The 57,586-nt window shown below is 41.4% G+C and overlaps 2 protein-coding genes across 4 annotated transcripts; one reads left to right on the plus strand and one right to left on the minus strand.

Annotated features, from left to right (window-relative positions):
- Positions 1–13,282: 13,282 nt before the first annotated feature.
- Positions 13,283–19,149, minus strand: LOC111946455. Its single transcript, XM_023949800.1, has 4 exons — positions 19,060–19,149; positions 17,248–17,391; positions 14,959–15,282; positions 13,283–14,760 (listed from the first exon to the last, which is right to left on the minus strand). Exons 1-4 carry the CDS (start codon positions 19,147–19,149, stop codon positions 14,239–14,241), a joined length of 1,080 nt encoding a protein of 359 aa, XP_023805568.1. The 3' UTR covers positions 13,283–14,238.
- Positions 19,150–29,142: 9,993 nt separating this feature from the next.
- LOC101171232 (zinc finger protein 518A) lies at positions 29,143–51,381 on the plus strand. Of its 3 annotated transcripts, XM_020702017.2 has the most exons (5): positions 29,144–30,004; positions 33,570–33,601; positions 39,497–39,607; positions 40,144–40,196; positions 47,116–51,381. In XM_020702017.2, exons 4-5 carry the CDS (start codon positions 40,176–40,178, stop codon positions 50,983–50,985), a joined length of 3,891 nt encoding a protein of 1,296 aa, XP_020557676.1. In that variant the 5' UTR covers positions 29,144–30,004; positions 33,570–33,601; positions 39,497–39,607; positions 40,144–40,175; the 3' UTR covers positions 50,986–51,381. The 3 variants fall into 3 exon arrangements, with proteins under 3 accessions (XP_020557677.1, XP_020557676.1, XP_011471818.1); XM_011473516.3 differs by lacking the exon at positions 39,497–39,607; XM_020702018.2 differs by lacking the exons at positions 39,497–39,607; positions 40,144–40,196 and having other exon boundaries at positions 29,143–30,004.
- The last annotated feature ends 6,205 nt before the right edge of the window (positions 51,382–57,586 follow it).

Below are 57,586 nucleotides of genomic sequence, written 5' to 3' on the forward strand. Positions count from 1 at the left end.
GGTTTGTTCAGTCACACCTTTGGTTTGTCTGAAGATTAATAACCCCTCTTGTTAAAGTAAAATATGTCCAACACAAGAGGCCCTCAGCTCTCATCTGCCTGCCTAGCTGTTGGACAGTACAAGTTAAATAAAAAAAAAAAAAAAAAAAAAAAAAAAAGAAAATATGATAAAAGGCAGAGAGCCAAGAGCCGCCTGTTAACCCCCCCCCCCCGCACTGAAAAATGAAGGCCCCGCCCCTCTGCCTCGCCGATAGGCCATGCAAATTTCAGCCAATCAGATCAACCAGAAAGGTTCCTGCCCCAAAAGTGACAAAAACGCCCCCTTAACACTGAGCGTAAATCCACATGAGCGCGCAAAAAGGAATTGACCGCGCAAGATCACTTCAGGGTTAGAATTGCGCCTGCGCGGTTTTAAGGTTCACTCACTCAGTTCTTAAATACGCCTGCTTAGTTGTCTTTACGCCCTTTCAGTTTATGGCAGATTTGTAATTCCATAGAGGGGGGGGGGGGGGGGGGGTTGCAGTGATCAAAACCGGAGTTCAGCAGTCTGACTGCTTCAGGGAAGAAACTGTTCCTCAGTCTGGTGGTCCTGCTCTTTCTGCTCCTCAGTCTCCTGCCTGAGGGGAGCAGGGAGAACAGAGGGTGTGAGGGGTGAGTGGGGTCTTTCAGGATGCGGGAGGCCCGTTTCCTGCATCTGGTTGTATAGATGTCAGTGGTGGACGGCAGGCTGCAGCCCACAGTCCTCTGTGCAGGTTTGGTCACTCGTTGCAGAGCTTTCCTCTCTGCCACAGAGCAGCTGCCGTGCCACACCGTGATGCAGGAGGCCAGGACGCTCTCCACCACACACCTGTAGAAGGAGGTCAAGACTGAGATCCCCATCCCAGCACGCCTGAGCCTCCTCAGGAAATAGAGGCACTGGTGTGCCTTTTTGACCAGGCAGGAGGTGTTGGTGCTCCAGGTAAGGTTGCTGGAGATGTGCACGCCCAGATACCTGAAGCTGGAAACCACTTCCACCACGTCCCCTCCGATGTGAATGGGGGGAGGGGGGCATCTGTCCTTCCTGAAATCCACGATCATCTCCTTGGTCTTCTTCCCGTTGATACAGAGGTTGTTTTCTCTGTACCAGCTCTCCAGATGTTCCACCTCCTGCCTGTAGTCGGACTCATCGTTGTTGGAGATGCGTCCAACCACAGCTGTGTCATCTGCAAACTTCACGATCAGACAGCTGGGGTGACTTGCTGTGCAGTCGTGCGTGAGCAGGGTGAACAGGAGGGGGCTTAACATAAAGCCCTGGGGGGAGCCCGTGCTGAGGGTGATCGGGGAGGAGGAGACGTTGCGGATTTTCACAGACTGTGGTCTGTCTGTCAGGAAGTCCAAGACCCAGTTGCACAGAGTGGACCTCAGTCCAAGTGTGTGTAGTTTTTGGGTGAGGGTCTGCGGGATGATGGTGTTAAAAGCTGATGTGAAGTCCACAAAGAACAGTCGAACGTACGTGTTCTTGTTCTCTAGGTGGGTGAGGGTTTTGTGGACCACAGAGGAGATGGCGTCCTCTGTGGATCGGTTTGACCTGTATGAATATTGGTGCCGGTCCTTGGTGATATCGATGGATTCTGTGATGTGGGTCATGACCAGTTTTTTTAAGCATTTCATGACTATCGGTGTCAGGGCAACCGGCCGATAGTCATTCAGACATGTCACTGTGGATGTTTTGGGGATTGGGATGGTGGTGGCGGTTTTCAGGCAGGTGGGGACCACTGACTGCTTCAGGGAGGTGTTGAAGATGTCTGTCAGCACCTCTGTGAGCTGGTGTGCACAGTCCTTCAGCACCCGTCCAGGGATGTTGTTGGGTCCAGCAGCTTTGTGAGGGTTGATCCTCTGGAGGGTCCTCCCCACCTCAGCAGGCGTCACGCTGAAAGGCTCTTCGCCAGGTGGGATGGTGAGTCTGGTGCTGGGAGGGGCGGTGTTGGAGTCCTCAAAGCGGGAGTAGAAGAGGTTGAGTGTGTCTGGTAGAGAAGGGTCGTAAGGGCACTGTGCATCTCTGGTGTTGTAGTCCGTGATACACTTAATGCCCTTCCACATACTCCGAGGGTCATTCGACGTAAAGTGTCCCTGAATCCTCTAAACATAGGCGGCCTTGGCCCTCCTCACCCCAGCATGCAGCTCCCTTCTTGCTGCTCTGAGTGCCACCTTGTCACCTGACTGGAACGCAGAATTCCTGTGTTTCAGCAGAGCCCGCACCTCTGCGTTCAGCCAGGGTTTCTAATTGGGGTAGTTTGTTACAGTCCTGGTGCTGGTGACATCCTCCGTGCACTTACTGATGAACCCGAGGACTCCTGATGCATAGTCCTCCAGGTCCACCTCCCCCTCATGTGAAGCTGCCTCCCTGAAGATCTGCCAGTCTGTGTGCTGGAAACAGTCTTGCAGGGCTGATGCAGCCTCACTAGGCCACACTGTGATGGTCCGTTGTGTTGGTGCCTGTCGTCTTAGCAGAGGGCGGTAAACAGGGGCCAGCATGATAGCTATGTGGTCTGAAAAGCCCAAATGGGGATGGGGGACAGCTCTGTATGCGTCCTTTTTGTTTGTATAGATGCAGTCCAGAATATTATTTCCGCGTGTTGGAAAGTGGATCTGCTGGTTAAAGTCCCCTGCAACCACGTAAAAGGCCTCCGAGTGCTTGTGCTGGATCGAGCTGATGTTGTTGTGTAGCTCCTTTAGCGCTTCGTTTGCATTAGCATTAGCATAAGCACCCGGCGGGATGTAAACAGCCACGACAAACACCGCCGTAAACTCACGAGGCAGATAGTGTGGCCGGCATTTAACAGTCATATGCTCTATCCCCTCGGAGCAGTGGCTGTTCACCACTGTGCAGTTCGTACACCAACCTTTGTGGATATAAATACACAGTCCAACCCCACAGGTTTTTCCCGACTGCTGGTTGTAGTCCGCCCGGAACAGAAGCCGCCCGTCGAGCTGAAAGGCTGGGTCCGGCATGTTGTCGTTCAGCCATGTTTCTGTTAGACAAATCACTGCAGAGTTCCTCATCTCACTGGAAGCCCCCAGCCTCAGTCGAAGCATGTCCATCTTGTTGTCCAGGGAGCTAACGTTGGCCAGGAACAAAGACGGGATTGGCGGCCTACCGGCGTTAGACTTTAGCCTGGCTAGCACTCCGCCTCGTTTGCCCCTCTTGCGTTTCCGTGCACACCGCTTCCTCTTGCTCTCTGTTCGGCCAACATCCTTGCGCCACCTCAGTGTCCTCAGGAGATGCAGCCTGCCCAGTAAGGCCTTGAGTCCAGCACCCGCTGTTATTGTGTTCGTGTCCAAACTGTCCTTTATGGTCGTTATTTCGGTCCGGCTGTATTTTATGCACTTCTTAACGCTGGTAGTATCGGTGAAACTGACCATAGAGTCTGTTAACAAAGCATAGTCATCCAAAGCAGTCCTGGAAACGGTGTTGGTACCGGGAGCATGAGAGGCCGCTGCACTACGGCGCGCCGCCATCGCCGCCGACATCAGTTGACGATAACCCTGTCCCATGGAAATACCGTCATCCTCACTGTGGTTGACAGATTCTCTAAAATGGCTCACTTTATATCACTTCCTCAGCTCCCCACTGCCACCGCTACTGCTGACATTATGGTTAATCACGTCTTCCGCCATCACGGCATCCCCACGGACATAGTCTCTGACCGTGTTCCCCAGTTTATCTCTCAAGTCTTGAAGGCCTTCTGTACGGCCTTGGGGGCCACGGTCAGCCTCACATCTGGTTACCATCCTCAGTCTAACGGCCAAGCAGAGAGAGCGAACCAGGAACTGGAGGCAACTCTCCGCTGTCTGGCGGCACAGATCAACAGGACTGGTCCCGTTTCCTCGTCTGGATTGAGTATGCTCATAATACTCATCCCTCCACTGCCACCGGGATCTCTCCTTTTGAAGCCGCCCTCTGGTACTCACCACCTCTGTTTCAGTCACAGGAATTGGATCTGGCGGTGCCTTCCAGCCAAGATCACCTGCAGCGTTGTCAACGCATTTGGACTCAGACGAAGGCCGCTCTCCGCAGCACCAAGGAGAGGAACTGCCAGATCGCCAATCGTCACAGGGTGGTGGGACCCGATTACCAACCAGGTCAAAGGGTATGGCTCTCGACACGCAACATCCCCATTCAGGCATCCTCCAGAAAGCTGGCTCTACGATTCATCGGACCCTTTGTCATAGACAAACTAGTCAACCCCACCTGTGTCCGTCTCCGTCTACCCAAAGCCCTGAAAGTTCACCCATCTTTCCACATCTCTCAGGTCAAGCCAGTCAACAAACAGTCCTCTGCGCCCGCCGTCCGCTTCCCCACCGCCCGCCCGTATCATTGACGGCGCTTTTGGATATTCGCCGTCTGGGTCGCGGGTTCCAGTTCCTGGTCGACTGGGTGGGCTACGGGCCAGAAGAGCGCTCCTGGATCTCCCGCTCGTTAATTTTGGACCCCTCGCTCATAGAGGATTTTTTCCGGGCCCACCCAGATCGCCGCCCTTGACCGCCTGGAGGCGGTCGCTGGGGGGGGGGTACTGATATGGTGCCTCTGTCAGACTCCTCCCCCCTTCCTCTCCGCTTGGTTCCTGATTCAGCCCAGCTGCGACCACTTACCTGCCTTCTGCCTTCATAAGGAACTCCAGGATCATCACTCCTCGCCAGTCTGTTGCCCCTGATGGTGCATAGTTGGTCCTCAAGTCTTGTTCATGCTCTCACGCTACGTTTGTTCCACGCCTAATACCTATTTGTACTTACCCTCAGGAATCCATTGCCGCAAGTGGTCGCCTGAAGCTGTCTCAACTGAAGAACCTTCCTCCTGACTTCACTCCTTGGTTACACCTCGAGCCTCTGCCGTTTCCTCTCTCCCCCCCGGGACCTCCGCCGACGACAACTCACTCTGTAAGCCTGCGAAGGGATCCACCAGTGACGCCACCGAAGACTACGTTCCGCATTCTGGAAGCCACGTATCCTGCTTTCCCTCCATTGCAGACCTCCTTATTAAATCCTCTTACTTGCCACTCTCGTCCTCCTCTGTGTTTCTTCCGGGTTTCAGCGTCTGGGTCGAAAAGTGCTATAATGCATTGACATTAAACATTGATTACCATGATATCATTGCATGTTCCCTGTTCATCATGGGATCACACTTCTAGTTCAATATATTAGTTTATGTTCTGTGTATAGGTAACCTCTGCTGAAATTTTGTTGCCTGACATATGGTACATTTAAATTAGTATGAATCTAAACTAAATTAGTAAGTAAACATTAAGCTCTGGAGTATTTTGTCAAAATGGGTATGAAGTGTGGCATGGCCCACAGTGTGAGTTATTGTTTCTGATGTAAACTGAATTTGTCTTTACAGTGTTCACACCAATATTTCTCCTGAAAATATGGATGAAGGGGTTTAGCAAGTAGTTGTTCAAAATGAAGTCAGTGACAGAGAAGAAGCATCAGCAAACAGACCGGTACCTTTTATCCAAAGAAGCAAGGGAAAGTGAGAAAGACGAATGGAGAAGAGAGAAAGAGGAGCTCAGAGAGCAACGAAGAGAGCAACAAAATGATGAAAATTACTTGTTATTCTCTTGGCTTGATACCAGCACCAAGGAGATTGTCCCCAGCTGTACAGTCTTCAGTCAAATTAAAATTACATCAGCTGTTGCATGATGCTTAGTTTGGCCAGGCCTCTTCTGCTTTTTTTACACAGCAGTCGCGGGTGTCCTACCAACAGGTCCCCCCTGCAGACCCCACCAAACTATGGCTGCTTTACTACTTCTTGGCTACCCTAATAGATGTTTACTTTATACATTTTAATTCTGTATTTTTTTGTTTGTTTTTTTACATTCAAGAAATTTATTTGAAAATGGCTATTTAATAAATGTTTATTTGCACTATTGTTCACTTGCACTACAGTCATTGTGACTTGTTTGCACAACCTTTTCTGAATTCCTTTGTTTACTTTATGTTTGTGATTGTTATTGCAACTTATAGTTCATTAAAAATAAAAAGTTTCATTTTTCCAAAAGAAATTGTGCATCAGTGACTTGAAAGTAATGTAACATATTTTGGGATTTGGCATATATTTGTACATAAGTATTCTTGACCTCTTATTGAAATAGCTATGTGCCTAATTATGGAGTCACTGCATTTATAGGCAACAGATTTCAAACTACAGGAACATAACCATTTTGGGCACAGCATTGTGCAGGGAATGAGAACATCTTAAAGAAAATGCTAGTAAAAATGTTTATTAAAAATACACATTTTCAAAAGTACAACTTACATTTAGTTGTAAATAAGTATATGTTGAAGTGACCAAATACTTTACATTTTGCAAAAAAAACTATGCTTTAACTTTGATAGAACATGTTATATCAAAAAAATTAAATTTGCTTTGATGAGTGCTGCCATATTAATGAAGAATCAGATGCAATAGATTTGATAGTGTATTCAAGTTCACAGAAATTGTATATATACACATACACTAGCGGTTTTCACAATGAAAAATGTAATTAAAATGGTTCAAATTTATGGGTTGATATTATCTGTTCCCCAGAGCATGGTTAACATGGTCATACTGCCAAGCAACTTCTCCTGGTAGTGAGTTCAAGTACTCTTTGTACAGTTCTCGGACATTTTGGGCCTCCACAGATGCCCGCTGCCCTCTACAATGTTCAAAGCCTTGTAGTGGTTGCTCACAATCATGGTCATCCTCTGCGGCACAATTCTGGTCATTTCCGTTCGGGCGCAAATAATTGCACAATGCACAAGCAGCTTTGACAACTCTGTCAACAACACTTGGTTGAACCTGTAAAGTTCTTTGGAAAACCCGGAAGCGTTGACTGAGGATGCACCGTGCCCGAGACAAACGTTAATTGAAAATTCTCTTGTCTGTGGGGGGCGGCGTCCAGGGTATGGCCGGAGGTGATATGGTTTCAGTGGAAAAGCTTCATCTGCCACAATGACATGGTTAACTTTTCCCAGCTCAGGAGCACCTGGAAGTTCACTTGGTGGGGGAACATTCAGAGTTCCATCTCTGAGTGCCTTTCCCAGTACAGAATTGGCAAAGATTCCTCCATCACTGTTGCTGCCATAGCTCCCCACATCAACCACCAGGAAGCGGTAATCTGCATCAACTAAGGCCAGCAATACAACGGAGAATGTACCTTTATAATTAAAGTAGAGAGAACCAGAGTTTGCAGGGGCCTGGATGAATATGTGTTTCCCACCCAAGGCTCTGAAGCAGTTAGGGAAATTCCATCTTTCATGGAATCTCCTGGCTGTACTCCTCCACATCTCTTCAGTAGGCACAGGCAAATGTTCATCTCTGAGGCAGTGCCACAATGCATCACAGGTTTCACTCACTATCGAAGCCACAGTTGACACACCAAGTCGAAAGCTGGACACAATAGTGCGGTACGAGTCCCCAGTGCTTAGAAAACTGAAATAGAAATAGACAAATACTAGTTTTTAACAACGCTTCACACATGTTTTTACAACATTAATTGAAGTGAATAACAATGTAAACGAACTCACCGTAAACACACGGCCAAACGCTGTTCTGGGTCAATTGGTTTACGGTAATGTGTCTGTTCTTTCATCAGCGAGGGAGCCAGTTGTTGAAGTAAGTTTTCGAACTCACTGACGGACATTCTAAAATATCCCCGAAAACGCTCGTGATACATTTTTCCGCTCTTGTACCAGTCGATAAAACTCCCCATGTTCTTCTCTTCTCGTAACTATGGGATGAACCCAAAATCGGCGTCTTTTCCGGCGTCTTTCATCATTCAACAGAACAATAATTTATTCATCGCTGGACCTGGAGCTACTGGTGCTTGAAATATTCATGTTTTCTTTGTATGATTCTGACGAGCACGTAAATACTTGCTCTCTTCTTATGAAGTGAAAAGCGATTTTAAGAAGCGTAAAGTTGCGCAGTGCCACCTTGTGTACAGGGGGTATTTCTGTTTTACACTAAGCGCCATCTAATGTCAGGGAATGAAATTGCATGTTCACTCGGCTCATCGTCAGCGAAAATTGCTTGGGTGTGAACACAAAAAACGTGTTGAAAAACGCTGGCGAATAACGGCTGGCGAATATTTGTCCCGGTGTGTACGGCCCTTAACAATCATCTCTAGCTCAAACTACTTTCACACTTAAAAAAAAAACTACTTTCACACCAAATTACAGACTGCATTCACCATGAAGGTATTTTTTTAAAAGCCCAATTCCAATCTCTCAAACAAACTATAATAAGTATTTGTTTAGCCTGAAGCTGATGCGATGCTAAGCGGTGTTTGGTGTCGGAGGATGCTAACTTGTTTATTTTCGTGAGCGCAACAAAATGAAAAGGACAAAACCACCCGGTGCCCAACTTAGAAAAAAATATCAAAATGTAAACATGAGACAACTTTATTAAACATGCACAATAATATTGGAAGAGTTAAGCTAAGGCTATTGTTAGCCTATACTTTTAGTGAATCCAAACTAAATTTGTGCACTAAGCTAATTAAATACAATTTTATATTCACTCATATCCAACCAATTTTAATTATTTCCTTTATTAATGCTTTTATTAAAATAGCATAAAACGACATGATGACCTGCTGTCCCATTATTTATATAATTGTAATTACAAAATATATTCAGTACTTTGTCTCTTATTCTCAGTATTATTTGAATTACTTAGTGGTGATTCCTTAGCTTGTTGTCAGAAATTGTATTAAAAATATCCTGTTTAAACACCTCTACTTAAGTATATTTGGGTAAATATTTTGTAAGAATGTTCTATTTTTTTATTCATATTGGATGCACTTCTAATATTAATAATATTTGGAAGCAGCTGCTGCAGTTCAAGACGATAATTTTATCATTTTATGTTTAACTTTTTCAAGTACTGATACGAAGCCCATCGAGACGACTGTTGTTGTGAATTTGGGCTATACAAATAAAAAAAAACTGAATTGAATTGAATAATACGGAGCCCCTAAAGGGCCATTGATAAAAAAAAAAAAATGGAGGAAAAAAATTTTTTTTTGAAGTAAAAAAAAGTTTTTTGAAGTAAAATAAAAGAATTTTGAAGTAAAAAAACAAAAAAAAACAAAACTAACCAGTTAGTTTCAGGTGCGCACCAGTTAGTTTCAGGTGCGCACCAGTTAGTATCAGGTGCGCATCAGTTAGTATCAGGTGCGCACCAGTTAGTATCAGGTGCGCACCAGTTAGTTTCAGGTGCGCACCAGTTAGTATCAGGTGCGCACCAGTTAGTTTCAGGTGCGCACCAGTTAGTTTCAGGTGCGCACCAGTTAGTATCAGGTGCGCACCAGTTAGTTTCAGGTGCGCACCAGTTAGTTTCAGGTGCGCACCAGTTAGTTTCAGGTGCGCACCAGTTAGTATCAGGTGCGCACCAGTTAGTTTCAGGTGCGCACCAGTTAGTATCAGGTGCGCACCAGTTAGTTTCAGGTGCGCACCAGTTAGTTTCAGGTGCGGTCCAGTTAGTATCAGAAGATATCAGATGGTTGACCTGCTTGCTCATTGTGCACCAAGTGGCTACAGTTGTCTAGAGAATGGCTGAAGTTGAGGATATGGACCTTGTAAACTTCCTGAAAACACGAAATATTTCTGACAATGTCATCAAAAAGATTGTGGAAGACAAGGTAAGCAACATTACTGCTGTTAATATTTGCAAGATGCAAGCACCCACATTGCATTTGCATGTCTATGAGCAGAGCAGATAGACTCTTAGCTTCGTGTTTGCATGCATGTGAGGATGCTTTTGTACAGTGTGTGCAACAGAGGAGACTTCGGACCGCAGTCCGTTTCCCTTTTCAGCGTGAGCGGACTGCCGCCCGGACTCAGAAAAACCGTGTCTTCCGGGAGATTTGTATGGTCAGACAGAAGACGGGCTTTGGGACAGGCGGAGGCGGATTTTGGGAGAACAGTCCTGACAAACAGTGCACACATTTCCCTGTGAATTTGTGTTACTCGTCGGGTCCAGACAAAATAAAGGCTGATGGTTATTCCAGTTTAAGTTGATCCACAGCTAAATCTGTTACTAGCACAGCTAATGTTGTTAGCACGTATGTATTAACCTAATCCTGACACATGAAAATTTATTAGGCACCAAATTTCTGTACAATTAGTAATGTACAACTAATCTTTTAGTTGTATTTTTGTTGCACAACACACACATATTGAATTACAAAATTGTTTGTAAAATTTTATGTAAATGTTTCTTTAATTAGGATGTTTTTAACACTACTGGTAATCCTACCTCTGTTATTTTCCTTTTCCAGGCAATTTCTTTGTGAAAAGACGGAAGATGTGACCCTGATTTCTCAGTGCTTTACCCTTGAACTGCCATTCAACTATGGATAAACTGGACCTAATAAAGTTTTACTTTAACTTAGGCCTTGCCTATAAGGACATCCTTCGTATTTTAAGTAGAAATCATCAAATCATTCTCAGTTTGAGAACCTTAAAACGAGTTCTGAAAAATAATGGACTGTTTCGCCGAATCCACTTTGACAGTTTAGAGGAATCTGTTAAGTTCATAAGAGAGCAGCTCCAAGGTTCGGGTGCTTTGCATGGCTACAGATGGATGCACAGTACAGACGAGCGTATTTTGCCAGGGGGCCAAACTTTATATGGCATGTTGACTCATACGACAAACTGAAACCCTTTGGTATATGCATCAATGGAGCCATTGATGGATTTTCAAGGAGGATCCTATGGCTGAATGCATACTTTACCAGCAGTGACCCCAAAGTTATTGGAGGTTATTTCCTTGAGACCATAAAGGATTTGGATGGATGTGCTCGGATCCTGAGAACCGATATGGGGACAGAAAACACCTCCATTCGAGATATGCAATGTTATCTTCGTCGCAACAATGATGATGCTCATGCTGGTGAAAGAAGTTTTATTTGGGGAAGAAGCACAACTAATCAGAGAATAGAAAGTTGGTGGGGCTTTCTCCGCAAAGAGTGTGTGGACTTTTGGCTGGACCACTTTCACAGACTAAAAGATGAAGGGTATTTTGTTGGTGACTTTTTGGACAAGAACCTCATGTTGTTCTGCTTTCTTGGACTGATACAGGTAGGTGGGGAAAACTGACTCAATCATATTCTTGTATGTCTACACAGCTTTCTATTTAAATCTGAAAGTGGCAAAAAGCTACAGCAGAAAGGAGCAACATAGGGTTAGATCTCAAAAATTTTACTTGCATTGTATTAAAAAGGTAAACAAATAGGCCCTTATAGTAATTAAGACTTATGTAACTGCATTTTTATGACTTGTTGATTAATGAATTCCAGCATTTAGATTTTTTTTGTTACTTCTGCAGGATGAGTTGGACTCCACTAAAGAAACATGGAACAGCCATGTGATTCGTCCATCTAGTAATGAACATGTTCCTCATGGGCGTCCTGATGCAATGTTCTTGATTCCTGAACTTTATGAGATTGAGGATTATTTGTGCCAAGTGTCAGAGGAAGATCTGGCCAGGTGTGAAGATGACTGTATCCACCGCAGCAAGATTGCTTGTGATGATGATGTGTTCACCCTCTGTACCCACATTATGGCAGAAAACAGTCTAAATGTTCCTGTTGACCCATACATGGCCATTGACCTCTATCTCTTTTTACGAGAAGAATTGATCGCACTTTTAAACCCTAATAGGTAATGGCAATGGATTACTGCATTTCTCCAGTGGATGATGCTGACATACAACTGTGTCATGCAAGCTACACATTTAGACCAACAGTGCCATGTGACACAGACATTTACGACTTGTGCAGCATTCTGATGCCTGAATCAGATTTGCATTTCCAAATGATGTTCATCAAGCTTTGAAATTGTACTTGCACGTGAGGAATGTGATCACATCCTCCGTGATCTCTGATGGCCAGATGTGAAACATTTAAGCAACGCATTACAGAATTGTTCAGAAGTTCTGCACGTTTTATGACCAAACATGTATTGTTAGCCTTAAAGCTGAAATTTTTATATTTTTTTATATTATTTTATATATTATATTATATTTACATGTTATAATGCATTTGAACCTTTCCCTAACAAAAAAAGTAAAATCACATTGAATGCCTTTGTTATTAATCTGATCACTTTTTCATGTTAGTTTTAATAGTTTGACATTGTTTTGTACAGTTTAATATGCCTGCAATTTCAATTTATATAAAAACGTATTTAAACTTAAAAATTCACTTGGAAGGTCTTATTTTGTGCAGAATCTTTCATTTCAGAAATATGTTCTGAGACATGAGCCAAGAAGAATTAAAAAAATAGTTATTGTTTAGATTATTTGTATTTGAGGATTATTATAAATGCACAAGCTCTTCTAAATAACATTCCATGCAAAGTTTTCATCAATGTTTAGTTAGTTTAAACAGAAGTCACAAGCCACTTATGAGCCTCAAATGTAGTTTTATTGTAACAAAAACGCTAGAAAACCTAAGGGAGAGCTCAGAGGGTATTTAACATTGTTTTCCAACTGTACTTTTCCAGTAATCTCTTTCCATTACAAAATCTGTAATAAAAAAGTACCACAATCTCATACCTGTGAGAGGGCTAAAACAAAAGAACAGATCTTGAATTTAAGAACATCTAAGTTCTACCTTTTATGGCTTTAGAACAGTTTTAAATTGACCACAAAAAAGGAGTGGAATTAACTAGCAAAAACATTAACTTAGCCCTTTAACATGTGTGTTGTTGTTTTTTTACACAGTTTATCATGGAATGATCATCCAAACAAGAATGATTTTTTTTTTAGTTATGGCAAGAAAAGTATTAGAGAGAACAGCTGTATCAAAAACTAGGATAAAGGAAACACAGAACTGGCTTTACTGTCAGAATTTAGAACTGTCGCTCTCTTTGGTCACAAGCTGGAACCATCTCCAGAGTTCTAACCACACTTCCTGGATGCGGCACACCTGACTCTCATTCACTCCATCTACCGCAGCATACTTAAACACATCATTGAGCTGGATTCAGTGTGAAGCATTGTTTGTGCCACACTGGTTTCCTTACTGAGTGTTATGTCTGGACCTGGTCTTCTGTCTTCTGATCCAGACTCTGGTTGCCTGCCTGGACCCTTGCCGCCACTTTTTTTAACATACCGTCTCTCCTCGGATGAACATATGCCTGTTATTAACGCCTGCCTGCCTGACTCTAATTTAAGTTTGTGGACTTTTAGCTGAGCTAATAAACCTGCTGCATTTGGATCCAGCCGTCTTGCCTGTTCTTGTGACTGAATACTTCGCCACTGTCACAAGATCAGGCAGACGGCTGTATTCAAATGCAGCAGGTTTATTAGCTCAGCTAAAAGTCCACAAACTTAAATTACTTTAGTCAGTCAGCCAATCAATAAAAGGCATAAGTTCATCCAAGGAGAGACAGTATGTTCAAAATAGTGGCGGCAACGGTCCAGGCAGGCAACCAGAGTCTGGGTCAGAAGACAGAAGATCAGGTCCAGATACAAGATATGATAAGGAAGACAGTGTGGCACAAACAATACTTTGTGGTAAGTTCATTACAGAGCTCAAGTATGCTGTGGTTGAGTGAATGAAAGTCAGGTGTGCACCATACAGGAATTGTGGTTAGAACTCATGAGATAGTTCCAGCTGGTGACCAGAGGGGGAGACGGAGCTCTAAATTCTGACATTTACACCAAATTCAGATATTACAGAATATCCATTGTGTAGCAGTCACCTGACAGAGTGTTGTCCAGCTCTGCTCGAAACTCTGGGTATGAACTATATGTACATGGTAATTCAAGGACGGCACCGCAGGTGTGCGCCACTAATCTTCGACTTAAACCAGACAGCCTATTAAAGGTTACTTCGATTTTGTCCTGGCAAAGAACTGAGGACCCTGTGCAGAACGCAAGAATTTCACCAGTTTTTTTTGGTCAGCACTTCTCACATACCTTACCAGATGGTTAAAGGCTGACTGCTGCTGTGGATCAAGGTTTTCAACTGTTGGCTTTATTGTTTGGGCCTCTTTTTTGTTTGTTGGCTTTTTAGACTCAAAGATTCCTGATGTCTTTTTCAGTCAGAGGTGGAACCACATTGTGGATGATGGAGTGGAAACAGTCTATTATAAACTTTGGCTCTTGAAGCAATACTTTATGTGCCATTGTTAAAAGAGAGGCCCGTAAATGGTCTCCTGAGGGCAGACAGTGTGAGCCCATTCTAGAAAAAAGATCCAGCAGGTCTTATTCAACAGTTTCATCCATGTTGTTTTGGAGAGCTTTCTCAACTGCCATTCGCTCAGGCCCTGAAATAAATGTATTAAAGGACATCATCAAAAGTTCCTCATCTACTGAACTGACTCCTTGACAAAAAGCAAGAACAAAAGCTGGTGACAGTTGGATTGGTATGATGCCATGGTCCAGATATCCTTTCAACCAAACTCTTCCAACAGCTTCCCAGTGCTCTTGCGTAAAGTCTGGTCGAAGTCTGGGAACTCGTTCCTCCTCCCCCTCACATTGTTCTAAGAAAAGCTCCCAGAAAGCAGAGTAGACTTCTCTGGATACACCGTCACCATCAAAACCTTTTTCATTGTTCAAATCCATCTTTAGCTTTGTATTAAGGACTTCTGCGTCAATAAATACATCTATGAGATCCTGAACTACATTGATACGCCTAATTGAAACACAGCGGATGTCCATTACAGATGGGGTTTGGAACACTTGATCGATATTTGATGATGCAGATCCTTCACTCCACGTTGAATGCTTCCAAATTGTGAAAAAAAAGAGAGTTATTAAAAATCAAATCAATATGAATGTATTTAATTTTTTTAGTAGTCCATTACAAATTTGAAGATATTAATCTACAGATTATAGTTAAAAATATGTAATAGAATTAGTTTTAAAAAAAAGATGACAAGTTATTAAAAAACAGTTCTAATGAATAGAAACAGCATTTCTTACCTGATTTGTGTCGAGAGTATCTGGATTCCAGGGAAGAGTGGAGTCAAGACTCGCTCCATCATCGCCAGAGTGAGGTCCAAACTGTATTTCAAAGTCTTCAAGAGATGCATTGATAGCCTGGGCAAGATGAGGATTAGGCTCACCGACTAACTGTTCTGCCTCTTCATGAAAAGCTAGGATTAGACAGTCATCTTCAACTTCCTGGTTGCTTGTGGTTAAATGTGAATTATTCCCATCATCATCATCATCTGGAGGAGGTGAATGGAGAATCTCTATGTAGTGCAACTCAGAGTGGGGTCTTGACTGCTTACTTGATTCTCCTCCCTGTTGATAATATTAAAATTATACTGTCATCTTAGTTTGTGAACATACATTTATTTCCATAAACATGCCACTTAATCTAAAGTAGGATGTTTATGTAGACAAGGGGTCGGCAACCTGTGGCTCCAGAGCCACATGCGGCTCTTTCATCCCTGTATTGCGGCTCTCTGTGGTTTCGAAAAATAACTATAATGTTCTAAGATTGTCGTGGTGCCTTTAACACCACTGGCATGTGCGAGCGGGCAGGAGGAAGAAAGCAGCATAGGGGGCGTGTCTACAGCTGTGAATGCAGACCAGAGACTGTTATGGGATGGAATGTTCTTCTAAAAAGACAGTGCATGTTGAATGACAAGTGAATAAAAACCTCATCATGCACAACCTCTCCAGGTCATCTGTCGACCAGCTGTTGTATGTTTGTGAGCAGGTTGGAACCAGGCGAGCCTCTCGTCTTTGGAGCAGCTTCTCAGGGCTGACGGCTACGGTCAGCAAGTGGTAAACGGGAAGATTCATAAAAATAATTTAAAAAAACAGAACAAAGAACTAATGGGCTGAGTATTAGGTTTAAAAAAAATCTATACATATAGACATTTTCTAACTACATTTATATGTGACTAATAACCTGCGTCACCACCACAACTCCCGCTGGTGTGTAATCGCAACAATGTCCAGACCCAGAAAGGACAACGATGGAGAACTTTGAGAGAATTGAAGTTCCTGAAGAAAACAATTTAATGGCCCCTGGGCAGATATGTTTGCTTTGAACGACTTTACCAGTGTGAGTAATACGTAAAGAGGAATTAGAAAACAAAGTCTAAAATGTGGCGAGACATCCCACAATAAATATGCAGCTTTTGCCCAAAAACATCCTGGTCCAGATGAGAAAAAAAAGTTGTTTGTTGACAAAAATCTATTGGAGAAGCGGATTGACTGCTAGATAATTACGACATATGTGCTAGTTTTGTGGACTCTTGGGAAATAGTTCTATTTGAACCCATTAAATGACAGAAGATTCAAAAAAGAACATCTCTTTAGAAACTCTAAAAACAAGGGAAATTATGCCATTCACTGGAACCACTGGGTTTTCCAAAGGATGTTGTGGCTCCCTGTGTTTTCATTTCTGTGGGAAACTGATCCGAATGGCTCTTTGAGTGGTAAAGGTTGCCGACCCCTGATGTAGACGTACATTGACAGACATTTTTAATTGTATTACATCATTGTAGGGAGCATTCAACTCAAAGCATTTACCCACTACCAAGAAACTTCAATGTAGTTAAACTCAAGACATTTTCCTATGTAAAAACTAGGAAAAAAATAGCAAATTAGTTTCTCAACAAACTGCTAATGAGAAACTGTTTTAAAATTGATAGGTATAGCTTATTTGTTCCTATCTAGGGAGAGATTGTACAACATCTTCAGGTCTGGTCCAAATCATGGATCATGAGGTTCTGAAGGCATTTCTGTTGAGCTAGATGATGTGAATTAGAATTTTCTCTTTGGCACTTGTTTGACCCATGTCATCATGCAAACTACACGTCATTACAAAGGTTATTTTTTGTTAAATAGCTTTTGATGCATATGTTGGACTAAAGCATCAGAATAAAAACCTGACTCCACCCACGTTAAGCGGTCTCTTTGCAAATCAACTACTTATCACTGAACTCATAATAAGGCAAATGCATTAAATCAATAAAGAAAAATAAATTAAAACTTAAATTCAAAATTATAAAAGTCACAAAATTTTCATTTATTTTTTCCATTTTCATGGAATGCACTTACGCCCTTGTACAAATGTGGTTTATATTTTTAAACACATGTACATTATTTGCTATAAAAGCCTCTAGCTTGTACTTTTATACTTTGTGGGGTTTTTTTTTGGTTGAAGCTATACTTTAAGAAAACACAAATGAAATATACAATATAAATTACAGACTGAGTTGATAAACTACATCAATATGTGTTGGAGCTTACTAGTCCATGATTTTTCTTTGTGAAGACACTGGGTGATGTATCAGAATCTGATGATTTGGGATCCAACTGATTGCCTCTTTCAGTCTTCTTGGCGGATTTTCTGATGATGTGGCTTCTTGCAGCTTTTATCTGTTTTCTTCTGTTCTATAAAAGAAAAACAAAATTTTATGGACTTTTGATACATGTTAAAATTATTCAACATGTTTTATATGGTGTGCGTCTCAGCTTAGACTGTTTTAGCTTGATTTAGAATTATTCTGACGGTGCTAATATTTTTTGTAAGTGAAAATAATGTGGCATCAAGTAGAGACTTCCCATGTGGTGGCCAGTGCCACCTTCAAGGATATGCTGGCCACCCCATGCATATTTGTAGCATATAGCATCCTTTTTTGAAAACACATTAAATGTTGTAACAGTTGTTGTTGTTGTCCAGAAAGTATGTATTTTATGAACACTAAGGCGCAGGCAGAGCTGCTGTTTCATGTTGATGTAATTTATAGAGGATGTTTTGTCGTTCATGAATCATGACATTGTCAATAAAGATTGAGGGATGAGCAACAGGGTTATTTTAAAGTGTGCGAAGACGTATCTAGTTGTCTAAAATAATTCTTCCAAATTTTAAATAAACTATGTCTATAAATAAACTATAAATAAACTAAAATTTCTTCTAAGTGAGAAAACGGCGCTGAAGTTGAGGACTAATAAAGGAATATTCTGCCGCATTTTTCACACTAAGATCACCAAGCACCTGATCAAAAACCACAGGACCTGGACTGCTCAAACCTGGATTCTATGAGATATTACTGTGAAAAATGCAGTGGACTGTTCAAGTTTAGTGCTCTCGCGAATTGCAAGCTAACTTCCGCGTCGTAGTGAAAAGGACAACGAAACAAAAAATCTCAACACCGCTTAAATATCTGTCAAGTCTGTGCAATAGTTTGTATGTAAACCATTAGTAATCTACACTCTTGATATATCTGATTAATAATTCACAACAATATAATCTAAATAGCAAAAATATAAATTCCTTCATACCTTTGCGGATCTGTCCTCAGAAGGTTCGAAATCTGAAGATGTGTCCGAAAGAATGACATCTGTGGGAGAATCCTCTTTTTCCTTTTCTCGAGTGCACAAATAAATTCGCAGCATTTTTATTTTGGTCTGCTCATATAACTCATTTACTGTGCATCCAAGTGGAACAATCTTGTGGCTGAAATCACGAATGTCAAACTGGAAGTCACCCACTTCGCCTTTGGAAGAGTGTCCGTTTGAGAAAAACAAGTTCTTTCCGGTTTCCAGCAGCTCCTCCATAGTGACCGTCTTCTGGACACTCAAATGACGAGTTCCGCCTCCATGCCTTGTTCGGACCTGATGATAATTGCCGTCAGAAAAATGTAGCCATCCCATTTCAATCCGCCGAGTGTCTTTTGTTGCATGCTTGTTTCCAGCATGACGGCCTGTCATGTTGCCAGTGCAGGTTTGGTTTCGGTTTCGGTTTCCCTGAATTTTGTCTCTTACTCGCTGCATGAGCGATGACTTTGATCCTGGCCTTTCCAGGGCCGCGCTTCTTTGCTGACAGAACGCTTTAATGGCTAGCCGATCTCCATATCTTTCTATATATTTGGTTAAGTCCTGGTCAGTCATGACGTTTATCACATTAATGTCGATCTAAAACAACCCCCCCCCCCCGACACACACACACACACACACACAAACAATAAAAAAATGGTAAGCACACAGCATGTGCAAGAAAGAGACGTGAGGATCTAAAATTAGCATATTGCAAATATTAACAGCAGTAATGTTGCTTACCTTGTCTTCCACAATCTTTTTGATGACATTGTCAGAAATATTTCTTGTTTTCAGAAAGTTTACAAGGTCCACATCCTCAACTTCAGCCATTCTCTTGACAACTGTAGCTACTTGGTGCACAATGAGCAAGCAGGTAGACCATCTGATATCTTCTGATACTAACTGGTGCGCACCTGAAACTAATTGGTGCGCACCTGAAACTAACTGGTGCGCACCTGAAACTAACTGGTGCGCACCTGAAACTAACTGGTGCGCACCTGATACTAACTGGTGCGCACCTGATACTAACTGGTGCACACCTGAAACTAACTGGTGCGCACCTGATACTAACTGGTGCGCACCTGATACTAACTGGTGCGCACCTGAAACTAACTGGTGCGCACCTGAAACTAACTGGTGCGCACCTGATACAAACTGGTGCGCACCAGTTAGTCTTTTTTTTTTTTTTACTTCAAAAATATTTTTTTTTTTCAAAAAATTTTTTTTTTCCTCAATTTTTTTTCTATCAATGGCCCTTTAGGGGCTCCGTAGAATAATGATATCCCACAGCCATCTGTTTTGGATCAGGTTGCAGAACCAAATATTTCCACAGATGCTGAAGCACATTTGCATCTTATCCACAACAGCAAGAAACATCAGATTTGCACATAACTTAAATTACTAGTTTAGTATAAATAAAATTCAATGCATTTATAATTTCAAAGTTAGTCACAGTGTGTACATAATTACATAAAATGTATGACAATGCCTCAACAAATTCCACAAACACTTATTTATTGACAATATATGTGCTTTTTTTTGGATTACAAATACAAAAACATCCCCATCCTTTACAGTGGCTTCAGTGGATGAAGAACTGCCCACTGACCCAGATAACTGGCCCTTATCCCTGCTGACAGGAATCCAACACATCTGGTTTGCAGAGGAGAAATTGAGGTGCCATCCACATTTGTTTTTCCCAGAAATGACAATGATGGAGGAAGCTGCCATCACTAGTCCTTCAAAAAACGTTATTTAGTGGAGAAGTGGTGAAAAGAACATTGGTGTACTCAGAAAAAAATAATAGGCTCTTGTGTTTTTTGCTGCAAAGTTTTTTCCAAAAAGAAAATTAGTTTAACAAACCCTGGATTTAATGTCTGGAAGCATGCCAGTTCTTTGATCATCTCACATGACAATAGCCCAGATCATATCAACTCAACTCAATGGGCTTCAAGATTTTAGTTGCACTAGTTGTATGTCTTTTTAAATCTTATAATGGTGGTCATTTTAAACCTCAAGCAAAACATGTGTGATGTTGTCCTTGTAAGACTTATTGTTACTTTTAGTATTTTTTCACCAGTCCTATAAGGTGTCAGAATTTGCAAGCCTCTACTTGCATTTTTAAAATAATTTGTATTTGTTAAATATTTTAACAATAAAGTAAACATTAATAAGCAATTGTACTTTTCTGGGTCGTAATTGGGGGGTACAGAGGGGCGCTACTGGTGTGGCTCGCCCAGAACTACCACTGAAAACACAAGCTACAATCTATCTTTTTATCTGTAAATGCATTTTTTTAATATTTAGTTTACAGTAAGAAAGTTATATTTAACATTTTAAAATTTCTAAATTAAATACTGTTACTATACACATAACTGCACGTGACATAAAAGGTTGTTTTGATTATTATTTAATCCTCTTTTGTTAAATAAAAATACAAAAACACCATCTTTCTCCTCGTTTGAGTCACAAAAGAGGATGTTTGAAATTATTTCTTATCTCTATATGGAACACAACAATGAGATCCTCACAGGAAGACAGAAATAACAACTGACACATAAGCAAAAATATTTTAATGATGCCATGCTGCAGCCCTTTCACAAAGTCTAAAGCTTTTCATTTTGTACTTTCACACCCATATTCAACAAAGAATTTCAATTTGTTGCAAGTGTTTCCGTGTATCATGGGAGTATTAAAGACAGTTGCATTCAGGCAAATTTGTCATATTTATTGAACACAAAGGTATTCCTATCTCAAACATCTGGTGCTTAGCTGTCACAAAGCCGATTAAAAAACTCCCCACATCAGTAAGGTGGCTTAAACCGCTGTAAACACTGCACAGAATTTTTACACAGGGAAAATAAGACACTGCAAAATCACCTTGCATGCTAAACCAATTGGATGTAACGCAGAAGAACATGACAGAAATAAGAATGATCCGGAAGTGACCCAAATTAAAATAAACAAAAGTTTAAATCAGTAAGTCCGCAGTATATTCCAAAAAGTGGACTAACTGAAACAGTAAATAAAACATTGTAAAAATGACAGCAGGTAGCGGTATGTGAGGAGTGGGAACAAACACAAAAATAAAAGAAATCAATCATCTGTTAAAATACACATTTACTTTAAAAAATCAGACACAGTGAAATACAGCATACCTCTGGTATCGGGCACCCACACCAGTCTTTGATTTGATTTTTTTGATTTGAAATGGTTTATTTCAAGCAATTAAGTAGAAATAATACACAACAGCAATATAAACATCAGTTATACATTCATACAGTAACTAATCATACTTAGGATAATTAGACATTAATAACTAACCCTAACCCTATGCAGCTCATAGCCAAGACACGTTCACCCACAACGCACAGCGCTTGTCAGTGTAGCAGGAACGAACAGCGTGCACGCGCACACGGACGGGCACACGCACTATTTAGCCTTGCACTCTCCCGGTTAGAACAGCTATGAACAGTCTTAACATCGTTAGCTGGAATGTGCGTGGACTTAGTTCTGGGCCAAAGAGATTGAAAGTGTTAAATCACCTGGATGATCTTAAAGCAGATATAGCTTTACTGCAGGAAACCCATTTATCTTTATCAGCTGGTCATCTCCTGTGCTGTTCCCAGTATCCAGTTATGTATTCTGCCAGTTTCAACTCCAAACAAAGAGGGGTTGCAGTTTTGATTAATAAAAATGTTACATTTACTCATAAGGATACAGTTACTGACCCAGAAGGCAGATTTGTAATCATTAATATATCCATTCAGAATAAGGACTTTTGTATAGCGAGTGTTCATGGCCCTAATGTTGACGACTCTTCCTTCTTTCACAGATTCTTCACCTCACTCTCAGCTCACTCTGACTCCACAATCATTATAGGAGGAGACGTCAACCTTGTTTTTGACCCTGAACTTGACAGACTCAGCACAGCAGCAAACCAGCGTACATGGCAGTCTGCAAGTATTCTAAAGCAGTACATGAATGATCTGGGTCTCTGCGACGCGTGGCGCTCATGTCATCCAAGCACTAAGGGGTTCACCTTTTTTTCTCCAGTTCACCATTCACACTCCCGTTTAGACTATTTATTAATCAGTAACTCCCTTTTGAAAGAAATTAAAAGTTCCAACATTCATCCTATTATTATCAGTGACCATGCACCAGTTTCTGTTACTGTTTCAAGGGAAGTACCCAGACCCTCGGGTTCAACCTGGAGGTTTAATACATCTCTGCTAAAAGACCAGGAATTTATTGAATTCTTTAAAAAAGAGTGGGCAACCTTCTTAGAATTCAACAATACTTCTGAAATATCACCAAGTATTCTTTGGGAAGCAGCAAAAGCAGTCATGAGAGGGAAAATCATCTCTTATTCAACGCATAAAAAACGCAAAGAGAAAGCAGATTTATTAGAACTAGAAAATAAAATCAAAACCCTGGAGACTGCTTATGCTGCTTCTGCACAGGAACACATACTGGGCGACCTGAAAAATTTAAAGCTGCAGTTAAATGACATCATCAATAAACAAACACAATTCCAGATACAAAGGCTTCGACTGGAAAGATATGAAAACTCAAATAAATCTGGCAAATTTCTAGCTAATCAGCTTAAAATTAATAAAGAAAAATCAACAATCACTTCTATTATGGACCAAACAGGGAATGTCACCCATGACCCGGTAAAAATTAATAATGCGTTTAAAGACTTTTATCAAAACTTATACACTCCACAGATCAATCCATCAGAACAAAGCATCAACTCATTTCTCAACAATATAAACCTGCCCAAGTTAAACGACGATCAAATCACAAATTTAGACTCTCCGCTCTCGTTGTCTGAGCTTCATGAAGCTCTGTTACTTATGCCTAATGGTAAAGCACCAGGGCCTGACTGCTTTCCTGCAGAGTTTTATAAGGAATTCTGGGAACAACTGGCACCAACGTTTTATAAAACGGTAAAATTTATCAATGAAAGCCAATCTCTACCACCTAACATGAACTCTGCCAACATTATCCTTCTTCTAAAACCAGACAAAGACCCCACGAGTCCTTCAAGCTATCGCCCCATTTCTTTAATTAATGCAGATGTAAAAATTATCTGCAAAGCACTAGCACAGAGAATAGAAAAAGTCACTCCTCACATAATTGACTTTGATCAAACTGGATTCATCAAAGGCAGACACTCGGATGACAATGTCCGCAGACTCGTTAACATAATAGACTTTGCCACCATCAAAAACCAGGAAATGACTATACTATCACTGGATGCTGAAAAAGCCTTTGATAGAGTAAATTGGAAGTTCCTCATTGCTGCCCTCCATAAGTTTGGGTTTGGAGAATCATTCATCAATTGGATCAAAATATTATATCACAACCCCAATGCATCAGTTAGAACTAATAAACAGACTTCCAACAGGTTTTTTCTTGGAAGAGGAACTAGACAGGGTTGCCCACTCTCCCCCTCTCTTTTTGCAATATTTATCGAGCCTCTAGCTGCAGCAATAAGACAGAATGAGAGTATTAAAGGAATTAAAACCAAACACAGCCATCATAAAATTAGTCTCTATGCAGATGACATATTACTGTTTTTAAGTAATATACATTCTGTAAATGAAACGGCAACAATCATTAATGAATTCTCTTCTATATCAGACTATTCCATTAATTGGAATAAATCTGTTTTATTACCACTGAACAGTAATGCGGAGCAAGGACTCACAATACCAGTTAAATCAGGCAATATAAAATATCTAGGTATTTATTTTTCCCCCAAAATATCAGAACTGGTGCAGCTAAACTACACCCCATTACTAAAAAACATACAGGACGATCTAACACGCTGGACCAACCTGCCTTTGTCCCTTATGGGCAAGGTAGCCACGGTAAAAATGAAAATCTTACCCAAAGTTAATTATCTCTTCTCAATGATTCCCACACAACCGCCATTAAAATGGTTCAAAACATTAGACTCATCCATATCAAGCTTTCTATGGAACAATAAACCTGCAAGAATTAGTCTAAAAACTTTAAAATCTGCAAAAAGCTGTGGAGGATTAGAATTACCTAACTTCCACAATTACTTTCTTGCAAATAGATTACAATACATCTTAAAATGGTTAAAAAATAATCCAGAAACCAACTCATGGTTAGACTTGGAACAGGCGTTATGTGGAAAGATCAACCTGTCACATCTTCCATTTATTAGCCAAATAGTTAAAAAACAGGATTGTTTCAAAAGTATTAATATAAATGCCACTTTAACAGCCTGGTGGGAATTTCTCAAAATATCAAAATCATCAATTCATCCGTGCAAAATGACACCCATCTGGAACAACCCAGACATCCTCATAAAAAAATTATCCACTTCCCAGCTTGGCAAGCAGGGGGCATAAAACAACTAGAGCACATAATTATTGAAAGAAGATTCATAACTCCCCAGGAACTTCAAGACAAACATGGAATATATAACTTCTTGGAATATCAGCAACTTAAATCAATTATTACTAAAAAGTTTAAATACAGAGACAACGATTTAAAGCTACCAGATGTAGTTACCACTCTGATCAATTTCTCAATGAATAAAACTCTCTCCAAAATATACAAAGTTTTATGTAATTTAGATAACAATATTTCACTTCCGACAACAAAATGGGATGCGGATTTGAGCATCAGCACAGATGAAAGTTTTTGGTCAGAACTTTGTCTAAACACCTTTAAAATGACAAAAAGTCCAAATCTGCAGCTAATCCATTTCAAAACTCTTCACAGAATTTACTACACTGGACAGAGGATGTTCAAGATGGGTCTCAGTAACTCATTTGTCAGCACTGTGACAGTAATCTACCCGACAGTTACATGCATGCACTATGGTTCTGCACGCCTGTCCAGGCTCTCTGGCAGCACGTATGTGCCGATCTATCAGTCTGGCTTAAGGTTTCAATCACGTCTTCACCGTCACTTGGGTGCTGGGCCCCGCCAAATTTCCAACTGTGGCCGAGCCTGGTCGGGCCATATTTACAACACCCCTTGTGGGCCCTCTTTTTTCCCCGGGGTTCCCCCCTCCTGGGCGGGGGCGGCGGGCCCCCTGCCTCGCTCCTCCCTGGACCAACCGTGGGCCGGGCGGGTGGCTGCCTGGAGTGCGGGGCGGGTCTCCCTTGGGGGGTCCTGGCTCGTACCTGGGGTTAGGGCGGGGGGATGCCCGGAACTCCTGGGTGGTGGTGGGGTGCTCGTTTGGGGCTGTGGGCGTCCTTCTCCGGTGGGGCCCTGCGTTGGTTCTCCCGGCGCGGCGGGGGGGCTGCTCTCCTGGTTGGGCTGGGGCGGCGCTCTCTTTCCCTCCGTGCCTCCCTGGCCTCTGGCTCTGGGGGCCTTGCGGCGGCCCTGCTGGCCCTGGCCTGGGTGGCGGGCTTGGTCGCCCGGGCGGCGGTTGTTCCCTGCCGGTTCCCGTGTGGCGTTGGGGGGATTCCGGCTGCCGCTGCCGCTGCCGCTGCGGTGGGGGTCTTGGGGTGGGGATGGCTGGGCACTCTCCCTCCTTCTTTTCACGTTCCACCATCCATTTTAGAAGAACATAAACACTCACCTGAGCACTGGTGTTAGCTCACCTTTGCACTAACAGTTTGCATGACTGAATGACTGAAATATTTCACACTAGTTGGTTTTAAGGCATAAGTATGCGTGTGAACACTATCTGTTTTGTGTACATGTCGACAGGTGGACATTTTTGCAGCTAGCAGGTGTGTTTATAACATTTGAGTGTGTGTGTGTGGACAGGCCCCGCCCTTTTTGTACTACATTTGAACCTTACCATAATGATTAACAACCAGTAAACTTGTTGCTTTATGCTGCTTCATGGTCTTACCCCCCTTCCCCTCCTATTATCACCCCCTACCCCCCCTCTCTCTAACGTCCCTCTCTCTTCTTCCCCTCTTTCCTTTTCCGTCCGGTCCAACACCAAAGATTTTCAGACATGATTGAAATCAATAAAGTTTGGCCTCAATTACAAAAGGGGTTTATTCAGACATACCTTTGGTTTGTCTGAAGATTAATAACCCCTCTTGTTAAAGTAAAATATGTCCAACACAAGAGGCCCTCAGCTCTCATCTGTCTGCCCAGCTGTTGGACATGACAAGTTAGAAAAAAAAAAAAAAAGAAATAATACACAACAGCAATATAAACATCAGTTATACATTCATACAGTAACTAATCATACTTAATTAGATACTTAATACATAATTAGACATTAATAACTATTGCTTGAAAAGGAGTGGAAGGAAGCAAACTTATATAATCCCACCCCGTTATACTATAACGGGGTTTATTACATGATTTATCAAAATCCGGTTCCCGGTTTTTATTAATGAATTAAAAATCATAAGATATCGATAAAGCACATGACAAAAATGAATTACTTAAGTATTACGTCAAAAATAACTATTTTAGAAAACAACATGGCAAATGCAGATCAGTCATCTGAAATATTTGCAGATTATGTTACTTATAAAAGCCATTCATATGAATAAAACATAATACTATATCAGTAAAATAGACAACACTGTTTCAGGAATTTTCATAGCAAAATTTCATCAAGTATCAAAAGATAAAAACGTCCAAAATTATGCTACATTAGGAAAGATTTTTGAATCAATTTATCAGTTTTTGGAGAAGGTGAAGTAATATCATTAAAAGTCAATCAATTTAACAATTTTCAATAAGTGATTAATCATTTGTTTTACTTTTTTTAATGTTATTTTTGTATTTTTATTTTATTTATTTTTTTATTTTTTATTTTTTTATAATAAAGTAATGCTGTAGGGGAAAAGTAAAAAGGGTCCATAACTGTCGATTGTCCAAGGTTGGTATTTCTTCTTTTACTGATAACAGCCATTCATCTGGGTTTGTCATGATTTGAACTTGTTGTCTTGTTTTTGGTCCTTGTTCTGTCTTGTTTCTGTTTCCGTTTCCTGTTTTATTTTGAAAGTCTCCTGTCTTGTCTGTTTTCTTGAGTTTTACTTCCTTTGGTCCCCATCAGCCCTGATCGTGTCCACCTGTGTCTTGTCTGCCCTGTCTGTATATAAGTCTTGTCTCTGCCTTCCTCCTGTGTTGGTCCATTATTCCTGTTCCGGTGTTCATGTCATGTCATGCCATGTTCCTCGTTCCTTGTTCCTTGTCTCATGCCACGTCACAGTGAGTATTTGTTTTTTGGTTTTGTCATCCTGCTCGGCAGCGCCCTTTGTTTGTAATTAAACCCCTTGCCCTTGAACCGTGTGCCTCCGCCTCTGCATTCTGGGTCCTACCGGCTCTCGAGCCACCCTCCACCGTGACAGGGTTCAAAACAGTTAATATTTCTCTTCGATGTTATGTCTGCAGACATTAGATTCAGGTCCATATCCTTCTTCAGCTGATATCAGCGACAGTGAAAATTGAGGTCAAGTTGTCTGCAGGTCAGAACTCTGCTGTTATTCAGGTTACGTCAGACATACAGAGAAAGTGATGAATCCACGTGTCATATTTCTTGAAATTATTTGGCTCTTTGGTTTATTACTCCATGTTGTTTCAGATGACCGTGGTCAAGCACTTCTCAAAGTCCTTCATGGTGCTCACAACCAGAACCTTGGACCGGTCCTCTGGACCGAGCAATTTGACGTAAATCCTGCAGCCTTTAACCCAAGTGTTCTCAATCTGCTTACGCTTCCTGAGAAGCCGTGCATGTTTTGAGATTTCAGCATTCCTTCTGGTCAGATGGTCGTTCAGATAAGCAGCCGAACCTTTCAGTTGTTTCTTTTGGGTCATCAAAGCTAGCTTGTGTTTGTGATTCACAAACCTGATGAGGATCGCTGGTTTATCTGTCTCCTTTCTCCTGGGGAGCAGGTGGCAGGTCTCGATGGTATTGAGATCCAGGGAAATCCCTTTAGATGTGAGAAATGAATGTATTTGCTGCTCCAAAGACACTGCACCGATCTCCGGCGTATTAGCACTGCCAGCTACGCTAGCTCTAGCATTAGCAGTGCTTGCTCCTGCTGTCAGTATCGCTCGAGGCTTGATTGGTAATCCAGTGAGAATGACATTATTCATCCTTACTTGCTGATCCACATCGTCCAGTCTTTTCTCCAGAATCTCGACCCAGTTTTCTCGCTGCTCGTTTTGAGCCCGAAATCTTCGGAACTCTTCCATCATTTCCCAAAGTGGCGTTAGCCTAGCCGACACTTGTTCCATAAAACTTTTCAGCGTTTCTTGAATAATGTCAAGAGTCTTTTTGAGGTCTTCGTATTCCTGGAGTTTCTTCGAGGGCATGGTCAGCTCTCTTTTAAGTAATTTGAAGATAGTTGTATTCGCAGAGAGGCACGCCACGCGTCCTGCCGTGTAACCCGGAACCGGAATCTTTCATCCAGTAGGTTTCCTCACAATACCACAGCCCTGTCATATAAAATACATAATTAAAAAAATATTTAAAAGGACTGTAAAAACTGACATGATTATCAAAATAAAATCAAAATTACCAGATTTGCTCACAGCTGCCACAAAAACAGCGTGGGCCCAGCAGTCGTTCTGGCCACCCTAAAGAATCTGGCACTGCCGGGCAGCTCCGCCCCTTCCTGTTTAAAAGCTTTAAAGCCAGAGCCACACCCACTGGTGTAGAGTGTGGTGTAGAATATTTTCGAGCCCCCCCCCCACACACACACACACACACACTGACACAAACATACAAATCCTTTGTTTCTAAACTCCACCGCGCCCCCCCCCTGCAATACCTCTGCGCCCCCCCTCAGTTTGGGAACCACTGCCCTACACCCATCACAATCTCACCCTATATTGCAAATTACTTTATTGTGTCATGTCTTACAGCTATGTTTTACATAAACTTAACTCTCTGACTGGAGCCCACTTACCAGGTTAACACATGTACTGCCTCTGGACTAGATTAGATAACATGTGAGTTGTGTCCCCCATATGCATCTCATACAGACTTGTACACTACAATGTAAGCTCATATAAACATATGTACTAATATATGCCCCCCAAATGCATCTCACACAGACAGACAGATTGATTCTGTGCTGATATGTGTGCACAGACATGAGAAAAAAATGGAGGAGCTTTAGATCTGCCACAATCTGTACAATTTGTAAGGTGTGAGCTTGTCTTTGTGCATTATGCTGCCAGGATACACAGGGAGGAGGGGAGCAGCAGCTGTCCTCGAAACCGGAAGGAGCGGCTCAAACATGTCTGTAAGACCAGCGGAAGCAAGTCGGCCATGTTGACAGCTCTGAGGATCCGCCATTAGTGCTGTTCTTTAACCCGGCCACACGATCTCGTGCGCGCGCACACACACTGATCTGATGACGCAGGCTCTTGTTGTTCGAGCGCAGACTTGCTCATGTGGTTCTTTTGTAATTTTAGATCTATTATAGGTGATCTGAGCCGTTCTTCTGAGTGCTCGCTGTAAAAATAGCCGCTGGAACTAAATTCATGACTGAGTAGAGAAGCATATTCCTCCGCCCGGTGGTGCGCGTACACGTCCACGTAGTACCCGGATGGAGTGTCATGGCCGCCGTGGCTGTGGTTCCACAGAGAGGGAGAAGAAGCAAAGGGTTTCTGAGCTGCGTAAGCGCGACTTCTTCAGGCCGAACCTTTTCTCGCGGTTCTGATCGGTGAGGGGACGCAGGGCGAACTTCTGTCAAGTTCACAGTCAGAAGTAAGTTGTTTTCAGTAACTTTAAAACGCTTCGCGTGGGCGGCGACGCGCGCGCGCGCGTGTGTGGGGGTATTTAGGGGTACAAAATAAACTGGTATTTAAAGTCTGCGGTCCGAAACTGTTGTTCCAAAGAAGAATATCTGTGGGTTTCTGTTGGCTGACCGCGGCCGAGCTTGGTTCAGAGGCGCAGATGTAGCTCCTCAATGATGCAGAGCTCCTGCCTTCCCCAAACTTAGGAACCAAGCAAAGAAAGTGACTGAGCTTCATCTGAGAGACTGGCTTTGTACCGAACCGAGCCACACAACAGGGCGCGTGCTCGTGTCCTCGCCCTGAGTAGCACGGCTTCTACTGAATTGCACGTTTGAGGCTATGCAACTTTTGCTGTTTGAATGGATGTGCGCGCGTGTCCGTCTCTCACGCACGGAGCGGCCTGGAGAAGCTTACCTGTCTGCCACACGCGCTAGTTCACCCCCTCTCTGTCCAAACTGCTCATTTTGAGTCAGTATGATCTGGTTCATGTGGTTCAAGGATAACTGCTGACTTATTCTTCAAGGATGTGTTTGTTCTTCGGAGTGCAGAACACCACCCCTCTGTGCTGTCTCAAGTAGAAATGCAGAGCTCAGAGGGGGGCGCGGGGCAGTAGGAACCTAGATAAACTGGGGTTTGATCCTTAGAGTCAAAGGGTGACCCCACGCTGCTTGAAAGGTGCTCTGATCAACATCTGTAATCAAATACTCCACTTAGTGTTGTGCGGTGTTCATGTACACAGGTGTATTTCTTCTGTAGCTTCGTTATAACACCTTTCTCATAGCCACATTGAGATTAAGTTTTTGACTTGATATTTCAGATGTTTACCCTGAAACCTGACAGTTTTCTTAAATGAGCAACTTGAACTCACAAGCAGATGTGACAGATTTGATATTTTCAACTCAGTAATAAAATATATTTAGATAACACATGCAAGACAGATGAAATAAATATGTTTAGATTTATAAGCAAATTTATATTGACCATACCAATACCATCTTAACTGATTAACTGATTGATTTAACTCCTCAGTTGCCGATACATTGACTGTAAATAAGAACTGGACAGAGTGAGTGTGACATCACCCCTTGAAAATGACTTGCTTCTAGCTTTGACTAATTTTTTTTTTAGATTTATTTATTTATTTGCTACAGGGACAGTGCATATTAATAAACATTTCTCTCAATATGCCAGAATTAGTCAAAGGGCTATTTTTCATCTTCAGTCCCTAGGTATATGTTAAAATCACCCTAAAAGATCAAAATAAAATTACATATTTACATAAATCATTCTACATTTTTTGTGTGTGGCACAAATGCCACCATGTTTGAGCTAGACGATATTAGTAAGTCATTGTTTCTATGGCAACCACTCACACCAATCAGGAGTGAAAGCGAACTTGGGAGAATCTGTCAATTAAACATTCAGTGTGAGACCACATTAGTATGGAAGCGATTGTGTAGCATAAATAAAAAGAAAAGTCAAAACCAGAAATGCTTTTTCCTTTTCAAAATGAAGCTGCATTTTTTGCTCATGCTGTGAATCGCAAGCCAACTTCAGCGGCCGGACACACGGAGAAGGCAGTGACGTCATTGCCCCGCCTCCTCGCTGGAAATGCTTTTTCTAAATGAATATTGAGACAATGTACGCAGGGTGGATGTTAAAATGCAAATGCAATCCCTTATTTGCATTTGCATTTTAATTATGACACACAATAAGCAGTTTTAAGTATAAAATGAAAAAGAATTTTGAAGTATCGCTATTTCATTTTAATTTTGAGTCATTTGATGCAGTTACATTTTGAAAATTAAAAAGCATTTCTATTAATCCATTTTAATTGTCAAATTAGACATTTCTAAATGACTTATGCTACACATTTAGCAGAGAACATTTTGAAAATGAATGAATAAATGAATGAATGAATGTCAAATACCATTTTCATTATCATTTTTAATTAAGTGACAGAATAAGCAGTGTTGAGGAAGGAAATGAAAAAGCATTTTGGTGGATTGGTTTTTCATTTTAATTTTGAGTCAAAAAATGCAGCTTCATTTTGAAAATGAAAAAGTATTTCTGGTTTTGACTTTTCTTTTTATTTATAATACACAATTGGTTCCTTACATTAGTGCTGGGCAATTAATCAATTGTATTGATGAATTTGAATTGTTTTTTTCAGATTATTTATTTTTGGGAAATTTGAGAATTTTTTTCCCCCAGCTCTCTGCTGTCTTGCGCTTTCGTTGATCGGAGTAAAGTCATTCTGCCAGTCTCTCGCAAAGTGCAGATGTGAAAACGGCAGCAGGCAAAGAGGACCTACTTCCGCCAGACTGAAAAAAAAAGCACAAAAAAAACCAAGCGCATGTGCTGCAAGAGCCCCCCCTCACCCCCATCCCCTGTAACTTACGCTAATTGCTTCTGTGTACTAGCCTTTAGCTTTGGCTGATGAAGCCGGGGAACATGTAAGGATTTTTAACAGGATCCAGAAAGAACTGGATTATCCTCCAGTTCTTTCTGTTGGACCTTCAGCAGCAATAAAAGGTTTAGTAAAAAGTGTTGATTTGGAGACAGTGGTGTTGTAAGCAGTCATGTTATCATGCTCTATGCTACGCTAACAAGCTGTTCCATGTGTCGCCTATGTGTAATCATTAACCGGTTTAAAATCACTCTATATTTTCACAGACCAGACATTTTACAACAGATAAACAAAACAAAATTAATTCATAGAACATTTATAAAAACGGTATTTTATAGATATAATACTGGGCACAAACCCACTTTATAGAACTTTATTAGAACTGCCTTTGTGACACTAAAGAGTGTGTTTTTAGGCTGTTTTTGTCATGATTATTTGTTATGGCTGTTTTTGTTTTTGGTTGTTTTTGTTATGAAAAAAACATTTGTCTTTAGCTGATGTTTCCATTATGTCGCGACTTCCTCTCCGTTTGAATTTAATGTAATATTATTTAGTCATTCTAGTCTCTGATGCATTCACACTGGTCTCATTCTGTCATGTTTATGAGACAGTTGGGAAGTGCCGTTAAAGTCAGACAAGAACTATATCAATCAATTTAGATGAACACAACTGAGCAGAAGGAAAGCTTTTGTGCCAGACATAAAGAAAAAGTAAATAAAAAAAAAAACGTAATTGTCCAAACGAAGCATCAGGATACAGGAACTACAGACATCACCTTTGGTCAGGTCTTGCCAAAATGAAGAACACTCAGTTCTGCCGCAATTCATTTTGGGGCCAAGCAGAGTAAGACTAAACCTGATTATCACTGAAAAAGACACCAATTTAAGGAGCTGATCTTAATCTCTTGGACTGATTTGTTTTTTTGGACTCCTAATTACCAGAATTAAACTAGGTTATTTGTTTTGAGCAACTGTTGAACATAATAATGGTCAAAACAGCCATATTTATTCAGCTTTTTGATGTATGTAAAGAAAAAGATTTGAGCAACATTGACCTTAACATTTTTTATTTCTGGGTGTACTTTAAAAACCGTTTTTGAATCTCTCTTTTTTTCCTCCTTTCTTAGGGTAAAAACTGGAACTGTGAGCCAACAAAGAGGTGAGTCCTCTTTGGTCAGTGACTGCTCCTGTTGTCAATGGAAACAACCTTCTTCAAAAGTCAGACTCATCTTTGTCACATAGCAGCAGGATTCTGCTCATGGGTGGTTCTAAATCATTAAGGGATGCAGAGATCTTTTCTCAGAAACCCTTTGATGTATAGATTTTCTGTTTAGGAACAGCGACTTATTTCAGATGATCACTGAAGATAACCTTCATCCAGTCCACGAATGTAACCTAGGAGTTCATCCAAATTCCTAAGCTTTTTTCCTTAGGAAGAACCCAAAATTGCAGGAAACAACTCTGTCTGTCATAGCAAGTGGGCTTTAGTCCATGCATCTGCTGGACAGAAAAAGAGCTCCAGTGCTTTTTTGGTATATGCTTTAGTTCAGGATGCTGTGGTACATCTTTCCACCAGACCAGAAAGAACATTTTACCCCACAGCTCTTTGAAAACCCAGCTAAACAAACGTCCACTGTTCAAAACCACATCTAAGAAACACAGATGTCCTACATTAGTTTGTTAAAGTGTGCTACAATGTGTTGTTCCGTATATTGGAGATGAACATTCCTTTTTCACTGAGATAATGAAACATCTCCAACAATGACCATAGATGTTCAGCATGACAACGTTCTCTAAAATTAATTCTATTTAAAATTAATTTTACTACAGCTCACAACTGCAATGTAACCAAAATTTGTAAGCAAACATTGCTTATTTGTTAGATCACCTTCTCTGTTGCTCACACTCCTACTCACCTGGCCCAGTTTCTTTCAGACACAGGATCGGCTCTGTATGTATGTGTGTGTGTGTATATATACATATATACAGTATATGTGTCCGTATATACAGTGGTGGACAAAGTTGTTGGTACCCCTCAGTAAAAGAAAGTCCACAATGCTCACTGAAATGACATTAAACGTTCAAAAGTAACAATAAAATCAAATTTATTGAAAATTAAAAAATCCAAATCAGCCATTACTTTTGAGTTGTTAACAGAATTATTAAAAAATACAAACTAATGAAATAGGGCTGGACAAAAATGATGGTACCTCCATAAAAGACTGAGAACTAATTGCCCAGGGGGTCATGATTAACTCAGGTATGTCCTTTAATTGACATCACAGCTGTTTTCAAACCCATAATCAGTCAGTCTGCCTATTTAACTTGAGACAAATAGTCACGTTGCTGTTTGGTGAAAAGGTGTGTACCACACTGAACATGGACAACAGAAAGTGAAGGACAGAATTGTCCCAGGACATTAGAAACAAAATTATAGATAAACATCGTAAAGGTAAAGGCTATAAAACCATCTCCAAGCAGTTCCTGTGACGACAGTGGCACATATTATTCAGAAGTTTAAGACCCACGGGACGGTAGCCAGCCCTCCTGGGTGTGGCTGGAAAAGGAATATTGATGACAAATTGTGGAGACGGATAGTTGGAACTGTATCCAAAGAGGACAGAACAACCTCCAAAGACATTAAAGGGGAACTCCTAGATCAAGGTACATCAGTGTCAGATTGCACCATTCGTCGTTGTTTGAGCCAGAGTGGACTTCATGGGAGACGACCAAGGAGGACACCACTGTTGAAAGGAAATCATAAAAAAGCCACACTGGAATTTGCAAAAATGCGTGTTGACAAGCCACAAAGCTTCTGGGTAAATGTCCTTTGGGCAGATGAGACAAAACTGGATCTTTTTGGTAAGGCGTAGACTCAAAAATGAAGCATACAACCAAAAGAAATACTGTCCCTACTGTGAAACATGGAGGAGGCTCAGTTCTGTTTTGGGGCTGCTTTGCTGCATCTGGCACAGGGTGTTTTGAAGTTGTACGAGGTTAAATGAAATCTCTAGATCAGGGGTGTCAAACATACGGCCCACGGGCCGTATCCGGCCCGCAGGATGGTTCAATCCGGCCCAGTCATGAAGAATAAAAATTATAAGAATGTTTAAAAAAACAAGCACGTTTCTAGTCCATTCCTGTGGCGAGTTATGATTTTTTAAAGAAATAACCGAAATGCGCAATTCCGCCATTAGGGTGAGTAAAGGCTGAGCAAAACAGGTGAAAATCCTTATCTTTGCACCTGCCAAAAGTGAAACCTAATGGCTCTGTGTATGAATAAGATGTAGTTTGGTTCCCTGCAAGCCCCACTGCTGTTACATTGTTATAAGAATGATCAGTAGTGACACTCTAATGACCAAAATGTTGTCAAAAAGTAAAAAAGGGTTGAAGTGAAGTGCTGAGTTTTATTTGTTTACGGAGTTGAAATCAAAACCTGCGTGCTTGTTATGTCATCAACAGGTAGCAGTGCTCAAAGAGTATAACATTTAGCAATACTATGAGACAATGAGACAATGAGGAGAGTTTCACCATTTGCAATAAAGAAGAGAGGATTTACCAACAAAAAGCTGGACTAAAAAAAGAACCCTCTGCATTTACTGCAGCGTGACGTCAGTGATGGAGCAGTGACAGACACCTGATTGCAGACAAGTTGGAGCAAACATCCAAACCATTTTCAGATGCTGAACCTATTGAAAAATACTGAAGGCAGAAGTCTTGTTCCCAAAAAGCAGTCTGTCAAGGATTATGATTACAGATACAACATCTCTGAGGAGACTTGGGCGCCATATTAAGGAATCCAAGGCAGAAACCAGGAAAAGATTCTTGGACATTTCATTGTGCCTTGCACACTTGAATAACAGTAAATATGTTTATGCACAAGATCGATACGAAGCCCATCGAGACGACTGTTGTCGTGAATTTGGGCTATAGAAATAAAATTGAATCGATCTGAATCCTGATATTGATGGCTGGCTGAAGTTTGAGGGGAGAAAGGAGGTTAACTCCAAATTCTTGTTATGTTCACAAATATTTGCAAGTTTAATTTAGTTTAATTATTTATTGATCTGCAGATTTACATTGTAGGCAGGTGTTTCATTTTTTTTCCGTAGCCCCTCTTGAGTTTATTATAGGAATTGATTCAGTGTCAGATGTAAAATATTCAGTCTGAATAAAAATTAATAAAAAAACAATTTTTTTAAGTGAAATGCATTTTATTTTACACCCATTGGCCTCTGTAAATGAATGTGTAATAATAAATTATTAGGTTACCATGTAGGCTGAGGCTTTTTTTCCAACTAAGTAAAAAAAAAAAAAAAAAAAGAAAACTGTTTTTTGCTTTATGTCACTGGTCCGGCCCACTTGGGATCAGACGCCTTGAATGCGGCCCCCGAACCAAAATGAGTTTGACATCCCTGCTCTAGATTATCCAGGCATTCCGGATAGAAATGTGCTGCCTAGTGTCAGATAGCTTGGTCTCATTCCCAGGTCATGGGTCTTCCAACAGGACAATGATTCCAAAACACACAGCCTAAACCCCCCCAAGAATGGCTAAGAGAAAAGCCTTGGACTATCCTGAAGTGGCCTTCTATGAGCCCAGATCTGAATCCCATCGAACATCTGTGGAAGGAGCTGAAACATGCCATTTGGAGAAGACACCCGTCAAACCTGGGACAACTGGAGCAGTTTGCTCATGAGGAGTGGGCCAAAATACCTGTCGACAGGTGCAGAAGGCTCATTGACAAATACAGAAACCTTTTAATTGCAGTGATTGCCTCAAAAGGTTGTGCAACAAAATATTAAGTTATGGGTACCATCAGTTTTTGTCCAGCCCCATTTCATTAGTGTGTTTTTTTTAATGATTCTGTTCATCAACAACTCAAAAGTAATAGCTGATTTTGATTATTTCATTTTCAATACATTTTAATTTATTGCTACTTTTTAACGTTTAAAGTCATTTCAGTGAGCACTGTGGACTTTCTTTCTTTAACTGAGGGGTACCAACAAATTTGTCCAGCACTGTATATATTAGGGTTGGGCGATGTCCCTTAAATTGGCCGTTGACGATGTTTGCTGTCAACCATCGGGATGGACGATGATATCGTCGTGGGGGGGGGGCGCTATTTTTAATATTTCGGTCTTATATAATTGCTATTCGTTATTTTACTTTATTTATTTTATTTCCCAACTAATGACTCATCCGCGTTTATCCAATATAAACTGAGGGAAGTAACAAACAAACTAGAAAAGAAATGGTCCACTTCCGCACTTAACTAGTCAAGTGGACCGGCAGAGCGCAGACTTACAGCTTTGTGTTTGAGTGGAGGGGGGGAGGTGCTTTGTTACATGAGCGGGATGTGGGAGATTTAAGACTGCGATCCGTTCCGCAGCTCTAGGGAAACGGGCTACCGAACTCAGAACCGGGTCTAAAAGTGTGTGTCTGAGCAGAGGATCGTCATTGTGAGCACACACACAGCGCTTTGGGGCGGTGTAAGCTTCAAAGCAGAAAGGCCGCTCAGTCCTTAGAAATCGTTCAAACAATCACATGGATTTGTGTTTCGAGTCGTGTCCCGACTAAATAAAGGCTGATCTTATTCCCACATGTTTACATGCAGCCAAGATGCAGATTGCAGCACCACCCAAAGCTAACGTTGTTAGCCCGTGTGTTAGCATACTGCTAATCCTGGCTTCTTTCCGGCTCCATTTTTCAACAGAAAAAGAACTGACCACACGGATTAAAATTCAAATGATGAGCGAACAGGCACTTCATAATAATCGTAACATTATTAAAAGCACGTTTAGAAGATCGTCTTGTATATTACCGAGCTGACATATCAATGTATAAAGCCGCTCGGCAACATTGTTTTGTATTGAATTGTTACATTCAATAAAGTTTGAGAAAAAAATAGCCGCTCGGCGGAACTGATATCCGCTTCCGAATTTTTCAAACCCTACTGCGCATGTGCGAATGATTTATTCCGACCGAAAGTGTGAGCCATGTGAACGTTTGTTATATTCTGAAAACATTTTTCTGGAACCATGTACACGGTTGGATTCTAATCCGACCATTGATCCGGTCAAGATATTTTTCACATGTAACCGCGGCTTATGGTGTCGACTCGCAGCGTGGCGGGGGCGTGGCATCACGATGGTGTCTCTCCATCGGGATGTCAGTCACCCATCACGATGGACAATGGTATCGTCCATCGGCACAACCCTAGCGGTCACGTGCACGTTGGGTCTAATGGCACCAAAGGATTGTGGGATGCGGCTGGGCATGCGTGTTTCGTTTTTGTTGAACCATGACTGAAGTGTCTAAGACCTGAAGTGAGGTCCATGCTGTTTGGCTCCTTACAGGTGTGTCGAAAACTTATTGGCTTGATGTTCGAAGGTGGATCATGCATTTAGCCTCCGCTCCAGTATTGATCGAGCGCACAAGGCGGCCGCTAAATAAATCCATAAATTAGCCGCAACTCTACATAAGCCGCAGGGCTGTAAGCGTTTGAAAAAAGTAGCGGCTTGTAGTCCGGAAAATACGGTATTAGAAATTCCTGACCTGAATTTTTGTCTTGTCACCATCTTATCTTGAGTCTGTCGCCAAAGGAGGAATTTCTGTGGCTTAAAAAATTATCTATAGTTAAATGTGTTTTGTAGAAAGATGCTTTAAAGTTTCCCTGATTAGGTTAAATTAATTGTTTTCAGCATTGGTGGTGTGTCTCCAGTTCGAGAAGTGTTTTACTCTTACTTTTACATGAGGTCGATGGTTGAATGAATTTATGTTTGATATTATATAAATTGTGCACATTTTCTTTACAGGTGATCTTAAAGTGTTTTTTAAGAAAACTGTTACAGAGGTTAGACGATTTCTCAGAGTGAAACCAATGTCATGGTACAACATTGTTACAACATTGGGTTTGCTAAAAAATACCTGTACTGGAATACTGACAGCTCATTCTTGACTTCACCTGAGCAGAACTTCGTCTAAGACTGATTGTCAGAAAGCCAGGCTCACTCAGAATTGAGTCAGTTGTCATTTTTTGAAATTTTCTTATAGGCTGCAGACCTTCATTCCTGCATGCTGGATCTTCTCTGTAATCTTCTGCTGCATAGACCACTTGCTGCTTTTTATGAAGGAGGGGTCATAGACTTGCATAAAGAACCTCAGGTAGTGCTGCTGACATGACCACTCAATAGGTGGGTGCCACAAAGGGGAGGGCAGCATTTGGATTATCTGCAGAAGCTTGACCACTGCTGGAACTTCGAGAAGATGTTCAGAAATGGGGGGTCTTGTGAATTAGCCCATTCGTAAAACCATAAATTTGACTTTAAACTAACAGAAACATTTTGGACATTAATTTCTGGCTTGTTATGGAAGAGAACATCAGCAATGAAATCCAGAGATTCCTGTCACTTCAGATCAAATATATTGGAGTAGGAACCATAAGGGAGCTAGTTCTGAAGAATCCTCTGACTATGGAGTCAAAGACCATTTAATCCTCTCACCTTTGTGTATTTTTTCTTGTCTTTGTTGAAATAAACAGAAGCTGTATTTGATGTTTTGGTAATGTTTTTATCTGAGAAATTGTTTAAAATCCATCTTGCTGTGTGTGCTCTAACAGCGTTTGTATTTAGATTAGGTTATAATGAACGCATATTGTTATTATGTGATGGTCTGCAGCCTCACTCAGTTCTGTCTTTCAGATGAGCAGTTCCCTCCCACTCAGGATGCAATTATGTTGAGGACAACATTGCAGGTAAAAACTTTAAGGATTAGCCTTGTTTTTTCCGTGGATCTCATCAGCTTAACTTCATCTCTACAATCTTGAGTTTCAGTTTGATAAGTCTCGGTTTGCATTAGTTCAAGCTATTTGATATCACTGACAAGTTCTTTAATACATCTGCATTCATATGCAGCGGGTTATAAAGACGGCTTGAGGAATAAGGACTTTTATGTTTGTTATATGATTTTTTTGTTGTAAAAAATACTGCCTGACTCTGGAAAGAATGTTTATATCCTTTATAGCTTTATAGATGGCGCCAAATTTGTGGGTTGAACCACAGAACTGAGCATGAAGGTTATTGGGCTACATAATATTAGGAAAACTAATGGGGTAAGATTAATGTCAAAATGAAATGTATACTGATTGAAAAAGTTATGCTGTTAAGTCACTGTCAAAATACATCACGGGGTCACAAACATATTATATCAATTCCCGAAACATCGATTCAACAACATGACTACCACTATAGAGAACATAAAAAGTAATAAAAATTGCCTTTGCAATGGAGAACAATCATGCACCGATGAACAATTAGCATGTTTCGCGTCGGACGGTTCAGGCTTCCACGGCGTGGGTTAAAAAGTGATAATGCACACTTCGAAGGCCATTAACCCGCTTATATCATGGTCACTTACAAAATAAATAAATAGTAACCAGTTTTTAGTCCTTAATTCTTGTTTTTTTTCCAATTTGGATTGCTTTTCTCACAAAAAGTGAACTATTTTTATGTGGTGACCACTGCAGTCAAGAATTGCTGATATATATATATATATGGTGATCTTTTCCGATGAGTTGAAGTTCAGAGAGAAAGTTCACCTCTTATCGCTTGTTTTTGTTCAAATGATGAAGCAAAAGGTTGTTTTAAAGAAGCTGGCGCAGTGATACAAAACATTTAAGCTAGGTGACTGGAACTTATTTTTTCACCGAGCGGTTATCCCGTAGTATATCACTTTTTAACGCACATCCAGCAGCCAATCAAAATCGAGTATTCACCCAGACCATGGTATAATGAACAATAAATAATACAGTACAAAAAAACAATTGCACCACATGTAGGTCTGTGTACATAAAAGCGCAAACAAAACAATCTTGCCAAATTTTAGCAAGAAATTTCAGAAATGGAAAAATAGTTGGGTATTTTGATCTCACTGATGTGACTTTTTGTTTTTGTTTTTTTAACCGACGGCACTATATTCTCCCAACTACTTTAGACCAGAGTTAGCTTACCTGTTTTTGTGTATTTGTGTCATTATTCTCTTATTATCAATCTTTTTGACTGACATAGACCTTCATAGACTGTTTTAAATTTTACACCTAATGAGTGTAGTGGCATGTCTGTTATTCCTTTTTGGACTATTTTCCACCATTTCTAGATCTAAAAGGGTCCATGGATAATTGTTCATAATCAGCTGTTGTCCCTGGCTACAAAAACAGCAGAGAAACAATGGAGAATGCTGCTTTTATTTACTGTTATTTATTTCAACAGAGTTTTGGTAATAAATGAATTTCTCCTATGTGGCACTCAATAATTTTGCCTGTATCCCAGTGACAAATTTTTAGACAGTAATGTTACCGGAAATTTCGTTTAAAAAGACCAAGAGAAGTCGTATTCAAGACAAAGACAAATCTTATTCACAGCACACATGTAAATGTAAAATTAAACTGTATTCATATTTTTATGAAAAGTTGAGCACTATTAATAATTTGTGCACAATTTTGTTTATGGACATATGTGTTATTTGGACAGAAATCTTATGCCATTAAAACTGGCAATGTGCGATATTAGTGATCAGTAGTTTAATCAGTGACGTGCAGTCAGGAGAGGCAGGTGAGGCACAGCCTCACCTGTCATTATGGGAAGAAAAGAGAAACAATAAATTCAATTATTATATTTAATCAGTAATTTGTGCTTTGCAGTCATTTTCCATTTAAATGTACCATTTTTGGGTGTTTTTTCTTTTCAAAATCGCTGAATTTCCGCATTTGCCGTTCAGATACTAAGAAGTGACGTGCGATGAGGCACCAGCCCGCTGAGCCTCACCTTGGATTGCGCAATACCTATGCAGTCAGACGGTACTGCTGTCTCTCTGTATGTTGGTTCAATCACTTGTACTATATGAGCTGAGTTTGCATAATTTAGCAGATGTATATGATGTACAGTATTTGTTTTTATAAATAACTGTATGTGAGGGACGTGTTTCTTGTGCTGAGCGATAAACGCCGGCGAAAAAGCCGCTGGGTGAGGCCAGAAGTTCTCGTGCCTCATGTTAGGGGGCGCCGGTGAGCCCTGAGATTATGACGCTAAAAACAATAGAATAAGTGATTGCAAGCAGCAAGTCATTTTCTTCAGAAGGAGCGGCATATGGACTTTATTTACAAGTAAAGGTAAGATGATAATAACGTTTGTGCTTTTTTCTATGCTGCAGTTTGTATATGAAAAAAAAAACACGTTGAAATGATATTTTAAACAAAACACTTTAACTGTTATCAATTAAAAGGTGAATAAGATACTCAGTATGGTTCATATGTTTGTAAATCTGACTGATGACGTCAGTGCCTCACCAGCCATTAACCTCACCGCACGTCACTGAGTTTAATGATTTGCAATACATGACCATACAGTGCCTTGGGAAAATATTTGGCCCCCTTGAACTTTTCAACATTTTGCCACATTTCCGGCTTCAAACATAAAGATATAAAACTGTAATTTTTTGTGGATAATCAACAAGTGAGACACAATTATGAAGTGTAACAAAATTAATTTGCATATTTCTAACTTGTGTAACCCTTGTGCTATCCTAGGCACTTTAACATTGGAAGTTGGGTCATCTAGACCCACTAGACAGTGCTCTGAACCTTTTTTCTTCAATGATTTGTGATCTTCACTGGTGTCCATTGATTACATGAAATCTTTCCACCTTTACCCACCTTTTTCATGGTAGGGAGAACACGTCAAAGTAAGGGTGGGGTCATCTAAGATAGCACAAGGGTTAAGAAATTAAACACTGTAATATTGGGCGTGCAAAATTATTCAGCCCCCTTACTTTCAGTGCAGCAAACTCTCTCCAGATGTTCAGTGAGGATCTCTGAATGATCCATTGTTGACCTAAATGACGAGTGATGATAAATAGAATCCACTTGTATGTAATCAAATCTCCGTATAAATGCACCTGCTCTGTGGCAGTCTCGGAGTTCTGTTTAAAGCAGAGCGCATGAAGAACAAGGAACACAAGGCAGGTCCGAGATACTGCTGTGGAGAATATCAAAGCCAGATTTGGATACAAAATTATTTCCCAAGCTTTAAACATTCCAAGGAGCACTGCGCAAGCAATAATATTGAAATGGAATGAGTATCAGACCACTGCAAAACTACAAAGACCAGGCAGTCAGTCTAAACTTTCTGCTCAAACAAAGAGAAGACTGAGCAGAGATGCAGCCAAAAGGCATCACTCTGGATGAACTGCAGAGATCTACAGCTGAGGTGGGAGAGAGAGTCTGTCCATATGACAACAATCAGTCGTATACTGCACGATCCTGGCCTTCATGGAAGAGTTGCAAGAAGAAAGCCATTTCTTAAAGATATCCATTAAAAGTGTTGTTTAAAGTTTGCCACAAACCACCTGGGAGGCACACCAAACATGTGGAAGAAGGTCCTCTGAAGGGTATTCCAGAAAGCAGGTTTTGTGAGTTGGCTCACTAAGTTTGAGGATAAGGAAGCGGATAACCTCCGCTTTCGGTTTCTATAAATGGAAGTTGAAATAGAAACTCGTGCTCTGAACATAACCAGTCTGGAGCAGGTTAAATTGAAGATTAGTTGGTTTCAGAGAAGCATGGCGTGCCCATTTGAAGAATATTTAGTGAATGAAGAAGCTCAGATAATACCTTTTCTGCCTTGAGAGGTTGATTACACCACGTATTGATGTTGTAAATCGATGTTGTTGATCTAACTTAATTATTTGCTTTGTTGTTGCAGGCTAGATGCTCGAAGGTCAGGAAGCTTCAAGTGTCAGATCTCTGAGGTTAACACAAACATTTACCAGGGCATAAACACCAGGACACACAAAAAGGAAAAAGGGAGGATAAGGAATGTTATGAGACAATAGTCTTGGTTGTGCTTTCTTCAAATGTAATATAATTTTGAGATGATAACACATAATGAATCAAGTTTAAACCATTAGTGTAATAAAAGTAAATGTTAGTGTAATAAAAAGTAAAAAGGAGTTTGTAACTATTCTGTTTCTAATTATTCTTAACACGCACCATGAGTGAGAAGGAAGGAGACGATGATGACCAAACCCCTTGTGCAGAATAATGTTGCAAGAGCTGAAGTTAAAGTCAGATTCATGATAACTGAACATAGGTTTCATAGTGCAAATCCACGCTGTATCATTCATTGTATTGTTAAAAAACTTAGATGTGAGAGTTCAAGAAATACAATAAGTTAAGATGGATAAACATTAAATTCAATTGGAGTAAAATGACAGTTAGTTAGACAAATATCTAAATTTGAATTGTATAAACAATCGTTAAGTAAGATAGACATAAGAAATGACAAAAATTGAAATTTTTGGCATGTCCTGTTTGGCGTAAAAGCAACGCAGCTCATCATAACCCTGAACACACCATCCCCACTGTCAAATATGTTGGTGGCTGCATCATGGTTTGGGCCTGCTTTTCTTCAGCAGGGACAGGGAGGATGATTAGAAATCATGGGAAGATGGATGGAGCCAAATACAGGACCATTTCGGAAGAAAACCTATTGGAGTCTGCAAAAGACCTGAGACTAGGACGGTGATTTGTCTTCCAACAAGACAATGATCCAAAACATAAAGCAGAGTCTACAATGGAATGGTTCACAAATAAACATATCCAGGTGTTAGAATGGCCAAGTGAAAGTCCAGACAAGAATCCAATAGAGAATCTGTGGAAAGAACTAAAAACTGCTGTTCACAAATGCTCTCCATCAATCCTTACTGAGCTTGAGCTGTTTTGCAAGGAGGAATGGACAAAAATTTCAGTCTCTTGATGTGCAAAACTGATAAAAACATACCGCAAGAGACTTACAGCTGTAATCACGGCAAAAGGTGGTGCTACAAAGTATTAACTTAAGGGGGCTGGATGATTTTGCACGGCCAATTTTTCAGTTTTTTATTTGTTAAAAAGTTTGAAATATCCAATAATATTTCACTCCACTTCATGATTGTGTCCCACTTGTTGTTGATTTTTTTATAAAAAATTACAGTTTTATATATTTATATTTGCAGCCTGAAATGTCGCAAAAGGTTGAAAAGTTCAAGGGGGCCCAATACTTTCGCAAGGCACTGGATAGCAAATCAAAAAACAAAACAATACATAATTTCCATTTCACCGCTACAGTTTATTTAGATAAAAGTGAAAATAATCTAAATTATTCTCCAAATGACCAACATCTACAAAGGGGATGGGCATCTAACATAAAAGGGGTCCATCCGGCCCATCATAAAATGTCTCAATTTAATTGGATTTTAGCATGTGTGTAAATATTTAAGGCAACCATTTATCTCAATTTTTGCAATCCTTATTTTGCGTCGGACGGTTCAGGCTTCCACGGCGTGCGTTAAAAAGTAGTAACCGCACACTTCGTCGGCCATTAACCCTTACATAACTACTTAACACTGATGTAAAGGTGTGCTTAAACACAAACTGTTGTTGAATGCTGATCATTTTTTTGTTATAAGTCTTTAAACCCATATTTAGCCTTTCTTAGGTTTTGAGTATTTTAGAGAAGTTCAGTTCTCTATCTGGCTTCAAATTAAATTGAAAAAAAAAGCGTTTCCCAATTAATCCTGCTCTCCGACAACCAGACTTGCCCTTTAAATTCAGTCCAGTAGGATTCGAATATCTTGGTATCAACGTGACCCATTCTCAGATCTTGCATCTGCTAATTTCACTCCTCTTGCCACCAAGATAAACTCTGATATCAAGAGGTGGCTTAGTCTCCCTCTCTCATTTATTGGGAAAATGAATACTGTCAAAATAAATATATTTCGCCCAAATTAGGTTTTTTTTATTTTAGCCAATTCCTCTCTTTCTGCCAAACAATTGTTGATGCATTAGACAAGATCATTGGTGCTTTCACTTGGGGTGCAAAACCACAGAGGACTCATAAAACTACTACACAGGTGTACATTTAATAGATCTGTGGAATTACCTAATTTCCAGGCGTATTATCGGGCTGCTCATATCCAAAAGCTATGTTATTGATTAAATTCCCCTCGCTCTCCATGGTGTAAATAGCAATTACCATGCACTGTGTCCATATGTGCTCTGCTCTTTTAATCTTTACAAAACCTTTTTTATACACTGACAACCAAGTGGCCCTTAATACATTTAAGATTTATTTGCCGTTTTAAATTTAGGCAGCTTCTCCTCTGGGTTCTTTGTGCAATAACCACCTATTTCCCCCATATCTGTTAGACCCAATATTAACTATATGGCAAGGTAAAGGTATTAAACAATTTAAGGATCTTTACGAATATATTGTTTTTCCGAGTTTTACCAGTCTGGCCTCAAATCATAACCTCTGTGATACTCATTTCATCCCAGTTTTTTTCCCCAATTTCCCCTCTATTCCACAAAATCAACTTTGGGAAGCCATGCTTTTGCACTGTCCAAGCCAGTGTTGGATTTAGGGTTTTATTTTTCCATTAAAAGGGGTATGAGTATGATCATCTGTCATCTGTAGATAACTTTCTCAAACAAATCTTAATGAGAGCGCAAAGATCAATAATGTAGGGAGGTCTCGAGTACAGCCCTGTGTTTAGGTTTAGAGTTTGATTTCACACGGTTTTGTGGTAGCGTGTCTTTACTGTTCCTGTTTTCATGTGGAACTTTATTTTGTGTTTTCATCCAGACGTCTGCAGCCATGGAAGACCTCACAAGGCCTGAAGATGCAGCTGTGAAAAATGGCAGTGTCTCTGCCATAGAGGAGGAAAAGAACAAGGTGAAGGACCTGATGTTCAAGCATCTGAGGGAAGCAGCAGATGTGCAGCTTTTTAGTAATGGAGAAGACTCTATAACGGAGCACGGGGCCCCCTCAAAGACTGACAGACAAACCTTAAAAGCCCACTGTAAGATTCAGCAGGGCGCCGTTTTTTCTGGAAAGATCCTGAGCTTTGGGTGCTCTGTGTGTAAAGACAGTTCCACCTACAGTCCCAATGATCTACTGAAACATTTCAGAGCCGCTCATAAAGGAACTCTTCCCACATACCCATGTGACCTGTGTGATTTTGTCACCAATGAGTTCCCTGCTCTTCAGCGCCACCGCATGGAGCACAGGAATACACTAGTTACCTGTGAGCTTTGCAATGACAATACTCAGTACTCCCTGTTGTTGATTACGAGGCACTATATGATGAGTCACAGTACCAATGGACAGTTCAAGTGTGACTGGTGTGAGTTTAGGACCAGTGATGCAGGGACGTTTGTCCAGCACATCCATCGTCACAATGACAGTCACTGGAAATGTTCAAAATGCAGACATATCAGTTTGAATGAAGAAGACCACCAGAGTCATATGAAAGCTCACTCGAAAACATTCCCCTTCACTTGTCAGGTCTGTGGCTATGGTGCAACCAGCAGCGAGTATCTCAGAAAACACAGAGCAAGTGTTCATAAAGACATGAGTGAGACAACGAACACATGGAAAGTGGCTGAAGATGCACTAGCAAACTTCTCTGCAAATTCCAAGCAGACCTTTAAGAAAAGTGGTGAGTCACTGGAGACTCTGAGAATTTTTAATCCCAGCTGTGTGTCAAGTAGTGTACAAAACCAAACCAGCAGATCAGTCAAACCAGATCTACCTGAGGCTCTTCACTGTTCAGAAGGATCTCCTGTGAAGAAAGACCACAGAGTGTGGAGCAAAAGTCCTGAGAGCACAGAGCAGTCCGCGACAGTGGGGTTAGAGGAATCTCAAAACACTGACGCAGGATGTCACACAAATGCTAATGGACTCACAGTTCTCATGGTGAAGAATAAAATTTCTCTTCCTCCTAACTGCACGACCAAAGTTATGGGCTTTAAAGTGGTTGATGGCAAAAAACACCTGGTTCTTAAAGTAATACCATCAGCGAAGCAGGATTTGATGGCAAAATCCAACTGTTTAGTCAGTGATGTTTCTTTGTTACCAAAGCCTGTGTTGGACAGAGGTAAAGTCAGTGAGACGAAGGAAAACTCGGATTCCAGGAGCTCAGCTGTTTCACCTAGAACTGGTTCCTGCGGGTCAGGAGTGCATCAGGGTGATGTAATGGCAATACAAGTGAAAATTGAGGAGGAGACCTCAGTTTGCAGTGTTAATGTTGATGACCAAACAAACGGTTTACACAGCAGCATCACAACCTGTGCAGATACAATGACCTCTGTAACGAAAGATTCATGTCATGTTTGCAACCAAATTCACCTAAATGAAGCACGTTGCACTGAGGAGAGGAATAATCTCTCCCTGGTCAGTTGTGTTTCTACTGCAGCTAGACAAATTAGTGCAGTACTAAGCAATAGCAGTCAAATTAGTGCTAGTAAAGTGAAAAGTGTATCTACTCCTTCAGATCTTCAGAGAGCTAAAAATCTTAGTTCAGGGTTGAGGAAATCTGCAGAAAATTTTGGAGCTGTAAATCTGTCGTCACAGGCTGATAAAACTTCAAACTTCAAACAAAATCAGCAAAATGTTACAGATCTTGACTCTTCACCATGGTCACTACAAACCTCTTTGCTCAGCAATGGAGAATGTGCTTCAGGAACAGGGAAGACCATACAGAATACACTAAACCAGGAAGTCTTTACCTTTCACAACTACTCCAAGGAAACATTCAGTATGTCACCTAAACCTCCCCAAGACTTGGACTGCAATCCCAACCTGTCTGACTGTGAAAGCAAATGTGAACCATCACTGTTCAGCTTGACATTGACTGAATCTCCTGAGCGTCTCACAGAAAGTTCAGAAGAAGACATTGAAGTGGATGAATGTGTGGCCAGTGTTGCTGATCAGCTAAATGAGGACCATTCAGATTCTGTGCTCCAGAACTTGAATATTGTCAAAGTCGAGGAGGACATTGTTTCTATTTCTGCAACGCAGCCAGAGTTACAGAGCTGTTTGACCTCCATGGGCTGCTTTGTGGAAGAACACTCAGATGCAATTGTCAGCCAGCAGCTTCACAGGGAAAGAAGAGGACCTTCCAGAACCAGCAACAACTCTTTGAAACAAGCAACAAATTCACATGTTCTTCAGCTTCCTGAAAGAAAGCAGCCAATCCTCCTAAGAGCTGCAGAGAATCGGTTTTCTGTGCCTGTGAAGGTCAACCCCTCTCCAGGTTTTAGACTTTTAACTAACTCTAAAAAATCCCTGATCAACGTGTCTTACATAAGGCCAGGGATGAACAAATCAAACAATGTGGGGGTTGCACCAACAAAGCTACAGTCTGATGAAAACAGGACCACTCTGGCCTCAGTTCTGCAGCCATCAACAAATCCCACTCAGAACCACTACCTGATTAACAGGGCAGGGTTTAAGGGGCCGACGCTTGTTCCCAGTTCATCCAACACTCCACCCGAAGTTAAAATGGCAAAAACTCAACAAACTTGCTATTTAGTGCAAAGATCTGTCCCAGTTAAGAGCCCTGGTGGTCCTGTCCTCAAAATGGCTTCTGCCTCCCAGGAAAACCCCCATCCAGTCCTGGCAGTGCCAGTGAACCCTGCAGAGAAGCCCAGTGGTCGCCAATCATTTCTGCTGAGATACATTTCTCCCAAATCAGGTTTGTGTCTTAACAACCAGGAGACAAAAACCAGAAACCTTTCCAGCCAAACAGGGGAAAACTCTGGAAACAAAGTCATATTTAAAATAGTCTCTCCTTCAGGTAGCCTTCTCACAAGCGGTTCCCCCACTTCAAGAGGCCAGCCTTTGTTTCTTGCCACCAGACCTAAAACCCAGTGTTTCCTAGTGTCGTCAAACAAAACAGATGCACCTGCTTATAGTGGAGCAAAGACTCTGATCGGTTTAAAAAACTCTGCTCAAAAAGATGTCAAAAAATGTGATATTTTGCTATCTCAGATCCTTCCACAGGCCCAACAGTGTGAAGCAGAGAAACTAGCCTTAGCTCCACGATCAATAAGACCTCCAAGCCAAAGGAAAAGGTGCAGGAAAACATTTGAAGAGCCCGCAACAATGGTGCACAAGGCAAGAAGAGTGTCCAACACACTCCAGATTGAGAAAGACACTCCTGCATTATGGATTCCTGCTGCCAAGGAAGTAGAAAGGACACTGAAGCTCGCCCCTTTCAGCTCAGTTCAGCGGATCAAATGCCCCCGTCGTTACCAGCCTGTGGTGGTGCTCAATCATCCAGATGCTGACATTCCTGAAGTGGCCAACATCATGAAGATTGTAAATCGGTACAGGGGTGCTGTCACAAAGGTTTCTTTGTGTCAAAAAACACTTCAAGCACTGTCTGATCTTGGAGTTCCTGACGAAGACTCCACTTTGTCTAACGAGGAGCGTCTAAGACCTAGACTGATTCAGACTTTTGCACGAGAGCGATTTCTTCTTAAAATGAAACTGCGCAGAAAAAACAAAAAGAAATACGAGGTGGTTAAGCCATCATCTGGCTGTAGACAGAGCACGGTGCTGTTTGACTGCTGGTTTTGTGGGCGGATCTTCACAAACCAGGAAGACTGGATTGGTCATGGTCAGAGGCACCTGATGGAGGCCACAAGAGACTGGAACAAGCTGTTCTGACTTTCCACTATCTTTTTATCTGACCACATAAATGCACATGATGTTTTATCTTTTGGTAGGTGTGTATTCTGGTCCTTGTACACGAGAGTCTGGTTAAACTGTGAATATGCTACACTGAAACTAAGAGCAACAGATGACTGGAAGGGAAGTTTTTGTGCAGAGTGGAATCAAGTTTCCTCAGGTAATTTATATAAAACTACTTTCTTTTTTAGTCAAAAAGAATCATGGCTTTAGTTTAAGTGATTTTTTTTTTTCTTTCACATTTTCCTGTTCCCCATATCGGGCCAGGAACCAAACGTTTGTACAGCTGACTATGAAAACCCAGAGTTACTGTCCTGGTTAAAGTAAATCTTTCTGTCTAAACCCTAATTAAAAAGGTGGAATAATTTCACACTACTGTGTTGTCTGGGTTGATTTACTCTAATTTTACGGAAACACTTTTGCTCACGAGTACAGAGACAAGCAAAAATATGTTAAATAAACTCATAGATTGTTCATAAGGTACTGTCAGAAGTGTTCTTTTCTTCTCCTGTCAGGGTTAGTCAGCTTCTCTTAGTGATATGTTCAACCCACTACACCTTTAATTCAGCATTCCCACTGAAGGCTATTTGCGCATCAAATTCATGCCACATGCCTTTCTTTCAACGAGTGTCAAATTCGCTGCTCAATGCTTGTCCAAAAAATGTGTTCCTAAACTTCACGCTCTTGATTCATGTGGTAGGAGCTACCGCCAAAAATTTTTAGCCTCATCACTAAATGGAAGCATTGAATGTAAATTTCCTTTACAATACATCGAAGACACTGATGATAGTAAAGATCAGATTTATTTATATGCATTTAAAAGTGAAAAATGATAAGTGTCAAATTAAGGCTGCAGTTCAACTTATTAGACCTACAAATCTAAATGGTTGATCAGGTATTCTTTTTTTTTCATTCATGAATGAATGAATAAATGGTTGATCAGGTATTCTTTAAAAATGGTAAATGGTAGTATATCCTAACTGTGGAAGAATGTTGCAGACACTTCATCTACGTTAGCACGTAGCTGCCAGCGCTTGGAAAATACATACATCGGTTTTATGACTTTCAAAAGTGCCCCAGGTAGAGGAGTTTAAATATCTTGGGGTCTTGTTCATGAGTGAGGGAAGACCGGAGCGTGAGATTGACAGGCGGATTGGAGCAGGGTCCATTGTTATGTGGTCGCTGTATCGCTCCGTTGTGGTGAAGAGACAGGTGAGCCAAAAAGAAAAGCTCTCACTTTACCGGCCGATCTTCGTTCCAATACTTACCTATGGTCATGAGCTATGGGTCATGACCAAAAGAACGAGGTCCCGAATACAAGCGGCTGAAATGAGCTTCCTCCGTAGGATGGCTGGGCCCTCCCTTAGAGATAGGGTGAGAAGCTCGGTCACCTGCGGAGAGCTTGGCGTAGAACTGCTTCTCCACATCGAAAGGAGCCAGTTAAGGTGGCTCGGGCATCTAGTCCGAATGCCTCCTGGACTCCTCCCTGGAGAGGTGTTCCGGGCATGTCTCACTGGGCGGAGGGCCCGGGAAGACCCCGGACACCTTGGAGAGACCATGTCTGTCCCCCAGAAGGGCTGGGGAGAGGGAAGTCTGGGCATCTCTGCTTAGTCTGCTGCCCCCGTGACCCGGTCCCGGATAAGCGGAGGAAGATGGATGGATGGATGGTTATTAACAGAGAGAACATTTTAGTACGTTTTACCATCAATCCGATCTCCTAGCATTTGCCAGGGTAACTGCAGCAGCGCGAGACGTGGTGAGTCAGCAATTCGAGGCACGCGCGCCCCCCTTTATGACACGCACTTAGATGCATTTGTTGTGCTGTCCGACTTTACAATTCCAAAATTGAGTGCCCTATAAATTTCACTGAAGTCTTTGCCAAAAACTGGTGTGCATCGATGCTCACTAGATTGGCGATAAACCAAGATAGACCTTGTTCCGTTCCGAAATTCTTTCAAAAGCTTTAAGAAACAAAAGATTTTCCCATGTCTGTTGGGGTTAACGCAGATGAACCAGGAGTGAAAAACTATAAAAATAAGAATAAGGGTTAAAAGCGCAAAATTACTGTATGCGGATTTAAATGTTTGAATGGTTCTCTCTTAACGGCTTGTACAACTCTCCTGAGCATTTGTTATCTACAGTATAGAGGGAAAGATGATTACAGTCTGTGTTTCCAAAACACAAATGTGCAAAACCTTAATCAAAAATCTAAAAAATTTAAAATAAACATAATTTGGCTGTTTACGTTAAATAATTATTATGCAATTAAACACAAACCATCTCACTCGATAAGTCATTCAAAAACCCGGATGTGAAATCTTGATTTACAGAAAAGAGATTCAAATTTCTGTCTGTGTACATCTTATTACAATGCATGGTAGACACAAAAAATATTTTGAGATTGGATTTATTTATTGACTGATGTTATTTGAATGTATTCACATGCAAACATCACAAAAAGTAATGGAAATTAATACTGGTCTCATGTAGTACCTACAGACAAGATGCGCATTGCTGCATTGCTCGCACGTATTTTAAGTGCTGCATTTAGTTGTTGGTATTGTATGGTATGAAAAAAGAGGCTCACATAGAAAATAGACAGGACATCTTTTGACCTGGCAGAATCTGACACCACGTCACTGCTGAGAGGTCGGGGCGGTTGGTATGTATTTAAAAATAAACTTAAAGTCAAAGTTCTGTTAGCTGTCGCGCACCAATGTGTGTGAAATGTGTTCTCTGCATTTGATACATCCCCTGGAAGAGTGGTGAACTGCAGGAACTATTGGGTACTATTTGGCACAAATAAATGTGCTCTTTGGCAAGTAAATGTGCTCTGCCGCCAGGTATGGCAAGCTGCTATGCCCAGATGCAGAGCGACCGCAGTTAACTTTCAGTTAAAAAAATTGATGCAAACTTCTACCTGTGCAAAGTTGTTGGTCAAGTGACTCATTAATTTTGAAAAAAGTATTTAAGTTGCATTTTTGCGAAATATGTCCATTTCCTCCAAGGGCAAAACCGTTTTTTCGATAAATGTGAGGTTTTTTTTAATTGACGTATATCCTTTTTTTTTTATTCGTTCATCTTCCGTTTTGTCCTTTTTGGGGTCAGGGGACTGCCGGAGTCTATCCCGGCCACTTGTGGGCGAAGGCAGGGGACACCCTGGACAAGTCGCCAGCCTGTCGCAGGGCCACATATCACACATCCATTCACACTCACACCTAGGGACAATTTAGAGTTTCCAATTGACCCATGAAGCATGTTTTTGGACGGTGGGAGATGCTGGAGAAAACCCACGCATGCACGGGGAGAACATGCAAAATCCACAAAGAAAGGTCCCCCATTACCCGCGTTTACATGGGCAAAAGTAATCGGAAAGAACGCCTGATCGGAAAGAGAATGCGTCATGTAACGTGTTATTCCTACCATGACAAAGGTGGATAAAGGTGGAAAGATTTCTTTGGACACCAGTGAAGATCACAAATCATTGAAAAAAAAGGGTTCAGCGCAGTGTCTAGTGGGTCTAGATGACCCGACTACCAATGTCAAAGTGCCTAGGATGGCACAAGGGTTAAAGACCTTAAAGTCCACAGACCAGTTTGTGTTAATGGTTCCAAGAACCAAATGTGAGTTTCGGGAGGGTTGTATATTGGCGCATGGGGAAGATTTGCTGTGTTGGCTCCTAAACTATGGAATCAGTTGCCACCGGCAATTATATAGGTCTCACTCTTAGAGTTTTAAAAAATAATTGTTCCTCCATTTCGGTGCTTTAGCATCAGCCTAGCCCTGTTATGATATTGGTTTTAATCTGTGTTTTAAATTGGTTTTTAGCTTTTTATTCTTTTCTATTTTATATCTCTTCAATGTTTGACTTTGGTTTTATGTTTATTTCTTTTATGTTTTATAATTGTACAATGTTTTGCTTTCTATGCACTTTCGTCCTCCTTGGGTGGTGGTGGAATGATATAAATGAATGATTGCACAAGGAAAATAGGCCAAAGTTGAAATAGTATTGTAGCTGTTTGTTTGAAACAAAATGTCTGGGTATAAGGGCTGGTTTAGACTTCACAGTGATTTGTATCGTGTGAGCAACTTGGGACAGAGACTAACTGCATGATTGGGTGGTTTTACATGTTTGCTGTGTTTCAAAACCCTTTGCATGCTGCATGTGGACACGCCCCTGACTTGGATGCACCTGCTTTTTTTTTTTTTTTTACTTGTCCTGCCCAACAGATGAGAGCTGAAGGCCTCTTCTGTTGGACATATTTTACTTTAACAACAGGGGTTATGAATCTTCTGAGAAACCAGAGGTATGTCTGAATAAACCCCTTTTGTTATTGAGGCCAAACTTTATTCATTTCAATTATATTTGAAAATCTTTTGTGTTGGACCGGACGGAAAAGGAAAGAAGGGAAGAAGAGAGAGGGATGTTAGAGAGGGGGGGTTAGGAGGGTGATCATGGGGGGGGGGGGACCATGAAGCGGCATACAGCAACAAGCTACTGGATGTTTATCATTACGGTAAGGTTCAGATGTAATACAAATTTCTGAGGGCGGAGCCTGTCCACACGTACACTCAAATGTTATAAACACACCTGTTAGCTGCAAAAATGTTCACATATCAACATGTACACAATACAGATAGTGTTCACACATGCATACTTATACATTCACACCAACTAGTGTGAAATATTTCATTCAATCACACAAACTATTAGTGCCAAGATGAGCTAACACCTGTGCTCAAGTGAGTGTCTATGTTCTTCTAAAATGGATGGTGAAATGTGAAAAGAAGGAGGGAGAGTGCCCAGCCTTCCCCACACCAAGAGCCCCGCCGCAGCAGCCGCAGCAGCCAGACGCCCCCACCCGAGAAGGGTGCCCACAGCCCCAGAAGAGCACCTCATCACCACCCATCCCCCCGCCCCAACCCCAGGTACGAGCCAGGACCCCCCAAGGGAAACCCGCTCCGCGCTCCAGGCAGCCACCCACCCACCCGGCCCACGGTTGGTCCAGGAAGGAGCAAGGCAGGGGCCAGATGTTCCCGCCCAGGAGGAGGGCACCCAGGAGAAAATGCGTGTGTGTGTGAGGGTGTGTGTTTACATGCATGTGCGTGTGTTTATGTTGGAATGTATATTTTGAGGAGTGAAGGGTGTGTGTACTAGAGATAAGGGAGATGAGGCAGCCTACAGGGAGGAGGTCCTGAAGCTGGCAACTTGATGCTCAGACAACAACTTAGCTCTGAACACCAAGAAAATCAAGGAAAGGAAAGCTCCCCTCTACATTAATGGAGAGCATGTGGAGAGGGTCCACACCTTCCGGTTTCTGGGAGTCATATTCTCCAACAACATCTCTTGGACAGAACACATCACAGTGGTCATCAAAAAGGCCCAGCAGAGACTCCCCTTTCTGCGAGTCCTCAGGAAGCACAATCTGGATCTGCTGACAACCTTCTACCGCACGTCCATTGAAAGCCTTCTGACGTACTGCATTACAACGTGGTACGGCAGCCGCACCATGGCGGACAGGGAGAGACTGCAGAGGGTAGTCAAAGCAGCTCAGAGGATCATCGGCTCCCCTCTCCCCTCCCTGTCGGACATCTACTCCTCCCGCTGTCTTATCAGAGCTGGGAAGATATTAAAAGACAGTTCCCACCCTGGCTCTGTACTGTTTGACCTGTTGCCCTCAGGAAGGCGCTACAGGTGCATCAGATCAAGAACAAACCGCCTTAAAAAAAGTTTTTTCCCCAAAGCCATAACCATCCTGAATTCACACATGCACTGACACTGACAGCTCCCCCATGTCTCTCTCTCTCTCACTATGCGCATCTCATCATGTCAACACCATCTCATTATGTGCAATATAATCTCATGAGCAATTTATTAAGTGCAATATCATCATGGGCACAGCTGTTTTTTTTTAACTACCTTTCTTCAGAAATTTCTATTGTACATTTTGTACTTTTGTAAATTGTACTTTGTAAATTGTGCTCTTTATTTTTGTGAAATAATTTTATTTTATTATTCTATTATTTTTGTAAAATTACTTCTCTCATGCATGTTTGCACTGAATAGTGAGTGGCTTTCATTTCACTGTATGCGCGTGTGATGCGAATTGTACATATGTATAGTGACAATAAAGGCATTCTATTCTATTCTACTAAGGGGGTGCAGTTAAAATTGGCGGGTAGGGCACTGAGGGGACATCTCCTGATTACTCACAGTGGTGTCCCATCACCCATCCCACCAAGAGGCCCTAAATGTCTAAGGTGCAGTTAAAATTGGCGGGTAGGGCTCTAAGAGGACAGCTGCTGCCTGCTGGCAGTGATGTCCAAGCACGCCCCCCTACCAAGGGCCCTACATGTCTAGGTGCAAATAAAACCGAGAGAGAGGGGGGCCATTCCATACGGCAACCATGGGAGGGGGACCACTGCCAAGTTGCTCCTCCCCCCAAGGTGGAATGCACCTGCTCTTGATTCAGAGACCATATGGGGGAGAGAAGAGCAGAACAGGCGCGCTCGCTCAAGGACGTTTTTGGACTCTGGGAAAAGGTTCCCCCCCGGCCAGAAGGGCGCATGCCCCAGGGGC

This window comes from Oryzias latipes, chromosome 19 (assembly GCF_002234675.1).
Source record: "Oryzias latipes chromosome 19, ASM223467v1".
Taxonomy (NCBI): Eukaryota; Metazoa; Chordata; class Actinopteri; order Beloniformes; family Adrianichthyidae; genus Oryzias; species Oryzias latipes.

Bases quoted from the DNA above. Each gene is read 5' to 3' on its own strand.
- LOC101171232 (XM_020702017.2), top strand. From the start codon at position 40,176: ATGTTGAGGACAACATTGCAG. The intron at 40,197-47,115 runs GTAAAAACTTTA...GTTTTCATCCAG, and splicing joins TGTTGAGGACAACATTGCAG to ACGTCTGCAGCCATGGAAGA.
- LOC111946455 (XM_023949800.1), bottom strand. From the start codon at position 19,149: ATGGCTGAAGTTGAGGATGTGGACCTTGTAAACTTTCTGAAAACAAGA. The intron at 17,392-19,059 runs GTAAGCAACATT...TTTCTTTTATAG, and splicing joins AAAAGATTGTGGAAGACAAG to AACAGAAGAAAACAGATAAA. The intron at 15,283-17,247 runs GTAAGCTCCAAC...TATTATCAACAG, and splicing joins CAAAGAAAAATCATGGACTA to GGAGGAGAATCAAGTAAGCA.